Source organism: Anoplopoma fimbria, chromosome 6, assembly GCF_027596085.1.
Source record: "Anoplopoma fimbria isolate UVic2021 breed Golden Eagle Sablefish chromosome 6, Afim_UVic_2022, whole genome shotgun sequence".
Classification (NCBI taxonomy): Eukaryota; Metazoa; Chordata; class Actinopteri; order Perciformes; family Anoplopomatidae; genus Anoplopoma; species Anoplopoma fimbria.
In genome coordinates, this window is record NC_072454.1 from 24,530,714 (window position 1) to 24,602,802 (window position 72,089).

Here is a 72,089-nt window from a genome sequence, read left to right on the forward strand (position 1 = left end):
GGCAGGAGAAAATGACTATGGTGGTTTCTGGAATTCTAGGCATCATGCACTGAAAAAGATCTTAAATCATATATCTGTATGAGTACACCTGACCAAATCATTTTTTGAGGGTTAGGGAACACAGCATATATATGTTTTTCTTTTAAACTCAGCAGTGAGCGTGCAGCAAATCCAGCATTTATCAGCAAAAGCGCTGTTCTGACAGTTGTGAAATTCTAAACAAGAAATAAAAGCACCAACTCAAACCATTAAGTAGGCCAAGTGACAGAGGAAAATTATCTTGCAGTAAATAATTATATATTTCACATTTAAAGCAATCCCAAAGGGTGAATATTCTCTCTATGTGTATATTTAGACAGGATTCATGATGAATTGCTTAACAACTTTGCTTGAGGGCCACCGAGGAGCCATCTATGCTGCTTTGAAATTCTGGCAGGTAATACATGTTTCTGTCAATTAAACCTGGACTGAGGAACCCCGAGTCCATCACAGGGAGAGCCTCTGTAGTTTGCCTTGCCTCACTACTTCCTCCCCTGTCACATCAGTAACAGTATTTGGTTTGACCAAGGAAATTACATTTGCACATTGAGTGTCCTGATTTCTAATGATGCACTTTGAAGTTAAGAAGCATAAAGAGGTGCTTTGTGTGTGAGAGAGAGAAAGACAGAGAGAGGGAGATGTAAAAAGGTCTATATGATTGTATTTTAGAGACTACAGTGAGTTGTTTGAACTCAAGTTAGCAGTCAATCAACACAAACTGCGTCAACCCTTTTTGTCCCGTTCGTTTGCCGTAGTTCCATCCCGGTGTTGCCTAGCAACGCTCCCTAACTACAAACCTACAAAACACGGATGGTGGCAAGCTAGCGTTAGCTAACAGACACAAGAAACAGCTCATTATTAGCATAAACATAACCTTCTCCCGACATGGATCTTGATATCCGTCAGTATCTCAACAAGGCAAAGGAACAACGAGGTTTGTATCGTATTGAAGTATTTATTGTCTGTGTAGTTGTATACTGTGTATTTGTATAGTATGTGTATTTATTGTCTGTGTAGTTGTATAGTATGTGTATTTATTGTCTGTGTAGTTGTATAGTATGTGTATTTATTGTCTGTGTAGTTGTATAGTATGTATTTATTGTTTATTGTCTGTGTAGTTGTATAGTATGTGTATTTATTGTCTGTGTAGTTGTATAGTATGTGTATTTATTGTCTGTGTAGTTGTATAGTATGTGTATTTATTGTCTGTGTAGTTGTATAGTATGTGTATTTATTGTCTGTGTAGTTGTATAGTATGTGTATTTATTGTCTGTGTAGTTGTATAGTATGTGTATTTATTGTCTGTGTAGTTGTATAGTATGTGTATTTATTGTCTGTGTAGTTGTATAGTATGTGTATTTATTGTCTGTGTAGTTGTATAGTATGTGTATTTATTGTCTGTGTAGTTGTATAGTATGTGTATTTATTGTCTGTGTAGTTGCAACATGTGTATTTATTTCCCATGGGGATCAATAAAGGAATATAATAATAATAACGAGTAATTAAAGTGTGCCTGTACTGTGTTTAACGCCATGTGACGTTACTCTATGTAGACTCTGGGGCTCTGCAGTCAGCTTACCGGTTAATCGAGGTCACGACAGTAGCTGGAAGCGGCGGACGAACTCCACGTGTGGCCCCAGAGTTGTACGTTGTTTGTTCAGAAGCAGCTTTTCAGGTGAGACTGGGGCAGGGATGAAGACTGTGTCACATTACATTACATTACATTACAGTCATTTAGCAGACGCTTTTATCCAAAGCGACTTACAATCAGTAGTATATTACATATCATTCACCCATTCACACACTGATGACAGGCTACCATCAAGGTGCCACCATCAGACTCTAACTAACATTCATGCAACATCCAGACCACACCGATGGCAAGCCTTCGGGAGCAACTTGGGGTTAAGTGTCTTGCCCAAGGACACATTGTACATTGTTTGTTCAGAACCAGCCCTCTGATTGGAGAACTACCTTGCAGGGATGAAGACTGTGTCACCTGACAGAGACATACACTTAACGCTAGTGTGTGTGTGTTTTCTTAGACCATTTGAGTTGGGATGGAATAGGCTGGTTTTGTATGCACTGTTTAAAATGGCTGACTACAAGATATAATTATTGTAATTATAATTTTAAACACGTTTAATCAAGTTTAAGATCAAACTCTTCCAATGGCACCCGAGGTTTATTTCTCTTTGGCAAATTCTACTGATTGAATGAATCCATAAATATCACACAATATAACTGATCCTTATTAACCCTACCCAATTCTGTCACCAGGATCATATAGAATTATGTGCAGGTGTTAGGCCTAATGCTGCCAAGCCACCTTATAGTGACATCCTTGTGTTTGAACGATTAATCGGAGAGAACACATGCTCTGAATGTGCCTGCAACCTCGCCTTCCAATTGTTGTGAGGAGCGTTGTCATGTTGTGAGGAGTTCAGAGACTACTGAGATGTCGCAGAAGACAAGATGCTTCAAGCAGCCTCCAAGAATGAAAGATTTGCATCTGACTGTGAAAAGGGGGAGCTCATTTATATTAGTAAATGCCTGCTACAGTGATGACATGTAAGCGTCACCATCTGAGGAAGTTCCTGAATGATTACTGACATTATTGGCATGTAGAGAGGATGCATTTGGTTTGAGTAAATGAAGCAGAAACTTGATCCTTTTGGGGTTCTTGTTTGATTAACACAAATGCATTTTTGATGGCAGCATCTAAAGGTAACGATATAGAAAATCATTTGAATTTAAAACCTCTGCAGGAACCCCCCCTCTGCTAGAGGACACATATCGCAAATTCCATTAAGTCACTGTTTCCGTACAGTAACTTTAGTTAGCTAAATCTAACTATTCTCCCAGTAGGACAGGATAATAATGAATATTCACTAATGTAGACTAAAGTGTCCTAGGGCAGGGGAAACATATTTGAATAATGGAACACAGTGATATTCCATAATGTGATTTGTTCTCTCTTCTTTATATCATAGCGCAAGTATTCTCAGTGGAAATGCAGCTCCCCTTGAAGTCCCAGGCCTATTTGAATACTGAACTAGTCCGCATCCTCAGCAGGACTACATCACAATAGTCCTCAGTTGTTGGAGAGCTATGAATATTCCTGTTGCATTAAGACATTTCTCTAACATTTTCTAACATACCGACGCACTGTGCGTCACTTTTAAGTTTAACTTGTTTTATCATCTTTCAGCATGAGAAATACTTAATGATAAGACAATTAAACCTTCCAGTATAAAACTTGTCTGTTGTGAATAATCTCCCCTGACTTAAAGTTGTAGAAAAATGCTGGTGCCCCCAATATTACAGCGGATGATGTCTTAGTGTTTATTTTGTTTGGCCTGTGTGTTTTTTCTGCATTTTCAGCTGGGTTGTTTGGAGATAAGCAAAGCGTGCCTAAAGATGTACTTTGAAGGGAATCCGCCGGCTAATCAATTTTTGAGTCGAGCCTACCTCTGCCGGGGCCAGCTGAAGTCTCCGCCGGCAACTGGGAGTGTGGTAAGGACAGTAAATTGGACACATCTCCTCAAGGGGGGATGTGTGTATATGTGTGTCTTTGCCAATGGGATACACACACACACACACACACACACACACACACACACACACACACACACACACACACAGTTATTTTAGATATATACTGTACTCTTTTGAACTAAAATAAGGAGCAGATGTCCTCGCTTCCTAAACAACCTTTTTTTTTTCTCACAATGTGTTTCTTGAAGGCACATTGCCCTTTGTCTTTTCACAGTTAAGTGCAGTTTCAAGTTTGTCTTGGTATTTTATCAAACTGCGGCCTCTATTGAATAGTTTCCCTTTCTGATCTTTGTATGTTTGTATGATCTGACAAGGTCTTTTGCATTATTTTCTATTTTAGGGAGACTTTGAAGAAGCTGTGCAGTGTTTTCTTAAAGCAATTGAAATTTCAAAGCGTGACCCGAGGTACGTAATCTCTCAGAAGTGTGTTTGGCTTTGTTCTAACAGTGTAAAGAAAGTGATATTGCTTGATAGTTGCCATCATAGTGCAGAGGTGCACCTGTAAAGACACGCAATGAACGTGAAATATTCACAACAGGGAATGTTTTTTTTTAGCTATGAGGGTTCAGTCTGCTGCATGAGAAAAAGGCTGCGACATCAAGGTTTGATTTGCAAAGAAGACAATTGAAATATGACATAATTCTTCATGCTTCACCCCACAGGTGGATGATATTCAGCATGTTTTCTTCTTAATTCTAAAAGCTGACTGGAAATATCTTTGAGCAGGGATGATAAATATAGATGTAATGATGATGATAATGACATTTTAAGAAGGATGCATCTAGAGATAGTGGCTCAGCCTTTGGTAGCAAGCAGCACTGAATCTCTTTGCTAATGAACTCATAACCTGTCAATAAAAGGGCTGAATGAGCACTCCCAATTAGCACCAAAGGGAATGCATATCTAATACATCCAGACCAGACTAATGCACAACGCACTCTCTGGTGTATAAATTAGCAGCACTCAAACGGTCTGTTCACACAATTTGCTCTAAAACATCGCCTTGGATTCATAAATTTCCCCCATTTTACATAGAAAGGCTCATACAGGATGCTCTCCACAAACATTTGCAATTCACAGAACCTCTCCGCACAGAGTTGACACTTGGCCTGAATTGAGTTGTGCTAGGAGATGAAATGGCTTGCCTGTGGATCACGTAATTAATAATTCAGTTTTCTCTGTTAAATTATTTTGCTTCTGGTTTGTTTCTCACAGATACTACTTCATAGCGTTCAATGCCTCAGTGCTGTACTTCCAGACAGTGCGTCCTCTCCTGCAGCCAGGGCGGTGCCGCCACCTCGTCCCCTCCCTCAGACAGGTGGTCCAAAGTCTGGAGGAGGTGGCAGACCAGGACCACAGCTGGAGGGCTGAGCTCATGATGCAAGTGGCCCCTCGATGCTCTCTTAGTTCTTTTTCATGAATAAGTTCAGTCCTGATTCTGTCCGGAATCATGCCGTGACTCACAGAGCTAATTAACCAGCAGTTCATTTATGACCGCATCTCTCTGGTTTCCCTAGTTATTTTCTTTTTTACATCATTATCCTCAATGAGTGGAGAATCCGCTCTCATGCAAGCTGTTTTATCATGTCTCCTATGAAACCTCAGGCTCATATGTTACCATGCCATCATTGACCAACACAGTATTTGTAAAATGCAATGCAATTCTACAGCACCCCTGTGTGAAGGCGTCAACATCACAAGCTTCATAAAGGAAGGGTTAATGTATTGGGTTGCATGGCATGTACAGTAATAAACTGGGAACTTGGTATATGGTGCTCTGGAGAATGCTGTAGTAAAACTGAAATCATACCCAATGTCCATATGTTGTGTAAATATCCCAGTAACCACTGCAGAACACTGTTCATTCACACTGAAATAGTATCAGTCTCATTTTCTCTCTGTTTCTATTCAGGCATCTTATCAAATGTCTTGTGGACTCTGGTGAAATGGAAGATGCTGCAAGTTTTGCCAAAGTTACAGAAGAATTCATGAAGTCACATACCCCACATATTTATCCAAGACTCTTTACATTACTGGTAAACAGCATTTATTTTCATTTTGTAGTGGCATTTATTTTGGATATATAATACATAATGGAGTTATTGGAAACGTTGGGGATCACACAATCAGAAACAAGACTCCTTCTGATGCAGTTAGCTGTTTTTAATCTGAAATACAGTAGACCTTTTAGTGAAGCATTTTGGGATGATGAATAAAAAGTAACTTCTACCTTTACTCTTCTCTCCGTAGGTACAACACAAGCTGACAGAGAGTGATGTCCTCATTGAAATGAGCAGGCAGTGTACTACTTTAGCAGTCATTTACAGAATACAGGAATTTAAAAAGTAAGGGAAGTTTCTTTGGCTTATTTAAATAAAAGTTGTTTGTATTTTTGCCAGAGGATTTATTTTGCAGAAAGCGTTGTTTTTTTGCTGGTATGATGAAAGCATATCCCATCTTATCTGCTGTTAAAATGAAGACATTTTGCTTTAGCAAGAAACTGCCTTTGATCTGCTTGAATTGTGAAGGCAAAGCTCAGTTTGAAAGAATACGCTTTATTGATTTATTTGGTTTTGTTTTTAGAATGCTCCCTGCTAATACTACAGGCAAGTTCTGCCATTACCTTTATTTAGTATGACCTTATTAATGGTCATAACAACTTTGGTTGTTTAATGTTTCACGATTCTGTATTTATAACCTACAAAGTGCATTATTTTGGGGGGGTTGCATCTGTCCTATTCTTCTCAGGGATGCCTTGAGCGAATCTTTTCAAATTTGGCTCAAGATTTTGGTGGTCAAAGGCCACTTTTACCTAACAAAATATTATTTGGGCCATATCTCAAGAAATCGTACGCAATCGATGACAATTTCACACAAATGTCTAAGAGGATAATATGATTAAGTGATTACATTTTGGACAGACATGGATGTAAACTGCAACATGACTTTGTTTGGCAGTGGCATATAACCGGGAGGGGGTGATTCTAGTTTATATTTGCCATGTTTTTTTAAGCTGTAGGACGTTTTGGATCCTGAATTTTTGCTACTTTCAGCTAACTTGGAAGCCACTCAAACATTAAACTTGATCCACAGGCCCTCAGTTAAGCCTGCGGCGCCCCATGGTGGGCAGGTTTATCTGCCTTCCTGCACGCGATAATGGTGTAGTACCATAGCTTCTGGTGTGGCATCGTACAAACCCAGCCCCAGCCCCCACCCCCATTTTTCTGCAGGCATGTACTCAACATGTCAGAGCTCCTTATGGCTCTTCAGCTCATCTGTAAACATCGGCAGCATGAGTCAGTCCGACCCAGCCATCGTCAGCATCATATAGGTTATTTTGCATGAGGTTTATGCACTGTTTACTGTGAGTATATTGGGGGGGGATACAGATGCATGCATGTATTATTAATTAACACATGTTTTTTTTTTTTTTCCATGTTGTACAAACAGCAAGTTGGAAGAAATTAATGAGGATGAAACAACAAAAGAGGAGCTTGAGCAGATTTTTCGTCTCCTGATGGATTCTACCAAAGCATCTGCTACACCTGTGAACTCCAGTCCTCTTCAGCGCCCGACACCCATCCAACCAGCTGACAGGTCTGTGACCCAATGTGACCCGAACAAATCTCCATTTCCCAACAAGCTTACCTTTGTTGCTCACTGACCTCTTACTAAACCTCCCCACTACCATAAAACCACATCTGGATAACCCAAGGGCAGTGCACGACCCAGATTACTGTACTGAAGTGGTGGGAACTGTATAAATTATGTTTTATCTGGGATTTGCAGAGTTGCCTTCCTCCTGGAGTTGGCTCTGCTGGCCCTGCGAGTGAAGCGTCATGAAGTAGCTGTCGACTGTTTGAAAGAGCTGAAGTCGGCAGGAGAGGCTGTGAGTGTCCGGTGTTCTCTTAAAACCTCTACAGTTACAGCGTGGCCTCAAACTGTAACTATACATACTTGCAATTGCATGCACGGAATTTGACATCCACTCTTAAGAAGGCACTTGACTATAGATGAGATAAATTAGCTGAGCTCACGCCCAAGAGCTAATGAGGTGGCTGCGTTTTTAATTACTTTCAGCCATGTGAGATTATTTTTATAGATAGGTGTGTAGTGTTTTAAAAAAATTGCCATTTTCATTGTATTGTAAATTAAGTGAAATTAAACACAGTTGACAACGTTGCACTACAAGACCTTTTGGAATAAAATACAACTATGCTTGTAGATGTGTCACCCTCTCTTCCGATAAAATCACATGTTTGTGTGTTTGTCTTTTCAGAGTACTGGCCAACGCACAATAATGGAATGTGTCAACTGTGAAATCAACCTCCAGAAGAGAGAGGGGAAGATGAACGACTACTCCAAAGCCAGTGTGGAGGTGCTCGATCATATGTCTGAATTATCAGCCGTGTGTTCCCGCCGCCTATGATGCAGGCAGTGAACCCATTGGCGGAGTCGTGATTAACCGTTCAGCAATATCTTCTGTAATCTCATGCTTTGTCTAAAGGCAGTACATCCAGAAACCCCTGTTCATTTCAATATGTACCCCTGCCTTAAGAGCTGCTAACCCATCTAGCAGCGCTAAGAGTTTCAGCTGAGAAGTTTAATTATCAGTTTTTCCTCTCTGACTAGAAAAAAAAAAAAACATCTCGAGGGAAGTAGGTCTCTGTAATCTCATTTTGTACCATTTAATATTTTGGCGTGAAAACTATCAAATTTAAGAATTGGCACCACGTATTAGTTTCATTCCAAGTACACTTGCCAAATGATAGAAGTGTTGTGCTCTCGTTGCTACAGGAGAGACACTCTCAATCTGTAGTTTTTATCCCACAGGCCCGGCTGAAGGAGATAGGCAAGCTGGATCAGTGGCTGCAGACTGCAGTGAGGGAGGGGGGCCCTCAGGCCGCGGAGGCAGTGTGTGCTACGCTGTGGAGCTTCTGTCTGCCCCTCTTGCAGCACAACCTCAGGAAACGCATCTGGACACCTCTGCTCAGGGTTGCCCAAGTACTGGAAGACATTCAAAGGTGGCCAGTTTTCTCAAAATATTCAAGATACATGTTTATGTGTGTATGTATACATGTGTTTGGCTGTGTCCTGTAGCTTAGTTAACCAAAAAATGGACAAACAGGTTGTGGCCTAATTCAACATGCTGTCTAAGGGAGCACTATTTTACCTACAGTATACTGCATGTTGTGGTGGCTCTGTTATATTATAGCTCAACCTGTGTTTTGATACAATAGTGTATAGTTTTGATAATATTTTTCTGTTGTTTAGCAAATGCAGAGTTAGATTTAAAAAAAAAAAAAAAAAATGCAGTATATGTATGTGTTTGACATTTGGATCATGAACATTTTTATTTTGATGATTTATGGAAATAATTATTTTGTCACTGTAGTATTTTGTAACTTTTACAGGGATCCAACATGTAGGCATTTTCAAGATGAAGATGAAGTACTGTATATGTAATCAGTGGCAAATCTCCCAATTTTGAATTGTGCTATCAGACCTACATATTTGTAGTCATTAATAATATACTAGTTTATGCGTGAAGTGTTTGTTTGCTGTTTTCACAGTATGTTGCTGGAGACGCGCTGTCAAGTCCACTCGGAGCTGGCAGTGATTGAAGAGGAGGACGGGCGCCTTGAGGCCTCTTTGAATCACCTTCAGAAAGCCATGCTGCTGGATAACGGGACAAGACGAGAACGCCTGTCATCAGCTCTCCGCCTCCTGCAACTCAGAGGCACCCTCTACCAAACGCCCCCCCGGGCCGAGGATAAAGCCGACATGCTTATGCAGCAGGTTTGCAGCCCATCTGCGTCAGACAGCCTTAACGTTGCAAAGTGAAACAGTTCTTTGAAACTTAACAAGGGGAGACTTGTGCATAAACATACTTGGTTTATAAACAGAAATCATACATAGATACAGTGAAGCAGAACGAAGGCATTGGTTTTCGGTTGTTAAATCAATGTTATAATGAATTCATATGAGATGAGTGTAATTTGTATGCCATAAGATACAAATTCAGTGTTTTTATGTATGGTGAGAGAAGGACTGTGCCTTCCTAGAGGACTGTAAGTAATGACTACAAGTTAATTCTGACATTCAAATCTTCCTTCTCTTTCTCAGGCCAGGGACATGCAGCCCCAGGACAAGACAGACAGTCGTCCCATCCTTGTCGCTGTTGGTCTGCTTTTGGCCCCTGACGATTTCCAGATGGTGCTGAATGCTGACAACACCTCCAAAAGTACACATTTCTCTTCTTGCTTTCAGTTTTCACAATGACCCAATAACATGTCCTGTTTGTCAAAAGATCTTCATTTGTTGGGAGAGCTTGAAACACACATTCATATTGCCAAAGCCTTTTGCCCATTGTTTCTGCTCCAGGAATGACACACGTCATTCAACTTTGAAAGAATATTCCCCCAGATACCTCTTATCTGGGGTAAAGTGCAGTTTTCTCCTCTATGCTTATACATTTAAGGGGGGGGATGAGAAGTATCCGACTATTTTGTGGCATCAAACAATGTTGGTACAAGCATCGGTGGTTTTGTGCTGTAAAATTACTTTGATCCTTTTGATAAGATATTTATGGTGAACATTTTCTCCACCTGCTCTTCTCTGAGAATTCCACTGAACCAACTGCTTGGTCCCGATAAGCTCTCTGTCTGTCTCTCTCTCTGCTCTCCTTGTTCTCACTGTACTGTATTTTTATTTTTTTTCTTTGAGGAAAGCCCTGTTTTATTAATGAAATGATAGGCGTACAGATCAGGCCATATTATGAACTATTGAGTCATAAAACATTGATGTTGGAGGTTGAACCGTGGTATTAGTACATGTTTTGGAATATTCAATTCAGCTCATTGATGAGTTAGTTTACATGATTTATTTTTTGAGCTTGGCGATCTCGGATAAATCCCACTGTTCTGCACAGACTGAGCTTGAGAATGCAGCCTGGAAGCAGTCCTCTGCGCTGATTGTGTAATGGGGTTGCTGTCTCAGTAAAGCAAGCACTGATTACAGGCGGATTGGGAATTGAATGTGAAAGTCACAGAGCAAAATTGATGTGCGCTGTCTCTTGTGTAACTTTGAGACTTGGAGTCTGTACCTAAGGTCGTTCGGTGGCAGCGTTGAAATCAGTATGTGTTCCGGCGTAGCTCATTGCAAAGTCCCATCGGCTGTGTGCGCTGGATCATGCAGCAGAGGGGCCTGACCTCAGGGAGCGCCTTTGATCTCAAAATTATTCCAGGCGCCTTGGCCCACAGCATCAAATGAACATTCAGCAGTCTAATGACCCAGGCAAGAACTTGCCTCAGCCTCTTGACAGCTAGTCAAAGGGCCCCTTTGGTCCCTAGCGGCACCGCTTGGTTTTGTCTACCTCAAGCATCCCCTAGATGAGGACACTTAACCCTTGTGATCGTTGCTTCAAAGCCAGCACACCAAGTATCCCTCGAGACTAGGGGGTTTAATTAATTGTAGCTTGTCTTGTTGCCACGATGTTCTGAGGTACCTCAGATGGTCATCAACGAGAGCTGTGTGCATGAGAGCGTGTGTGTACTGTATTTGATTCCTTTGGTGAGAGTGTACTCACTGGAGCGTTCTGCTTCTTCTCCAGTCAAAGTCCCAGACCTCTTTTTGTAGTTCAGTCCATAAAACAAATGCTTGAATAACCCTGTTGCTGCAGGCGAATCTGACAAAAAATCTGGAACGTGCTCCGTTGTTTGTTTTTTATTTTGTGTTGTTGGTCTTACTTGTCTACATGATTACGTCGCTGTCTGTGATGTCGCTTTTTGAAAGGGCTGGCAATGTTGGAAATGGGCCATTTACTCTTGTGGTGCCTTAGTTGGCACTCCTTTCTTACGTGGAATAATAAGGGTAATTTTGTAACTTCCTCGAAAGGATAACATTCCCACTACGTACATTAGTGCACATTTATTCCATGTTTCATTTATTCCCCTTTAGGCCTAAGGAGTTGTGTAACCGACTGACTAGAGTTTTTATTATGCATACTTGCTGGAAAATTGTACTGAATCATTATTTAGGGAAAATGCAGGAGCTCTTCCATTAGAATTAATATAGATCAACTTATGTATTCAGTCCTCCAATAATTGTCTAGTTCCCGTAGGCAGTCCTGGATCTGGACCAGTGGCTCAGCTCTCTGCTAAGGCGCGGCATCACTCTACATCTGTGCGGAAGCTGGATGGACACCTGGCCAGACAAGGAGATGACACAGACAACACAGAGAGGTGCGTGTTTGTACATTTACAAGTCTTCATCCGATTATACATGTATATGATTTAATACAAGTGAAAGCCTGTCTTCCTCTTGCCAGTGTAAGGTTTTCTTAGCAATCATTTTTAGCTGTCAGGCTTCCCAGGATCCCAGTTGGAAACCTGCTTACATAAGCAGGCTTTTATGCCTTGTTGGATTTAATACTCCTTGCTGTTACTGAACATTATATACTTATGAATGTTTGATCTTTTGATCCTCTCTACAGTTAAAGTTGTTGTGTGACTGTTGGAGTCTACAACCTTCTATTACATTCATAGCACATAGTTGAGTTCCGCCTGTCTACCAATATCATTACAGTAAAAAAGTGGGCACATAAGACATTGCAGGCTTAATGGTCAGGAGAGGGCAAGAGGCTTGACCTGAAGATTCCCCAAAGGAAAACTTTATTATTAATGACCCTGTGTGCTGCTGTGCCCTAGCCCTGAACTCCACCTTTTAAAATGATATACATGTCTTAAGTGTTCTCTATTTCTTTGCTGCTCCAGGGCGAATCTATGGGCAACGCTGGTGAAGACGGCCAGAAAACAGGAAGTTTGGGATGTGTGCCGAGCTGCTTGTCGATTCTGTTTGCTTTACGATGATGGGAGATGGAAGATCTCCGAGACTGACAGTAAGATGATGAATGATCCTCAAACTGACGGTTAACTGACAGAAATATTCCTCTAATATCAGAGTGATGGAGAGGAAGCAGTAGGGGTAGTCGTATTGGTTATGCATACAAGAGGGAGAGGTTTGCTTTCATTGAGAGAACTCATGTTATCTATTTTGTCTATTTTATCCAGAATGTAGGACCTCGGAGGAAGAAAGCAGTGCAGAATGTCTTCCCGATTGCAATCAAAGCCAAACCTGCGTGAGGGACTTGCTGCGCCTTTTAGCCGAAATCCGCTTCATCAGTGCTGAGGTGTGTGTTTACTAATACAAAAAACTATTTTCATATGTTCTTGCAGAAGTAATACATAATAACAATAAATTCACGTTGCTGCTGGTGTACAGACATGGTTGCATTACTATGTGTACACAGAAAGCTGGGTAAACGCTCTTTGACCAGCTATTTTGTCAGAAAACAAACCCGTGTTTCTATTGATAATGCAAACAAACAAGTTCATATTGTTGAATTCTAGGTGACAGCAGCCTGTCAGCTGTAGATTAATCCAACAGCTGACTGTGACTGCTCCTTTCTGTTCCATTACCTCCCTCAATGACTGTTGTCTGTTTTATAAACAATTCTTTCTCTGAATGATCATGGTCAGCCCTAAGAGTATTGCTTTACCTGTACTTCTTCACAGTAAAAGCCACCCTGTGGAAACACATAACGTGGAACACTTTGAAAGATCTAGTGTGTAGGATCTAGCCGTAAGGTTGCCGATTGCAACCAACTGAAAATGCAACCAAGCGGGTAGGAGAAATACAATGGCCGATGCGGAATAAACGCAAATGGCCATCTAGAGCCAGTGTTTTGTTGTCTGTTCTTGGCTACTATAGAAACATGGCCGGCTCTGTAGAGAGAACTCGCTCCATATGTCTATATGAACGGCTCATTCTAAGGTAAAGAAGACACAAAAATTATTATTTTCAGGTGAGGTTGACACTTAAAATACTTATTAATATTATATAACAGATATCACAGATACATTTCTTACAATAGATCCCCCCCTAAATGATATTTATAGCACAGAATTACCCTGGACTACATGCATGTAGCCTGTGAAGGCTATTTGAAACCAGCTATGGAAGGGCGGGCCCTGCCACTAACAAAAAAATAAAAACTCTATAGAAAGGTAACTACATAAACACTGACTGGCCATTGATGGAAATATGCCGATCAGAAATAGTATGAAAAAGGCACTCATGAAAATTTTAAGTATAATAACCAAAGGGGCCTGAAGACGACCCATAAAATGACACGTTTCTGGTTTTGATAATGATATACACAAAGCTTTTGATTTTCTTTTTTTTCTACGGATTAGACACACAAAATTCCAGCTGTCTGACTTGCTTGTGTCCCTTTTCAGTTATTAGTGTAAATGTACATCATTTACAATGAGCAGTGGAGAGACTCCGTTCACATTTCCTGGTTCTACTACCTTTTTATTTCAAGCTTCTTTGGATGCAGTTGTTTTTGTATTGAGGTGTTCATGTTCATTAAAGCTATTCTACCTTTCTTGGATCTTAGGAATATTGTATTTGGGTTTTTTTTAGCTCCTTTTGTAATATTAGACTGCTTGCAATAGTAAACATGCATTATGGGATTTTTAACAAGCCCGTGAGGTAGCTGTTGATTGGTTGGAGTCAGAGATTGTTGTCCTTGTCTTATGAGCTTGTCTCATTGTGTAATCCTGCTTCCCATCAAGCCTGCAGCTCCAAGTCTTTATTAAGTCCATAGAGATGTTAACTTGACAGCACTTTGAAGAAAATGGAGACAACTATCCACAGCAACTACATGACCTTGTCAGAACTGACTCACACTGTAGCGTCTATGCTTGCTCCTCTCATGTAGCTCTCTCTTTGTTCTATGGTACACGGGTATTCTTTTTTGAAAATTGGGGTGATAATTCATTAATTTAATTGATACCTACATCTCAGTCTGATGATGAAAACGGGTTCCTCTTGTCCTACCCGAGTTGTCCACCGCTGGACGGAAACACATCCAGTCGTTTCTTTTTTCTTTGATCTGCTGCAGCTGAGCTTTAGCTGCTCTGGAGAAACTGTCATTCACATAGCGGGAGGTCTTCTCTTCTCATTTTATAATGAATTTATCAAAACAGGAAGTCATCTTCAATATTGGCTCTTGTGGTTGAGAAATGAAATAATTCTGTTTTGGTCAGGCCACCGTCCAAAAGCTGCTAACAGAGGGGGTTCAGCTTAACGGCCCTGTTGTCCCTGCAGTGGAGAATGAGTTGAGTGCGTCTGAAGAGGATCCACACTGGGTTGTTTACAGGTGAAAACACAATGTGTGCACACACACACACACACACACACACACACACACACACACACACACACACACACACACACACACATGCTAGCATCACAAAACTAGAATATTTTGTCTGTATTGTCTTTTGTCTATGCAGTCCGTCTATGTTTCTCCTTAATTATTTGCCTATCACAGATTGAATTATGCCTTTATCCATTTTATGTTATATTGTACATCACCATATAAAACAATTTTCTGTTATATTAGGGATTATTGATGGCTATAACAGCAATATAAGCAGCGACCACATTTCCTCCAGTTTTTGTTTGTTATACTATGTTATTAATAGATAAAAAGTAGTTTTGACTTCATTTTATTAAAATAAATGAATACTGAGTTCTCAAAAATAATGAAACTTGATGTATATGTATAATTAATATATGATTATATCAAATGCCCCTAATGCCTCTATGTGCATTGTCAACTGCATTGTCTGTTTGTGTGGTCTTAAAATGTAACTGTTAAATAGGGACAATAACTTTTACTTTAATCTATAACAGGGAACACATTGCAAAACTCATCAGAGATTGATAGGTAGTGGTTGGAATGACAGTCTCCTAAACTGCAAACCCATTAACTAAAATAGGTTTTAGTTTGTCTTGAACCAAACTAAAAAACTATGTTAAACAAGGCTGCACATATTATCAATGATGTGAATACTTTTACCTAAGAGCAAGATGTTGTAGATAAATACCACAAAGCGCCAGGATCGTAACAGCCTGTTTTCTTTATTGAATTGACACGACCTGACATATCACATTCACTAGCAGAAATGCTGCTCTGCCACGCTTCACCTCCAGCACATTGTAACATAATGGAGGCTGAGAGCTTTATCCAGGTGCTCAGACAAATTGGTTTTGAATGCCTCATTAGATGTTATGTATTCGACATTGTCAAGGTGGGGTTTCTCGCTCCCCTGTGCATCATGCAGAAAAACCTGTCAGCAAATGGAACTATTCATGTAAAAATTCTATCCTGGGTTGTAATTTTAAACAAGTTTTAATTCAAACAAAATTCCTTCAGGTTAATTTTTCACTAGAGACAACACAATGTGGACAATTGCCACTAAACTGCCTTTCTCTCACACACACAAACACAGCTTTCTATCTCACTTTCCTTCTCTCTATTCTCTGCCTCACTCACCCAGAGTCTGGATCCAGGCTCTGTCTGCCTACGCCACCTCCAACTTCTTGCGTGCAGCAGAGCTCGGAGCAGAGATCGAGGAGCCGTGGGTGGTAGCAAATGCAGCAATTTACCTGTGGAACTACAGCAGCCACTTGTTGTCAGTTGGCGAGTATCAAAGCCTGCTTCCCTCCTTCCAAAGTCTTGTGACGATGCTCCAAAAGACAGAGTTCACTGGGTAGGCTGGGTCTCTAAATTAGTAACAGCTTTTATCACAGGGTGTATACCTGTCAAGGCCTTTACACATCGGCGGTGTTTGTTTTGGTGCAATTCATTTATACCACAATATCTTTTTCAAACTATTGTTTTGTTTTTGTTTTGGGTAATTTCACATAGAAGGTCTGTAACAAGGTCAATTCATCTGAGCTTTCATACCCCAAATAAGGGCATCATCCATTGATGGAATTGACAGTGTAAATAGATTTGATGCAGAATATTTGCAGGGAAATATTTTGCTTTTGATTATTCGTGGGGGGGGGGTGTAAAGGCCTTTAGACAGAATAGTTTTGGTGTTTGGCCTGGAGTTTTTTGCAAAGTTTCTTGAGGTTCAGTGCCAAACTGAACAGTTACCTGAATGAAAAATGAATTTTGTGCAGTTGTCACTATGTTTTTGTAAACAGGTCTGAACCAGAGTATTACAGTTGTTTGATAAACACCCTTCACAATATGGCAACATTTCAAGAAACATGAAAACATGGCTGTTTTTAGACTGATGACTGTACTATATATATATATATATATATATATTAGCTTGTCATTTATTTCTGTGAAGAAAACTAAATTGAATTGTTATTATTATGTTTGGATTATAATTTAGTTATCCACTTTAAAAAAAAAAAGAGAGCCTGCTGAAAACCTGAACCCAAGCTACATGCATTTGAAAAGTATGCAGATTAAACAACCAAAGAGCTAATAGAACAATGGCAAAGGGTTAGTGAGAAAAAAAAACTGACAAAAAAGAAGCTTTATTATGTATGATTCTTTAAAGAAAAAAGGTAAATAAAGGAAATTGTATGAAAATAACAAAACCAAAAATCTCATCTCTGATGCAATTTATACAGGAAAATCTCAAAATTCATCCAAATGTCTTGTTTTACACAAACTTCCTACAGTTATTCTGTTCACTAGTTGGGTTAATTGTACAGTTGATCAGTTGTTCTGTTATTGAGTAAAATATGAAATATATCACTTAGTCAGTGGGAATCAGGTAACTCAATCATAGAAAAGGGGTGTATTAAGTAAAAAGTTGTGAACCACTGATTTTCTCAACCATTCAGTTGAGTAATATGCAAACATAGTCTTTAATTTCAAAACTTTAAAACTATTACATTTTCAGCTACTAACTGCAATATGTAAAATCATTTTAGGCATGCTCAGAGTTGACTTGTAAAAAAATATGTTAATTTATTCTCTAGCACTTTAGCTCACTCTCAGAAAAACAGGCGGTTTAGGCTCGATTCTTGTTTCTGGCTGGATAAAAATGCAGTGAATGTTCATCAAAACAGACCAAGCTGTCCTTGGGCATAGAAATAATAACGTGAATGTTGGGATTCAGTGATATCCTCATGTAATGATGTATCTAAGGCAAATTCATTTTGCTGTCCAAATCTGTGGTAAGGTTTTTTTACTTTCAGGAGGAACTGCGATATAAAAACAAGGATGTTTGGCCTTCAAACCCAAACTCCAGTCCCTGTTTTTCCAGATGATGTCAGTTTGGAGCATTCTTGGTATTGTATTTCTCAGGAACCGCGCTCTGTTCGTGTTGCTTTGTGATGCTGTGGCCCGGGGACTGATTCAGCCTCTGTGCGGACCAGACAGCGTCGAGCCAGCACTGCCAGGAGAAAAGGGCAGAAACAGAAATGAGAAGGGGATGGAGAAGGCTGCCAGCGTCCATGGGGTTTTCTTAGACCCTGTTGCCCTTCAGGATGTCCGCAGGGCATCAGAGGTATGTCCGTGTGTGGGAGTGTGATTCAGCTAATGGGTACCTGTGTGTGGCTGTGCGTGGCTGTGCCTGGCTAAATGTTTTTATAGATTTAATAATCAGTACCATAGAAGTGTTTGTAACAAACACATTCGGTTTTGTTAATTTTCAGGTACATTATTGAAGCATTAGTCTTTGATCTCATAAAATTCCCTTTTAAACAAACCAATAAATGTGCCTTTGTTGCCAATATGTGCAAGATTCCATATGTTATTATAAAATCATAACCAAAGTTCAATACAAAGCTCCTGTGTCGCAACACATTTGCATAAAAGCTGCACACATCACTATAAATCTTGCCATACATTAATATAAATACTCTTTACATCCGCATTAATTAGCAAAACAGTTTACTAGATAACCTTATTAGCATACTCATTAAAAAGCCTTTAAACATAGAGAACTACTTACATGGCAAATATCTTGTTAGACTCCAGTGGTTATTGATCAGTCACTAAATCTGTCTAAAACCTCTGTAACAGATAAATAATTTATCAAATGCTATCGTCAATAACAACCAATGAGTTTTATAGGTTTTAGAAATGTCGAGGTGCATGTAACATGAAATCATGACAACTCGGGCCCCAGTTTTTCTGGGTCCTACATGTTCATCACAAAGTAAAGTAAAACAAAACATGCTTCATTTGAACTTGTTGATTTGTTGCATTTTGCACATAACATAATTGAATAATAACACATAATTGACCCTCCCAGTCTGATTGTGGTGGCTTGAGCTGCTTTTTTTTCAGTTTCTGATCATTCCACTGTGAAAACAAATGTCTGAAATTCCATCATGCAAAGCTTAAAAACAGATCAGAATCTCTGAAAATAGCAGAAAGGAGTGTGATGAGACTCTGAAAGGAGGGCGCGTATAATCTCTGAATGGAGTTTGCTGAATCTTTGAAAGACGTGTTCAGAAACTCAAGTTATAATATTTTGTACAGTTATGTATGAAACGGTTTTCAGACTGTCAACTCTTTTGAAAGTTTTAAACTAGAGGTGGGCTGATAGTGGATTTTTAATGGCCAATACAACAACGGTAGTTTGGATGATAGATAAAAATAAATTAAAACTTACAGATACAACATACATTCCACTTGCTGTAAAATCAGCTGTTCCCAGGACAGATTTTACCCCACAGTTCTAACCTTATTGCCAGAGTAATGTGTCGAATGTTTTTTCGTGAAGTGGAGAATTGCTTTCCGAATAACATGTAAATAATAGATATCTAAAACATAATTTAAAGTCTGTTGTTCAATTATTGCTGGAGCTCAATGAACGCCATCTTTATCCCCCCTTAAGGTCTCGAAGTACGGTATGGAGTCTTTAACAGTTATTCAGATTATTAGCAGAAGTTAATCACATGCACACATATATTTTCAGCAAAAGTGGACCTCATTACGTGTATGGGTCCTTTATGCAAAATGGTGATAAACCTCCTCGTGTGACTGGAAGCGGCTGCGTAGCCTTCGGCCACTACAGTCAATAGCAGATAGTTTGTAAAATGTCCTTCTACTCTTACTTGGTTTTCTAGTTTTACTTGGGATCGGCCTCCCAAGGCAATGGTAGGGGTAACACGGCAGCTTACTTACAACCTTCCAAATGTTCCCTCTTCATTTTATAAATTATGAAACAGATTGGTATCATACAGATACTGACTTGTTTTAAAGAAGGAATGGGAAGCTTTTTTTCATGCTATTTTCACACTTCAGGTCATCCTACTTAAAATGTGGCTGGCTAGTAAGCTTCTAGTAAACTAATCTCCTGGAATGTTCTGTATTTCAGCACTTAGGTCCAGGATTATTAGGCCAAAAAGGTAATTGGGTTCACCAAAACAGACAAGACTACAGGGCTGTAATTTGAGGGCATCCTGCTACCATGTGGACGGAACAACAACAAATGATCAAGGATGATAAAAAAGTTTTCCATGTAGAGTTTGTGAGAGTGCACCATCCAAGAATGCGTAAGCAAGAACTACGAGGCCTCTGCGGAAACATTGATTCCTCCTGCATGTGATATGACAAGAAGATTTTGGAGCATCACAGATGAAAGGTTGAGGCACTCTTATGCTATATTCACACTACTGGCAATAAAGAAACGATCTACAACTTGTTTTCAATTGAAGCCGGTGACATGAAGCTACAAACTGATGCACTTGTCGCTACTTGACTGTCTACAAATTAAAGTATCACTGGCCTTGACCGCTCCAGTTTTTGGTCGGCTTTTATCTACCCACAATTCCTGTTCCGTTCCTTTGGAAAAAAATTGAAGAAAAAAAGTATTTATGCCGTTAGCCAGTTCTCAGTAGTATTTAACGCCATAACTACGTCAACAAGCACTTGAGATACACTTCAACGGCGACTCTGCAACATTGTAGCCGGCCACTTTTGTGTCTTTGTCCCTCGTAGTGTGAACATGGCATCAGGAAGATATACAATTTGTTAATCCCCTTCAACCCTTGACACATGTTACTTATCCGACCATGCACACATCAGCACACACTCACATATAGCTCCCATGACTGTATGTCTTTGTGCTGTCTGATGTCTCTGTCTTTTTTCTGCAGTTGCCAATTAAGCCCGGTTTCCTTTCTCCTTTTCTATTCAAAGGATCCGCCATGAATATCAGCTCTAACTCCAGATGAAAGGCACTTTATCAGTGAATTGTTAACAAAATTCCATCGTGTCTGTTTCTAGATAAGAAAGTGATCCTTTCCAATGCATTTTTTATAAATAGCTGAGAGTACAGCAGGGTCAGATACAATGTCTGTCTTGAACAAAGTCTTACTGAAATCTTTTGTGTATGTTGGCCGTGTCTACAGCTGACAGGCTGGTAGAAGGCCTTGGGCTAGAGAAAGGCCTGTGTCGACAGAGTCTTATATCATAATGTATGGTATTTGATAGACACTATGATCCACATTTCCATTTTATATGTCATTTAGGATTATGCAGCATCCTCACTATTAATGTCATGTTCTACTTATTGAGCTTCTCACACTGTTAATGCTGTACCAAGTCCCTCAAGCTGATGGAATGGGAGCTCATTGTCGTTTTCTAAACTTCCTTTTAGCTGTGTGACTACGCCCTTCGCATCTCCACCTGTAACACCCCAGGGGAGACCGTCCCCATCGCAGCAAGGAAACAGGTGGTGGCCACATGGGTGCAGGTCAAGAGGTTCCTGCAGCAGGAGATTGGCTCAAAGATGGACACTAAAGATGAGGTACCGTTCTCTGGGTCAGCTCAGAGCTTTCCCTGGTGCTTTGTTTTAGGTTGCTGATCTGCGTTTAGGGCCTAATCAATATTTAAAGCACTGTTCACAGGGTTTCCACGCATCCTAGAAATCCTGGAAAATAAATGTTCTAGTCATGGGAAACACATGGGAAAACGAGAGAAAAAGTAAAATGTCCTGGAAAATCTTGTGTTGTCCTGGACAATGTACCTTTCTCTTGTAACTTTCAGCTGAGAATGAACTATTAGGTTATTTATCAGAGCTCCCCAAAACGTATACCATTGCCATCTGGAAAAGCGAAGTTTTGTTCAGGATCATATTCACGTTTAAATGGTAGTTTATGGTAAATAGTATGCTGAATAGACTGCTATAATCTCTGCATAATTTAAGTTACATTATCCTTCAAATGTAAATATAAGTCACTGCTGGCTGGTAACTGTGGTAGATAGTATTATTATATTGTATAAACATGTAGGAGATGATTTAATAGATAAGCCAAAGCCATAGACTGCACGTCTTTTAAATCCACTTTCCACAGAGTGGAACAAATTAGTGTATGACGCAATCCCTGTCCATCAGACCAGCTAGGTCATCACTGAAAAAGTCCTGGAAAATGACCTCTGGAGAAGAGTGGGGACCCTGTGTTCATTACATTGTTGTCCAGGACTGGGTTGCACCAGTTACAGTATTCTTAAATCATTACAAAATTAGAACGTTAGCTTGCTAATCTAGTCCACTTGCCAGTCTAAAAAGCCCTATATACCCCAAGGTTTTATGTTAGAAATCTAGAGAATGGGTCCCAAGCATTTAGAAGCTACAGGATGCTAATTTTCATATGTTTGGCAATTTGCACAATTAGCATTATTCACATTCTTTAGTACAATCCTAAAGCTTTTCTGGGGATATTCAAGATGCTGAATCCACTCCCATTGGGCCAATTTTGATGAAGTTTCTGTCTATGTAGAAGTTCATAAGAATCCTGTATCAATTGGATTTAGCATATAGCTTTCATGTATTTGAAATGAATTGAATAATTTAAAATAGTTATACATTGTAAGTAAAAATATTCAAAATAATCAGCGCAGAAAACTTGTTACAATGCGTTGACACTGGAAAACTTTGATTAAGCAAGAGCACCTTTCACTTTAACTATTCTGAACCTTTATCAACCATATCCTCATCAACATCCTCTTCTCCAGACTCTATACATTGTTGTTATCTTCTTGCTGTGTGTGCATTAGCGGTTTGCAACATGCACTATCATAGTCTTAGAAGCAGTAGCTGGTACAGGCTGGGCCTGCAGCTGCACTTTGCTGTGGTAAATGGCTTTAACCCAGCTTTGCTGCTACAGCTGATAATGTCCAAAAAAACAACAAAAACCCTTGAGTATTACAATGTTTGTGATATGAAAAGGAATGTTAGTTTATATTTTCCTCTGCAGATATTTTCTATTTCTTGGAGGGGATGGTATCCCTATGTATACCATTTCTGAGATTTATAAAACTGTTTTGAAACCTTTTATAGTCCACCACAAAAAATGTGAAATGTAAAGAAGAGTGAATACTCGCTGAGTCAACTGTTAGATATAGCATAATCCTGTCAAATGCATAATGTATCCTGAATTACATTATGGTTCTTCTTTAATGTGCTTATAATATCCTAGCTGATGATGCCTGACATTTTTATAAATCTTTTTGATGCAGTAGGTGTTCCTTCCACCGTATCCATATTACAGCTTTGTATCTGCTGGACTGCGATCATTACCGTATGCCATATTTCCTGATTGTGCGGCTTTACCATTGGGACAGAAATGTGGGGAAAGCGCTGATACAATTTGTCAGTTGATTAGTCACCATAATCCTTGGACCATTAGAACAGCCAAGAATTTCCTGCACTACATTAGTCGCTTCAGCCTGATGTGCTTTGAGTCACAGCTGCACAAGGTTCGTTTTTCGCATTGCAAATTAGGAAATGCAGTGTTAATATAATTAACGTTAATCTCAATAAATCATTCATCAACTCATTTTCCACACAATAACAAGTCATACATTATCAACAAGGTCATCTGTGTTTTTTGACACATGCAATATGATAATCCCACCCCAGGTTCATGTATGATTTATTAGCAAACAATAATATATGTATACGTATTTTCTATAATTAAATTTAAGGGATTGGTGTATATCCAGCAGGGGACCGCATAGCTCAGCATGCATTGTTTTCTTCCCCATTTTTGCAGTGTGAGAACGAGGAGGTGTCAGCAATGACGCGTGTGCTGGTTGCAGTGGAGATGCTCCAGTGCAATAGGAACCCGAGGCATATGGAGTTCTCTGTTCCCAGTCTCTCCACAGTACGTAACTCTCCACTCACATTTTCCTACAGTAGCCGTTGCCCAGATGGTAACAACAGATGCCGGGATGGCCCATGGGCACACAGACCCTGTCTGCATCTCATCATGTGTCAATATCTTCAGAGATACTGTAGTTGCCTTCATAATAATGCTTTTGTTGGACCAAAACTAAGCCATCTGTGGAGAATCCCTCTCTTGATACTCAAGGCCCTTTGACCTTTTTCCACAAGTATGTCTCCCGTTCATCTGTCGCTCATCTGCCCACGTCCCCTCGGCTCTCCTCTTTCCTTTCCTCCCCATTTTCATTCACTCCTTCCTCTTCTACTCTCCACTTGTCCTCTCCTCATGAATTCTGTCAATTTTTTTTCAATCACCCCATTTTTCCTTGTCCTTATTTATTTTCCTTTTTCTTTCCACTTCTCTTCAATCCTTCTCCCTTCTAATTTTAGTTTCCTCTGTACCTCCTATCACTCCCTTTATTCCTCTTTCTACTTTCCTCTCCATTCTTGAGTGCCTCCAAAATTTTCTTCACACCTTTATTCCGTGTTTGTTCTTTTTTTTTCATTTTGTCTCTCCTTTTTTACTCAACTGCTCTGCTTACCGCCTCCTGTCTTTTTTCACTCGCCAATCCTTTCTTCTTTTCTGTTCTGCTTTTTGTCTTCCATTACCCTCTTTGCCTTTCCCCCTTTCACTCACTCCTCCTAATTTTCTCCTTTCCCTGATGCATTACTGTATCCCCCCTAATATTTTTCCCTCCCTTGTTTTTATTCTCTCATTCAATTGCCTCCCATCTTTTCTCACCCTCCCTCTTCTCATCTTTTCGCTCATTCAATCTCCCCCCTCTATACCCACATCCCCCTCCTCTCTTCCTCTCCTTATCCCTCACCATATCCCATTCCCCTCCTCTCCCCACCCCTCCGGTCTCCTCTCTCTTCACCCAAAAGCTGGTGAGCATGGCGTCAGAATGCAGCTGGACTGACGGTGTGGTGGAGATGCAGGTGTGGTGCCAGCTGGCTGCCTTCTGCCACCATGCTAAGGACCACAGTTTGGTGTTGTGCTGCACCGAGAACGCTCTGCAGCTGGAAGAAGCAGCAGCAAAAAGCCTCAACACCATGCCCTGTGTTTTGTAAGTGTAGTTGGCTGATTACAATTGCTTCAAACAATAAGAGAATTTTAGAAATGCCGGGTAGATCTGTCTTTTTTTTCCAACTCTTAGAAATGGGTAACAGAGGCAACATGTATGTGCTTTGTTATGGAAAGCACTAAGGAGGGTGTAAGGAATGGTTGAGATTTCTGCTTCCGAAGCTCTCTGAGGAGCAGGTGACATCTTGTGCATATTATAGAGTATTGCAGTTAATGAGCAAGCATTGCTTTCCCATTTTTTTAGTTTTTAATGAGGTTGCAAAGTTTCAGATTTTTCTAGGGCATGTCATATTTATTTTTTCATTTTGGTTGATTGTTTTGAGTTTGATTGACAGCTAATACATTTACTCATATCCCTAGGTACGGCCTGACTGCGGTGAACGAAATGCTGAGCAATGCCAGTTGTTTGCGAGGTTTGAGTTTAGTCCACGAGTCCAGTGGAGATCTACAAACTTACAGGGAGGCTATGAAAGTGCTTCTGTCCAGTGTCAGGTGCAGTTTACAGTCCGATAATGTATCGACTAATGCCTTGGGCAGCTACAAACTAGTTTATAAAAAGTTTCTCTTAGTTTGATCATTTTTTATTTCCAAACCCTATATGTGCTTGCTATCTTTTCGTGTCCATAGCTATGCAGAGATGGCTGAGAATCCAGCATTGTGTGTGGCAGCTGCCAGGCATTACTGGAACACATGTCTACCACTGACTGAGACTCCTGAGGAAAGATGGCAGCTCCAAGAGCCCCTGGAGAAGATTCTGGCAGCTCTGGTTAACACCAACATAAAGCATGCAAACGTATGGACCCTTCTTTATTAATATTCACACATTCATTCTAACCCTTATAAATTACTTTTACATGTTGGTGTCATGTGCAAGCAGGAGCCAAGGTTTGTAAGTTTTAATGTGAACAAAACTAAATCCTATATCCTTTGAGGTCTTCATCAGGGAAATGGTAAACATGAACTGTATATATATAGGCACAAAACTGATGACATGTTGTAGACAAAAAAATATACAGTTCAACACAAAGTGACCCTCCAGTTAAACATCAAAGTTTGAAATTCTGTCACAAAGGTTATAGAATTTGCAAAATGACTATTCAATATTTGGATGTATATATAAATATTGAAGAGATTTGAATAGAGGAGTTACAACATTTTCCATTACAATTACTGCAAGCAGTAATCCAGTGTGCAGATACTCTCAATCTTTCCTCCAAATAATCAGTTATTCAGCACCTGGCTTAAACGTCGACTGGCTCACAGCTACCCTTTTTGCATTTCTAGTGTTTTATGTTTAACAACAAGCATTATCAGTGGTGCGACTTAACTGCTCAGCAGGAGCAATACTCATGCACAGCAACAAGGGAAACCAACAGCACAGAGTCTGCCCCTCTGCTGAATTGCTCCAGCCCCAGCATCACACAAGTCTTTCCCGACACTTTAACTTTTTGTCCTGCCAGCTGCTGACAGGACAAAAGCACCGTCAAAAAAATGCACCAACAACAAAACGAATAACAAGTGCGCAAAACAAAAATTGAATGACAGCCAAACTGACCTTTATATTTCTTTCAACAACTTTAGTTTGGTTGCTCTAAAGCAAAGTAAAAGAGGCGTTAAAGTTCTTAAACTTGCTCAGTCATCTTTAATTGATGAAACACATTTTCTTCAGGGCAGAAGTTTGAGAAAGCATCTCCCCAGTGCTGCCTGTGGACAGCAATCCAGCCAGGGGGATAAACACTCTTTTGAATGCAAAATACCTTCAAATCCATAATTAAAGGGAGTTTATTTGAGGATTCAGAATGATGTTCATCTGTGGTGTTCTTTCCAACATGCCTTAATGACTTAATGTGATCTTTTTTTTTGATGCCCATGTGTGAACATCAAAAATAACTTCCTAACCAGGATAAGTGAACCCAGTAATGTTACATGCCCTGGGTGTGAAAGGGGATTGACAGATAAGGGGGCAACGTGATTAGACAGGGCAAGGTCAGATAGCAATTTATGTTATAAGTCAGTGAGCTTTAAGATTGACCAAACGCATATCACTACCAACGATACTCGCCTGCAGCATCCCCCTTTGTAGCGAGTTAAGTATTAATCCTTTCCCTTTTTTTTTTTTTCAGAAACAGGGCAAAGTGAAAGGCTTGCTGACCTTGACAGCACTTCCTCTTGGGAGTTCTAAACATGAAGCAGAAGGTGAGTGGTAAAAGAACCCTGACATGATTCAGTTGTGAAATTTCTGTTTGACCATTTTTTAGATGGCCTCATGTTTTGTTTTGCTTCCTGCTAGGAATCTGATTGGCCAACTATGTACTATAAATAATAGATGAAACAAGAATTTGTTATTCATTCCACAATAAACATTAAGCTTTTCACGCCTGTGACATTTGCATTTGGATTGGCTATTTAGGAGAGATGAATTTCTCAGATCTACATTAGATAAATGCATTATGAACACTCACTTACATGACAACACAGATCAATGATCTACATAGAATTTCTGTGTATCTATGTATGTGAGTAGATGAAGAGGACCTCACCCTGAGAGCAGCCATCTACAGTTTGTTGCTCAACATCCACATTGATAAAACGGACTGGAAAAGTGCCTTGCAGCTGCTGGACCAAGCTATCAGAGACATGCCTCGCACCAGACACCGGCTGTGAGTGAAAAATAAATAAATAGCACACAGGAGAGAGAGAAGATATGAGAGGAACAAGGAGGGTAGTACACAGAAATAAATCGTATTGTTTCTTCTTTTTTTTTTTTACCAGACCTCAGCTGAAACACCGAATACTGGTGAAAGCACAGCTCGGGAAATGTGTACTGATGGACATGCAGAAGTTACAAGACGAAGGAGAGCAGTGCTGTTCATTAATGTGGCACCAGGTGGCATTGTGTGCTGGCAACATAACCCAGCAGCTCACCTACTACCAGAAGTCCATCACCTCTCTGTTGGTAATGTTCTGGCACCATGTTTATATGATTACCCAAACTTGATAAATCAGCAGATGAATGCAGATAGATCAAGTTGGAAGCTGCCATATTAGAATTTTTCTAGTCATACAGTTCATTGTTTTATTTACCGGGTAGTCTTTTTGCCCTGAGCAATGGTAATATTTCTAGAAAAGTCTCTACCACCATCATGTGGAGCCACCATGTCAATGCAACTGTGTTTCCAAGTGCCCCTTGCAATGGTTTGTAATACAGGACGAGAGCTTCACAATTGGGATAAGTTAATGTTAGAATAAGAATTAGGCCAAGGATGAAAATATCCTTTTGACCATCCAAAGGTGTCACTTCATCCCAAGCTCTAGGCCACATAAAGGGCTATTTCCTGTCAACTATTAAGAAAATGAAAAATCGAAACTTTTGATTTGATTGATTTTTTTTGTTTGTGAACAGAGTGAAAAGACTCAGTCTGAGAAGGTCAGCCTTCTGCTAGAGTTTGGGGAGTGGCTGTACTGTCACAACTTCCCTAAAGCCCATGCCCAACATCAGGTCCAGTGGGCCATAGACATCCTTCTACATTTGGAAAGTGAACAGGCAGAAAGAGCAGGTAGAACTCACAGACTCATCTTATTCGTTGTATCATGACACAACTGTGTGAATGGCCAGTTAGTTGTGTTAATTATGCTACCGTGTACTCTAAGATCCAGAGGAAAAGCTAACAGATTTTTAGAATTCCCCTTGAGGGACCCATGCGGGCATGAAACGGATATCTCAGGGGTTTTACACAGTGTTAGTCTAAGCAGTAACATCTGATCCGTCTGATCCAGAAAAGAGCCGTGCCACAGCTTTTTGATAATTGCATCAGCAAAGGATTTCAGTGTTTGCACCTTCATTTTGATTGTGTAAACATTAAACCAAGCAAATATGACCAGACAAAGCAGCAGATTTCTCTACATCCCATGTGGGTACCCCACTGAGAACAGCATAGCACTATTTAAAAGACTGTGAGAAGTCTTCATTCTCCTGCTATGAGCCCAGTTTACTATTCCCTTAGAGACCAACTGAACACTCAAATAAAAGAAAAAGTGGAAACTAATTACAGAGATATGTGCCTCTGTATTTGTTAGCTTTATTTGTGATGCTTAGTGTAATGGCCGGTAATAATGCTGCAATTACTTTTACAGATTATTGTACATATGTGCCTTGTTTGCTGTTAAACTCTTTGTCACAGTTAATGTTATATATTATTTTTCCTCTAGAAGACGAGTCCAAAAAAAGGTGTTTGAGCTCAGTGGAATGCGAGTCCCTGGTGGGAGTCCAAGGCTTGTTATTGACAGAAAGTTTGTCAAATCTGAAGGAGGTGAGGCGTCTTGACAGCTTGGTAAGAGCACACACTCTGCTCGCTGTCATGGCAGACAAGACTTCACCGGAGCACCAGCTTAACCTGCTCAGAGCCTACGTCTTTGTGCTTCGGATATGGCAGGTACTGCATCTTTAACTTCTGAGGATGTGGAAGATAAGGCTGTTATTCAAATTCATGATTTATATTGAAGTTGAGTATGGAACATGCGCACATATGCACTGTCTGGCTCTCCAGGTGTCCATGGCAGTGGGTTGGGAGATGTCCAATGAGATGGCAAAGAACCAGCCACCCCAGCCTCCTCTCTCCGCTGGATCCAAAAAAGGCAAAGACAAAGGCAAAGGCAAAAAAGGGAAAGATGTAAGTCCTATTGCTCAAATTTCATTTAGAATTTCGTTGATTTACAGTCCTTCTCGAAGCGTGTGTAAAGTCCTAGGTATTACCTCCGAATGATAAATCGGTCACTTTACTTGTTTGTCAATAACAGACAGCTATCGTTTACCCCTCAGTCTGTATTATAAAAACAAACAAAGCTTTGAAATGCCATCTTGGGATTTTTATGATGTTCATAATGAGTTCAACATTTTATTTAAGCCTGATATTATTACACACAATACTGAAAATGTGTTGTATTTACTTGATTTGTTTGTGTCAGTAAATATATTCTTGAGAGGTATTCACGTCATTTTAGATGCTGACTGCACTCTCATAATAATAACAAAATATCAATTCTGTGTCTAATCGGTTTGAGCAGCCTACCCCTTCAGAAGAGAGACCTAAACCCGTTGTCTTGGATCAGGCTCTTCCTTCCACTCCACAGGACTGGGCTCGCTACGTCTGTCCTGAACAGGCCAGGCAAATCTTCAGAGCCAACAGTAACCCCAACTGTATCAATACAAACAGCATTACAAAGCAGGCAGGTTTCTTGGTGTCATAACTATACTGGTAGGCTATTGTCTCTGATTTCAGTCTTGTATTCAGCATAGCAGAGATTTGCTGAATACAAATCTGCTGGTTATATAAAAGTAATGGCTCAGCGGCCAAAAACATCCACTTGGTGTCAATGTCGCTCTTATAAGCTGTCATTTGTTGGTAAAGAAGAAGTTCATTATTGATCTGTGTGGGCCACATTTAGATGTTCTAAGAAGTTGAAACTTCAGTATTCTGAATGCAATATGTGTGGTTATCAATTATGGATTCACCACCATAATGGGATGTAAGTATGTGAGGATATTGGGTTTAACAAATTAGCAAAGTGTTCTGATAAAGTACCGGATAGTAATAATATGTAAAAAAAATTGTGTTTTCCTGTAAGAATATGATTTTTATTTTATTTTATTTTTTTTTTTTGGCTGTAGACTCAAAGCCTGTTTTATCTCGACATGCTGGAAAAGGAGCTCCACTCACTCTCACTAGACCACCTGACCCTGCCCATAATGCATCTTGCTGAGACCATTGCTCATGACCTTTTGGATAGGAGGAGCCTCTCCGACCTCTACCGACTTAGGTAAGAACGCTGGTAAATTAAACGGGGAAACTTCAAAGATATTACACGTTGGAGTGTTTTGGGAGTAGTACTGCACATGAGAGAAATATACAACCAATCTAGACTCCAGGTTTTTGACAGAAGAGGAAGGCATGGAGTTAAAAACTATCTCTGGTTCTGCTGCATCAGTTTTGATCTTTTTTCTAAACTGTACATTGCAAGTCTGAAAATGTAATCAAAATGCAATGCTAAACTGGTAAAAAAGTATTTTAATATTTCAGGCCATTTTTAACACATTTTACTTTAATTGAATTATGTGCCACTGCAATATATTGATTTAACTAAAGTCAAAATATTTCTCTATTTACAGTAAACAGTCCAAACCAAGAACTGATGAGAATCAACTTATTAAGGAATTAGTTACTTTTAGTTACTTTCATAAATCATGAAGTTACTTTCTTTGTCTCTTGTTGCTCTTTTTTTCCCCCAATTAGAATTGTGAGGTGCTGTAGCCGACTGGGTTTGGAGACACATTCACCGTATCATGAAAAGCTCCTGAAACTGAGTAAAATACAAGAACAAGAACAGATGGGGTATGACAACACGGCCGTAAAGATTTAATGGGGGTCCATTTTGCTTTAATGACCTGTGATATTATGTTCATGGTTCCAGGTGCCATAAAGTCATCGCTTTTTCACAGGAGAGAAAAGGCCTTCACAAAGCTTCCAATCAGGTCAGCCTGCTTCTCACAATTTATATATATAATTATTATTTTAAAGAAATAACTATTAAAGTAAATAACTTTTGACTTACTCTAGTTTTATTACTTCTCAGAGGAATATTGGCAATCGCTCACAGTTGACTTGTATTGATGAAGGAAATTTACTAGGGTGTAACAAGTTATTTTATAATGTGACACTGAGTGATGGAAAATAAATACATGAGGTTTACAACAGTCAAATTACTACAGTGTCATGAACCTGGATCAATTGTCTGCTCTCACATCAGTTATGCAAGATGATGAGATGATAATTGATAATGATAATTAAAAAATGTTGTAACTTGTCTCCATGTACAGTACTCCAGCCAGTTTATGGTGTGAACACATCAACACTATAAGAAACCTAGCAGGGCACATAAAGAAGTTTGTTTTTTTTGTTGCATCAATTTTTCTCATGGTGGTGTGAGTGTTTGTGTGTGTGTTTTCTACACTTGTATACAATATGTCTTACATATGTCCAACATGTTACCAGGTTGGCAGTTCAATTTTTTTTATCTGTTAATCATTTAAATCAATTTATATAAAAAGTGAATTGTCTATTATGGTGATTTCTCAGAAAGTTGAGGTGGATGAAATGGCTGTGTCTGGGCGACAGAGGAGTGATGTGTGTGCTCAGGATATCTGGCTGGACAAAGCTGAGGTTTGCCTCAGCATTGGGCTCCGTCAACCAGCCAGGCAGCTCCTGGCAGAGGCTCACTCTGTGGCTATGGTGAGTTAAAACAGAAGATCACAGTCTCCGAATCTTTTTTTTTCTTCTTTTTTTTTGTTAGCGGTTGTTAACTAACGCCACCCAACTAAATTTCTGTTTCCAAGATAATTTAAATTTCCGCTTGCTTTTCAGATCATAAACTTTTTCTTTACCTGGTGCCCTTTCCTCTCGAGTGCCTGATCGATACTCTGCATATGTAGCTCTCAGCAGAGATGAGAAGGAAGCCAGTTGGATAGCTTCTTAACCGCTCTGGAAAAAATCTAGTAACTGAGTTTTCTGTTTTCTATTCCATTATAACTCAATTTCCCTCTGTCCAGGAGCTCAGAGACCAGAAGGCAATGGCTAGAAGTTTGCTCAGTCTGGCCATTCTGGCGTGTGAAGAGCAGAACTTTGCTCAGGCTTTGATCCTGCTGGACAAAGCCCACCGTCTGGGTGGGGATGAAGAGTTCTGGTACAAGTTTACCCTCACCAAGGTAGCGGCTGTAGTGGGCCAGAGAGACCAAGACGCACACACCAAGGTATAGAAACACAGCCCTCTTAAAACCATCTATGGAACAATTACCTTATTTTTGAAGTGAATCCTTTACCATCATGCCTTTTCTTCTTTCGCAGGCTGAACAGATTATAAAACAAGGCTGTGTGGCTCTGAAGCTGGTTCTGGAGCAGCGGGTAAACCGAGCCCCAGAAATCACATTTTTCATCACCTCATTAGAGATGAGGTAACTCAAAACCTCTGTGGTCAAAGGACCCATAGCTCTGTCTTGTACTTTATCATTTGGATATTATTATTTTTAAGATAAACAATCCAGTTTGAATAGAAGTATGCTGTATTTAGAGGCCTTCCTGTTCAAAGGCACAAGATATGGGAGAAAATAATGTAAATCCTGATCCAATGAGATGCGTTGTGTTGTGCTCCAGGGGTGCCATTGAAGGTATACGTGCCCTTGGTGGCGGTGAACCTGGAGAGACGATCACCAACGAGTTTGTCCAGAGGCTGATGGCCGCCTGTGATACACTCAGAGAGTGTGCCAGTGGTTTCACTAAACTCGGCTATAAAGAACAGGCAGCGGAGGCACTTGTAGAGTATGCACATGGTCTGAGGTGAGTCAGACTGGAGTTTACTCCAGACTTGAATGTCAATGCAATTGCAAAAGGATTTTTTCTCTAAACCAAATTATATGCCGTAAATACAATGTTTAATCTACTTGGGTGCAGTTGGAAAGCTTTGACAGTTAAATCTTGAAAGTCAGCACATAACAGTTATTTCATTCTATTTTAACACCCACACCAGACTCAAACAAAATGGACCTCATGCAAGAACATGAGAGGCTAAAGTGTACCACCACCAATTGTTCTAACTAGGACTAAAAGCATTCATGTTTTCCCTAATGGCAGATTAACACTAATTCAATTACATTTAAATTACAATTACACACAACAGTAATGTTGCATAACTTGGTAAAACACAATATATGTACTTTTTGTTTAGAGTGCATAGACACATTAAAACTCACCTGGAAAAAAACATGAATGCTTTTAAATCCTTCATTTAGAAAATGGTGATGATGCACTTCACCCTCTTGTGGCAGAAATAAGTGGTACAAGAAGAAACATTTAGAAAAATCCCTTACCAAAACATTGTTTTTTTCTACCTTTTCTAAAGTCATAAACACAGTGGAATAACAATTTAGACCAGACAAAATGTCTCTCAGTGCTTCTGTAGCTTATGTTGCTGTGCTGAAATATGCAAATATACAAAATCTAACAAACCTATTAGTAAATTGTCAAGCTATCATGATGATAAAATGTTCAACTGAATATTATTTATACATAACTTTGTCCAATTATATGTTTTATTTTTGTTGATTTTGATACCATTTTTAGTCAGGGGAATATGATTTTAGGTCCTGACTACTCGTGAATTTCATTTTTACCTAAGTGAATAATCTAAGTACCAGGAAATTAATACTAAGTCTTCAAATCACTTGTACTTACCACATAAGAACAGATCTGTTCGTATAAGTTGTTCTTGCATGTGGCCCAGTCTCGTATACCCTATTTTACTCTGGCATAATTATCTCACTCACACAACCATACTCTGTTTTCTCCGTCTTTGCTCACCCTTCACAAACTTGCTCTGCAGAATCCTAGCCAACCGTACGACTCACACAGAGGACAAACAGCGCCTACTGCTCGATGGTCTATCCCAAATGCAGCTCGCTGTTACAGAGCAGGAACGTGTGGCGCTGAATGCTCAGAGAGTGCTCCCCCCACAGGAGGAGGTAAAAGTGCATGCATGTTCCTTGAAAATCCGACTTTCATTCTTGTAATTCCCCTTTCAAAAACCTTGGGAGGCATTTCATCCCTCAGACATTCAGAAAAACACTGCGTCTTCTGTCATCAACACTCTTAACCAGCCACTCTTCTTAACTTTCTTTGATGACACTGATCAGCAGTGAATGTGGCTGAAGATCAACAGCAGAAACAGAAGACAGAGAATGAGTAACTGATTATTAAAAAATTTGCTAGGCTGTTACATTCCAACTCAGAAGCTGAGTTCTGGCTAAGATTGCTGGCCCATTTAGGACGTGTGCAGATGGCAAAATGTTTGATCCTATTTAGAGAAGTATCTGAGCGTGTTTTTCAGTGTTGAGAGAAGAAAGGATTTTCCTGTAAATAGCCCTTTTTGTGGCTAAATGACAGGGAGAGAGGCTTTGTTTGTGCTCTCCGCAACTCAATTCCAAAAGAGTCTAATTACCCGAATCACAGTGAAGCTGCTGTATGAGGTTATTAAGGCCCTGTTGTATAAACTGCTGTTTATGTCTCAGAGATTATCTGACTCAAGCAGGTAAAGCCTCCAACACTGTTTCTTGTCAACAACAGATGGGTCGTACGAATAATATTTTATCCAGACACTAACACAAGCTGTCACACAGATGAGGTTATCTGAGAGCTTCGGTGCCAGAGATGGCTTGGCATAACACCGGCTGCTGCGGCCTTGATTTACATGCTGATGGAATCATGAATGAAGGGCTGATTGAACAGCTCTCAGACCTACTGCGAAATCTTGCTAAATTGAGTTTCTGATTAAATCGTCTGTTCATGTTTTTTTTTGTTTTATTCGTGGGAACAGCACGAACAATAGCAACAATACAATACATAAACCCCTGCATGTTTTCTTTTCTAATTTCACAAGAGATATGGCATCCTTTATCCAATGTAAATGAGAGGGGTGATAGCTAGCAGAGTGAGACAGACTTCCAAAATAGAGATAAGGCCAAAACATATGTTTGAGATTAGCATAGGTGACATTTACCATTATTCAGTGCCTCAGTGGACTCTGTGAAGTACGTTGCATTGTAAGACCCAGTGAGGGTCCCAAATAGAAGACATGGGGACACGTTTTAAAACTGACTGCCAATCCTCAGTCTTTATCTCTACATTGAAGTCCTCGGTCCGGATAGTGCTTTAATGATCAGAGGTCAAAAGTTGGCATGAGAAGAGTTCTGTGAAGCTTTGAAATGGATTCATAGTAAAAATGGTTTCAACCCAGGGAGAAGGAGGCATGGCAGGGAAACTAGGGAAGTGATTATGAATACAGTCTAAGAAGTGGATCCTCTGTTACTTCAATACACAAGTTAACAAATCAAGCCATTGGAGACTGAAATGAATCAGTGAGTGTCCTATCAGCAGATGGCACTGCTGCTTGAGTAAGTTTTGATATCCAACCTACATTGGAAACAAGAGACAACAGCTGTGATCACTGGAATCATGCTAATTTATTCATTTTCAGGAGCGTTAAATGCCATCTTTTGTTCCATATTTAATTTGGTTTTCCATCCCATACAAACCATAGCCCAAGTTTCTCATTCACCGTGTCTCACAATATTTGATCACATGCCTAAGTTGCTATTTGTCTGTGAACTCATCTCCACAGCCCACTCCTGCACCCAATTATTCACCACTTGAGAGTAATTGTTTCCAATTACCATTTTAATAGCAGTCAGATATTTTATATCATAAAGTGAAGGTGCTTCTGATTTCAGGTTGGCAGCCCATTTAAATAGGGAAGCAAATGGACTTCTGTGTAGTCTTCTTTATCATTTAAACTGGAGTTACTTGAGTTTGTCCCACAGTGTACTTTATCATCTAATGCTGCTTGTGCACACTTACAATGTAGAATGCATTATCTCTCTTTTTTTTTTTTTTTTTTTTTTATTATAATTTTTTCGTTGCTTCGTCCTTGCCAGAGTCATGGAGTGTCACTGGCAGCCATGCGGAGGCTCCTGCGCTTGCGACTGGCCCTGGCAGAGTTTTGTCTGGTCGTGATGGAGGAGCACTGTGCTGAGGAGAAACGCCAAGCTCTGGCCCGCGAGTGGAAAACCTCTGCTGAGATAGCACTGGAGGAGTTTACACGCTGCACACCTGAACCCAACTCTGTAGAACAGGTTAGTCGGTACACATACAACTCAGGCTCAGTTATGATGTATTGTATTTATGTGCTATAACATCAATTAATGTAGCAAAATAAAAGATTATGCCAAAGCTCTTTTAAGGCAACAAACTGTTGCAATAACTCCATTTTTTTTATTATAAGGGTGTAGCATCTTATTTTAAAAGGTAAGTCATTATTTAATTTTTTTATTATCACTGAGTAAAAAGACCAACACCAACAATTACTTCATCCTAGTAAGAAATACAGCTTACAACTATGTCCCGTAGAACTCGTTGTTGTTTTAGAGCTTTAGTTCTTGATAAAAAACAAAAAATAAACACTTTTCTAAGAACAAAGCAGGGGTCGTAAAAAAATAGAAATGTTCCATCTTATGTAACTCAGATTTGCCTTGTGCCTAAATTATTTTAAGTTTGAAGTTGAGTTTTGTTGACAAAAATGTCCTTAGGGCACAGGAAGTGACACATTTACACTTGAAAGAGTCCAAATTATTACTCTAAACATCAAGACGTTTATGATCCATGTCGATGAGGTCGACTCACTATGGAGGTCAAAAGGTAAGTTGCGTATCATTGCCACTTGGTGATGCTAACATGCAATGTAACACCAGGCTATTTTGTTCTACATAGCCCTCATCTGTGACCACTCTTGTGAACAAATCTCTTGTGGCCAACCAACAAATAACAGTGATTGCTTAGCCTTTCCATCCTTAGCTTCTCTCACACACCCCACTCTATGTGCTTTTAAATAACCGCATAAAGCGCTTCATTGGCATTTGTTTTGCTGTATATCAACATATATTTCTCCTTATGTTGTAATTTTTGAAACAAAAATATAGATGTGATTTCCAGAATCACAATATCAACCAATTAAAAAAAAAACTATCACAAGATGGATGCAATATGTAAGAATTTCCTCCATTCTGAGTGCCAGTCAACAAATGTATAGGAAGCCAAACAAGATGTTAGCCTTTGCATTAGCCAGAAATTGAAATTGGAAATTGCTCATTTAATATTAATAGTTTAGATAAGGAGGCTAACACAACTATAACTTTTATAGAGTATTTGAAAAAGAGGGTATAATATATTAATCCCTAAAAGGGAAATCAGTATTTTCCCTCTGTTGTTATTTATACACACTCAGACCAAAACAGGATCCATACACATACATTAATGTATGGAGACATGCTAGTCAGAGCAATGGGGCAGTCTCACTAGATGGCAGCCAAAGCAGTTTGGGGTGCCTTGCTCAAGGACTCATCAGTAGTGAACTGGCACCTTTCCAGCTACCAGTCTACACTGCAGACTTGGTTTGAGCTGGACATTTGTCCCTCCGGTTCCCTAGTCAAGTCCACACGGACTGAGCTACTTTGTGATGAACTTAAACTAGACTACTAACTGTACTTCATATTTTTGCCACAGGCACCGCGCCTCCTTACACTCTCTCAATGCTGCTTCTGAACAGCTTTCATAGCAGCTTTTCCTGGTGAAAAAGAACATCAAACATGTGTTAGTGTTTGCTTCCAATATGGGGTTTCTGTTCAGCCAAATCCTGAACGTCAATAAATGCGTCCAGTAAAATGTAGTGAGGTTTGTGTGTCCAAAAGACTTGTTTGTCGGATGATAGCACAAGTAAGAACATTGCCTGTCCTCCATCCATCTCCTAATATGACCTTAACTTCCTTTGTTCTTGTCCAGGAATGGGTGAGTGTGGGCAGTACCTTGGGGCAGGTGGCCCTGGGCCAACTGGCTGCGGTCAGATCTCACTACCTGGACAACATGGAGGCCAGAGCTTGCTGCCTGAGTCTGATGGGAAAGTACCTCAGACTGCTGGCTGTGCAGGAAGACCCAATGTATCTGTGTGCTCTCTGGGACAGACATAAACAGGTACTGTAGACAACACAAATGTTTTAAATATACTCAAACAGTAATGCTCATGTATACATACAGTATGTCTGGTGCATAGAGGTAATGTGTTCCAGATGGGAAACTGTGGGATTTGATTTATGAGGTAGAGAATCACAGGGAATATCAGGAAATGTATTGAATAGATTTGAAATTGAAATACAGAACAATGTCTTAAAATTTCCCAATTTCTTACCATTGGATTACAAAATATGTTGGATCAGATGTCTTGGTACCAAATAACTTTGTGATCCTATTCTTTATATTTGAGAAGTTTGATTTAATAATAACTTTATGGCACGAAATGGATTCCTAAAAAAGATTTAAGGAAGAGATATATAATGTACTCTGTGGCTCTGGAGGGTAGTTTATGGGAGTTTATGAAATATGCTATTGAGCTGTATCAATGGAAATTATCCAGTGTTTAAATCTGTATATCTCAAGCTCTGCTTCTTCAATTTCGTCCATTATTTTTTTAAATCTGTTTGTTTGAGTCCCCCCTCTTTAAGAAAATACAATACTAAATGATTGGCGTATAAACCTTCCCTGAACAGAGGTCTAAAAGCTTCTAAGGAACTAAAATAGTTTACAGCATTTATCTCAGCACTGTAGTTATGTGTCACCATCAGCCTAGTTGGTGTTAACAGCTGGCGTACCTGGAATTTGTTTACTGTTATTTCTCTGACATCTGGTGATGAGTAGAACACAAAATCTTGAAACTGCAGCTCTGCGGCTGTCCTTTTATTAAGTAACTCTTCTCCAGACTGTTTATGCCTTCAGAATTTTGTGACCACAAAAACAAAATACCAGAAAGAAATAAGACACTACTATCACAGCGGGTAAAATAAGTATTGAACACGTCACCATTTTCCTCACTAAATATATTTCTAAAGGTGCTATTGACATGAAATTTTCACCAGATGTCGGTAACAACCCAAGTAATCCATACATACAGAAATAAGAAAACCAAACAAATAAGTTCAGAAATGAAGTTATGTGTAATAAAATGGAATGACACAGGGAAAAAGTATTGAACACATGAAGAAAGGGAGGTGCAAAAAGGCATGGAAAGCCAAGACACCAGCGGAAATCTATCAGTAATTAGAAAGCAATCCTGCCCCTTGTCAGTGCAAATTAATATCAGCTGCTTCAGTCCTAACTGATGGCCTATAAAAAGGTGTCTCATTATCAAGGTTTCACACAAGAAACATCTCATGATGGGGAAAAGCAAAGAGCTCTCTCAAGACCTTTGCAACCTTATCGTTGCAAAACATACTGATGGCATTGGTTACAGAAGAATTTCTAAACTTCTGAATGTTCCAGTGAGGGGCCATAATCCGGTAGTGGAAAGAACATCATTTCACCATAAACCGGCCACGACCAGGTGTTCCTCTGACAGAGGAGTGAAAAGAATTATCAGAAGATTTGTCCAAGAGCCAAGGACCACTTGTGGAGAGCTTCAGAAAGACCTGGAATTAGCAGGTACAATTGTTTCAAAGAAAACAATAAGTAATGCACCCAACCGCCGTGGCCTGTATGCACGCTCACCACGCAAGACTCCATTGCTGAAGAAAAAGCATGTTGAAGCTCATTTAGACAAGCCTGTGAAGTACTGGGAGAATATAGTCTGGTCAGATGAGACCCAAATTGAACTCTTTGGATGCTATTATACACACCATGTTTGGAGGTCAAATGGCACTGCACATCACCCCAAAAACACCATACCAACAGTGAAGTTTGGAGGTGGGAGCATCATGGTGTGGAGCTGTTTTTCAGCTCCACACCATGTACTGGCAAACTTCATACAATTGAAGGAAGGATGAATGGAAAAATGTACAGAGACATTCTTGATAAAAATCTTCCAGGATGATGAAGATGAAACGGGGGTGGACATTTCAGCAAGACAATGATCCCAAACACACAGCCAAGGAAACTCAATTGGTTTCAGAGAAAGAAAATAAAGCTTCTAGAATGGCCCAGCCAATCACCTGACTTGAATCCAATAGAAAATCTATGTTAAGAACTAAAGATCAGAGTTCATAGAAGAGGCCCACGGAACCTTCAAGATTTGAAGACTGTTTGTGTGGAAGAATGGGCCAAAATCACACCTGAGCAATGCATGCCACTAGTTTCTCCATACAGGAGGCGTCTTGAAGCTGTCATTGCCAAAAAAGGTTTTTGTACGAAGTATTAAATAAATTTCAGTAAGCGTGTTCAATACTTTTTCCATGTGTCATTCCATTTTATTACAGATAACTTAATTTCTGAATTTATTTGTTTTGTATTCTTTGTATGTATGGATTACTTGGGTTGTTACCGACATCTGGTGAACATTTCATGTCAATAGCACCTTTAGAAATATATTGACTGAGAAAAATGGTGACGTGTTCAATACTTATTTTACCCGCTGTATATCATTTTTGGAAGTCATATAAATCTCTGGGGGATTTTACTTTGCGTGCCTTTTTTTGGAATCCTGATGCGCACACATACACACCAATGGAGAAATAACCTGGAAAAAGTTGCTACAGGGGCTGAAAAGCTTATAGTGATTAGAAAGATTGATGTCAGCTTACATCATTTGAGACAGAAAAGCTCAGGTCTTCATGGTTTGTGATCATGAGGGGATTTCATACTAATCACGCTCATTGCTCTGTGATCTTGAAATAACTTTGTGCAGGAGGAGGCCTGTTCTGACCCCAAAGCTGTTTCCGTGGAGGAGGAGATTTCAGAGAAAGACGGAGAATCAAGCAGAAGAGAGCCGACTGTGACCTCGGCCAAAAGTGCTGAGCTGCAGGTACATACCTCCTGACAAGTGACCCCATCACTTCTGACTCATCTCTAATCTAAGGTCTTTATACTAAGGTTCCCCTCAAATCTCAAATCCCCTGAGGTAAATCTCTGGGCGCTTTGCATAGTTCTCATATTGAAAGTCAGGACAGAGAGATCTACTGTCCAAATCAAACTTGAGCAGAATAAAATAAGGGCAATGTATTATTTATGTGGCAACATTTTGGAATATTAAGTAAGATTTAATGGGTAATGTTGAAAGGTTGAGTCTTGACTTGGGTGTCTGCATTGAGATCAACTACAATGATGCAACATTTATATATATTATTTAAATCATATCAAAGTGAGATGAATACCTTCACAGACAGCTTTAATCAGATGATTTATTCTGCTTTTGTCCCTGGGGGATTTACAAATATTGTTGCCAGAAAATGACCTGCTGTTAACGAACATACTGTAGATCCTCCTAGCCTTATGTGAACATAAAATATGAACATGTGAAATATTATGTGGTTTTGAAATATCTTGACTACAAATGTTAAAACAGGACATTTAGGCGTTGCTGGAATGAACGTCTGAATTAAATGCACATTGATGCAAGAGAGGTCATTTTTGGCTTTAATTCTGGAAATATTTTTACGCATTATAAAACCCTCCTCCCGGCTCCTGATTAATTATTTATTTTAGTTAGTTTTATAGTTACGCCCCAGCTGAAAATGTTTTTGAAATATGGTAGAAAAATGAAAACGCATTTTATGCGTTGTATGCAAAGTTGCGTATGGAAAGTTCAGACATGATGTAGATATATCACTGTGAAAGCATAAGAGTTCTATGAGATGTAATGCAAAATAAAGTAATGTGAAGATAGCTAAATTTAAAGATTACAGGACAAATAGTTTTTCTGGAGTTGGACCAAAAGGATAGCTTCACACTTTTTTCAATTCTTGCTATAATTGTTCCTCTATTCCATACTGGATATGAAGAGCTCACTCCCTTACGTAATTCCAGTTCGGGAGATGGGCAAAAAAAATGTTTTCTGTCTTTCTAAAGTTTGATGGAAGCTCATATGAGGCTTTAGTAGTCTGAGTAAGACAAATTAAGTTACGGTCTTTTTAAAGTTTCCTTCTTTGTGTCAATATCCCTCGCCCTCAGCTCTAGAAAGAATTGCTGTCCAGGGAAACAGAAAAGTACTCTAAAGCCAGTAGTAAGCATCATATGAGCTTCAGCTGAACAATGGAATGTATTGACTTGTTTTCTCCCATCATTAACATTGGAGAAAATTTTGGAACAAATCTCTAAACAGCCAGTATGACGAGTAGGGAGGATAACAGGTTGAGGGTTACATAACCCTTACGTGCGTACATTTGATTGATTGATTGATTGATTGATTGATTGATTGATTGATTGATTGATTGATTGATTGATTGATTGATTGATTTCTTCTCAGCAGCGGAGGAGGCGTCGAGCCCAGCAGCTGTTGGCACAGGCCAATAAGGCACTGGCAGAAGCCGTCAGCCTGAGTCTCCAAAACAAGCTGTCCTCCTCCATCCTGGCTGATGCCTCTCTCAACATGTTGGAGTGCCATGGCCAGTCTGACCCTGCAGTGGCAGGTCAATATCTTGCCCTGTTTCAGGTATTGTGCATCGGACCATATTTGTACGTACTCCACAGCCTGAGTCTCATTTCTGTAGAAAGTTCCACGTAGAGTACGTTGTATGAAACAGTGGTGCATATGCTGCCACCGACTGACTGCATGTAGGACACCATGCAGGTGTCTCTGTGCATATCACAGTCCCTTGCATATGTATGCCAGAATGGTATTCATTGCGATATTATCACCCACTATAATTCCTGCTATTACCAACAGCGCCCTCATCCATCTTCTGTATTATTCACAGAGCTGCTGCACTGTCGCTACGATGGCCGAGGTCCTAAGCTCTGCCTGTGCTGGCACCAGTGAGTCCCAGCTCTCAGCTCTGCTCAGCCTGCACAGGAAACTGCTCCTCTCTCAAGAGGAGAGGACCAGCAGCATGCTGAAGGGATTGGAGGACTCCCTCAATAGCCTCTCCAAGGTACCGGGGTCACCAAACCCCACCACTCATGATTTATGGATGCTGTCATACTCAGCTCAGTAAATTCCCTGGGTGGGGGACACACTATCGGTGCTGTTACGGCCTTTGCTCTGAATGCACTTCCGAAACCACACGAGAAGTGGAGCTTCAAAAAACACTTAAAAGTTACACCAACATTCACAGTAGCTGGTCTGTGGGACAACTTGAGGACACTTGCAGCCTTATTAACATAATAGAGCAGGAATCTGACTCCTAAAATTCAGACGAATCTTTTGAAATGTTAACACAGAAAAATGTAAATGTGTTGATATTACCAGTATATTTAAAATAAATAGTAGCCTTATAATTGACCTTTTGTAGCGCAACTAGTTAGGTGATATATAACTGTATACAATGGTGATTATACACAAAGTAAGTAAAGTGAGTCTTGTTTGATTACGTTATTAATTGGAACAATAATGTCTTCAGAAGCAATTCAAATTGGAAAAAATGCACTTTATCATCGACATCACAAAGTAAAAACTGATTGTGATATTATCATCATCATTTTAACATGGACATGACTGAAATGTCATCATTTCATCTGTGACCTTTTCGGACAAATTACATTTGGTAGTATTGTGGATCTAAAATGAGGTGTTCGACTTCTTCAGTTTCCAGATCAGTTCTAATAATTAAGGTAATGAATAAATAATTTACTCTTGTTGTTGACAACTGCTTTAATATATTCGAACCTGAGATTCTGCAACTCCTTTTAGTTTGTTGTTGTTACCTTTTTAAAATGGTGCCTCATGACAGAACCAAAGCAATGCTCAAACATTCAAAGGACCTGTTTCTCCATGTGCCTAAAATCTAACCATAATATGAATTAATCTACAGCAAATACATCTTTAATTCTGTAATGTTTGAAATGTTTAAAGTATAATACTTAAACCAATCATTCATTATGATCAGACGCATGTGCTGCAGCTAGCCCACATTGTGTAGTACATTGGAATGCCACATCATCTGGTCAGATGTACCCTCATGTCTTGCTCTTTCTTGCTTCATCATTGTGGATAGATTTTTGCAGAAAACATCCAAACCTACCAAGACTCTGGAGTTTAAATGACAAATTCTATAATTTGGTGGAGACATGTCAATGTAAAATCTCTGGAAATCCTTTTAAATTTAAAGGCAAAAATCTAAATTTTAAAAACAACATCCAACCTTTTATCGTTTCTAAAATCCTTTTATTCAGATAATGAAAAAAAAAACAAGGGCAAAAGTTTGTATAATATACTGTTAAATGTATTATCTTGAAATGACTTTATGGTTTGCAGGCCTTCAGCCAACTGACCATCCATCCCAGCCACTTAAATATCCTTGAAGAGCTTCCGTCCAACCTGAAAATCCTGCTGCTTCAGCACTCTGAAGATGGGTAATTTCTCTTATGTCCTCGTCTGTATTCTCTCACTAAATTCCCCTTTCTTTGCTATGCTTTAAATTCTGTCCTTATCTGCAGCTGACTGTTTCATGGTATATGAGTAACTAACTGCAAATCACGAAAGATGCAAAAGGTTTAATGCTGAAGGAATACTGTATCTGGAGAAGAAGGGGCCTGCTGTGTGGTACACCTGCCACTAGAGGGCTGATTGTAGAAATGATGTATGTGTTATGTACTTGTGGAAAGAGATGCATCTATGTTATTTTAAATTGAAGCTATTTAAAATAAACATGGGAAGTAGTGCATGCAGTATACAGGTAAGGAATAAAAAAGTGTTTTTGGTGAGTGTTTGCTTGTTTTTGTTTTCAGGTCAGAACTTTATGGGGCCTTCTATGAGATGACCAAAGCTCCAAATCAAAAGGGAAAGACTACACAAGTTACAGGTCAGAGGCTTGAGCATTTTTATCCCTCCGGGCCGGCGACAGCATTATGCTTCTGGGTTGTCTGTCCGTCCATCTGGTCCATTCAAGCTTCAAGCTATTCAGTACAGCACTACTGCATTTATGTATTTTTGTACCGCATCTTGTTTCTTCCATTGCCCCGGGGAATATAGTGTTCATGACGTATACATTTCTATTTGTAGCCTTGTTGACCGAATTCAAACGGAGCCAAAATGATTAAGTATTTCCATGTAACATTTATCTGCAAGGCAGATGAGAAGTTCAGACTTAACGAAGACAGGAAGGGTGTACAATAGTGTAGAACATTTCCCTTTCACGTCTTTGCTTACTGGCCTGGCATGGAACACCGGCTTGCATAAGTCATTGCACGGTATTACCTGCTCGCATGACCTTTTGTGGATCCAGTCTGACATAAGAAGTTGTAGGAATTGTGGGAGAAAAATAGGAATAGGCTTGCATCTAGACTCATTGCCTGTGAATGAGGACAAGAAATAGGAAAAACAGTGAGGAAAAAAACAAGATAAGACAGAAGAAGAGAGAGGGGAATCTTACAAAAGAACCAGGAGGAGGGGGGGTGTGGGGCTGCTCATGGGGACCAATTACAAGGCCTGTACGTGTTTGTGAGGATACGCGTCTGATTGTGTGTCAACATTGTGTTGTTGCAGGTACCCTGACGTGCTCTAGGGTGGCCAAGGTTTCAGTCTGCCCACGGGCTCTGCTGGCACTGAGGGAGCAGACTCGAGTCTTTGGCCTGGAGACTAGATATGCCCTCATCAAGCAAGCCTGTTGGCACAGTGCAGAGGGCAGGCTGGAGGCCTCCATGGAACATCTTGTACGTCTTGTTGAGACCTCTGCTCTTCTTTCACTCTATTAACGTTATCCACTGCAAGCCTCATGAATAAGCTCACTCCGCTGCAATTATCATCATCTCACGTCTCTTCTCGCTTGCTGGGGAGACTTGGGACAGCTGACTTTTCCCTCCAAGCATATAGATGTGTCCATGAAACAATCAGAGGCCTGAAACAAAAAAAAGTTAACTACAGCTACTGAAACTTCTCGTCTTCTCTTCTCCTATTCAGAAAACTGCTGCAGAAGAAATGTTAGGACCTCACTTCAGAGAAATTGTACAAGATATGGAAAACTATTTGAATCCACTTCTCACACAGTTTGACTTCTCATGCTTAAGGTGACTTTTTTTATTTTTTGAGATTTCCCAATTTGTCCACTACAAAGGCTTGGCATATTTCATTTTGTTTTCTTACCCTGAGGAAGGAATGTTTACTACTTCGAGGTGAAGCAGGTATAAATGTCCACAGTGGGATATGTCTTCTCAAGAGTGTGTTCAAAAACAAAGTGAGACTGGTTTGTCTGTTAATCTTGGTTGGTCAGTTTATTTTACACAAAGCGAGTGCTGGATGTCTCTTTCTTACACGTTATCACATCTTACGCTATCTGGTTCAATGTTATGTTCTTGTCAGACATGAGTTAGCGCAGCCCTTCTGATCCTCACCTGTCCTAACCTCCCTCAGGCCCCAGGCTGTATCACCACCAGTCCCTGAAATGACCAAAACCAAAGATAAAGACGAGAAAGGGAGCTCAGGTAAAGGAAGATCATGTTGGGTGTGAGCTTTCTTCTGTCTGTGACACCCTAAGGGCCTTGTGGCTATCTTAACAGTGTATCATTTGAACATCCAACATGTGCTGATTCTTATCTGCTTATTGGCAACCCATCAACAGATTTCTGTTCAAGAAGGCTGTGTTGTGGCTGTACATGTGATAAATGTTATATCACATTCGATGATTTACACACACAACAAAAATAATGAACTCTTTACAGTGTTGGAACAGTCACACTACAGTTTGAAATTATGGACTTCCGAAGTGGAGCAATAAAGGTTAAAGGTTGTTGTGCAGCAACATTTTAAAGATGAAAATAAAGAATGAGTTCTGAGAAAATGTTTGTACTTGTGTGTATACAGCTAAATTACCAGCAGAGCCAGGGGAGTATGTGGTGTTGCTGGCAGACAGGAAGTTGCTGGAGTTGCCGCTGGAAGCCTTCTCCATCCTGCAGGACCAAGGCCTGAGTTCTGTGTCTCGAGACTTCTCCCTCCAGCTTCTCCACAGTCGCCTGAACAGAGAAGAACCAGACAAAGGTACCGGAGACACACGAGAAATGATATTTAAGAAATGTTTGCAAACACTTTCTTACCTATCCTTCTAAGTCGGTCTGGACCGGCTGGCAGCCACGTCATTTCAGACATTCATTCATTAAACAGGCATTCTGTTTTAATTGTTACTAATACTTTTTTAATTCTCCAAAGAATGGTTAATCCAGACCTATGATCACTCATTCCCCCTAATTTCCTCTGTTCATTTCTAAGACACCGGCCTTTGTTGCAGACTAAAATTTATATTTCTACACAATACAGTGTAAGGACTTGTATTTCTGTCAAATATCTTTCCGACAATGGTGGTTCAGATAATGTAAGATATATGCTTTATTAATGTTCTATCACAAACTTGCTAATCTTTTTTTGTTGGTTGCATTAAGTTATATTAAGTAGCAATAAATATAATTCTCACAAGTTCTTCAGCAGTAGATTTCTGCTATATATTGCAGGCGAGATATTGTGGCATAGATGTAGACGTGAAAGGTAAAGTTAAGTAGTAGGAAACAACAAAGTGGACCAAAGTGTTGAACTGGTGGACCACAACAAAGAACAGGAATAAAACAACAAGATATGACTTATTATGAATGTTTCAAATGTAGTAAAGACCCTGTAAGAACAGGTTTCTTAATGGGAGGAATAAGACCATGCAGCCTGAACTGTCTTATCTATTAAATAATAAAAGTGGGATTTTTGTACAGTATAAGTAGATGTTTGCCTCACATATTTCCCGTCATGTTTTATTAAATAATTGCTTACATTTGTGAAAGCTTCTTGATGCCTGCATTGAGACCGCAGGCAGCCATCCATTGAATGGTATATGTTCAGGAGAGAAAGGTCACTTCACATCCTGCTGGCATGCAGAAGTTCATGCGGACATCCGTGAACACCAAGGCCAGCTTTGCCAAAGTGGTTGTCCATTAAATGGGGCCATTTTGATGTGGCTGCCAGAGCAATTTCAATTAAATTTATTTTTAATAGCCCAAAATCACAAATTTGCTTGAGAGGACTTTACAATCTGTACACATATAATGTACAGTCAGGATTTTAGGTTTACATGTCCAGGGATAATATATGTGGGACACATAAGCAGTGGATATGGTATCAATTTTGACAACGGTGTGAGATAAAACAGTCTCTGGAAGTGTAATATCCTATAATAAGTCTGTTTTTTCATATTGGCTCTATGGGCTAGGGTTATTGTTGCTGCTTTATAAAACACTGCTGTGTTTGCTGCAGTCAAAGTCGACGTTGTTGGGAGACTGTGAAATCCCCCCTAGCATCTAGTGTTCAGAAAATAATTACATTTCTTGTTTTCATAAAAAAACAAAATACAGTGGCATTATGTAAACAAACTGGCATTCCAAGGGCTTCAATTCTGATAATGAATGCATATTTGGTGGTGATGATCAGGACAGAATTGGTTGAAATATTTAAATTCATGAAAGTGGAATTTTATCTAATTTAATCAATTCAATTATAGGCAGTGTTTTGACGCAGACATATCTTTACTCCAAGGACATTAGACCTTTTTTTAAGGTAGGGCACAGGGGTTAAGTTTGATAAAAAACAAACGTAAAGTAAAGTCAATGGCCAAGGCTTTTAATGTTTTGCTTCTTAATCCTATAACAAAGCTAGCGTTCCATAAAAAGTACACAGAAAAGAGGTAACGAAAGAGCCTTAAATGAACCAAAATCAACCTGCTCCTTATGTAGGTAAGGAGCAGGTCCTCTTCACGAGACCGGCATGTTTCTACAGTAGCCCAAAACAAACCAACCGAACACTGGTTCTAACAAAAGCATAAATGTTTTACTGTCAAAACATTTTTTGGAACACAAGGCAAGTGAGCAACAATTACAGTTGTATTATTAGAGAGGACTGTTCTGAGCATCAATATGCAGCAGTCTGTACTACAGCCCTTTGATCACACATAAACAAAGCTGTAGTTCACTACTCAAGCCAGTATTACCGTTCATAAGCTTATAGCATTTTCTTCCCATTTTCCTCTTCATGCTGTTACTGTATATTGTAATAATTGTTAACTGTAAACTGTGACATTTTTTTGGTTAAAGCAGTAAACAAACAACAAATAACGTTTTGGTATGGAAGGATAAACTGCTTAAAAAAACTAAAAGGATTTGCCACATTTTAATTAGTATTATATACACATTGTGTCCTTCTCCAGTCTCTCAGGATTTTATTTTGGAGGTCTCCTATGAGCGTATAATCCCAAGAAAAAATCCAGTTGTTTTTTGGCAATGATGCTACCAACCTCTGGGGAATTATGCACATTAATATTTGGAGAAGAAAAGAAAAGGGAATAGAAAGATCACTGAATCTGATGCTGCAGACTTCTTTACCTTTTTAAAGGTTGAATCATTTGCATAACTTGAGTGAATGTTCAAAGGTTACTGTTAAACCAATTTTTAAGTGTGTATGTTTGTGTGTGTCATTTGACAATTGCATCTGCCACTGGCAGGAAACTACAAGTACATGTGTTTCCTAATCTTTCAATGCATGGATCAAATACATGGGAGATGATCAGACCAAAATTAAAGGGGTCTTTTTCTGTACCATCATTACCATAATTTTGACATCCATAGTTTACCATTGTGTCAAAAAGATAAAGTGCCTTAAACCTCTTTTGAAAGGGCTATTTATTATTCCGTGCAGTGCTTTCATGATGCATGCAAATGACAAATTAGCACAAACAATAAAAAGACGGCCTTCAGGTGGGAAAATGTTTGCCTTTGTAGGAGTGTATATCCTCACTACTTCAACAACATAAATTGTGATTAAAACTGCACAGATTTGATTGTTGGTCCTTTTCAAACCTTTAACATATTAGCAGTGATTAAGTAAATATTAAAAATTGGTTGCTTTAGTTTTAACATGAAAAGTGGGAGCCACTACAAATAGTGGTGGCTTGTCTAGTTGTAGTCTGCTGTAGAAACTCAAGAAGTACTTAGCACACTGATGCCATGTGATTAGTGAGGCTATCTGATCCAGCCTGACAATAGATAGGAAAGATGTGTAGGCAACACAGGAGTTGCACAAACACATCAGTTATTTCATATCAAAAACAAAGTAAATGTGTATTCAATAATATCAGAATTATTTCAAAGAAGTAAGTGAAAAAAACACTATCTGTAGGATTTTAAAACTCCTAATCTTAATGAGGCACCCAAGTACAAATTGGGCTGTGACCTTTGTGAAATGTATTCCAAGCATACTGCAGCTCAGTGGTTCAAAAAGGTTTGAACCACTGCGCAGGATGTAAAGTTTGCCCTGTGCTGGCGTTAAAGGTTGACACTTGTGAATATTTCCCTTTTAACTCCCTCACTGAAAGGCTTCCCAAGGCTCTCTTTCCTTTTAGAAAGGTCACGAAAGAATTTAGATCATTTCTACCCACTATTAAATTGCTGTAAATTGGATTTAGCTAGATTGTCTTCCTTCCCTCTCTCTCTATTGGGATGCACCAATAAAATAAAAATGGTGGTGCTAAACTAGTTTCTGTATCCCTTTCAACATGTTCAAAAAATCCTAAGTAAATCTTTTTCTGCACTTGATCAACTGACCTGAACTCATTCCTATGTAGTAATAATTGAGCACTGGGGACATACACTAGACCTTGTACACACCTCCTATACATGTGCAAGGTACTGTCTACTGCAGTGCAAGATTTTACACAGAGTCCATTTCACCTGCACAAGACTAGCCAAGATATACCCTGAGTGCAACAGAAAAACATCACCCACTAACTACATGTATATGCATATGTTGGTCATAACCACAATTACATGGCCTGCAATATTTGATACACTTAGTGGGGTCTTGGGTAAAAGCAGCTCAACAAGTAGTTGCATTCACCACTCCCCTACTCCCACCACTCATTAAAAGGACACCTCCATCTCCACCCACTCATAATAGAAGGATCCGTGACATACTGCAGTGCATTAGGCCTGAGAGGATTAGGTTCTACTGAGGGGTTCCCTAAAGATCTTCAATTAAACCTGGCCAGCCTTTTAAAAACATATTGATACCCTAGCTATCAATGAATGAATCATTTGAGCCAGCTGGTGTGGGTGGTATTGGGCTGGAGTGGGGTTGGCAATAGATAAACACAGAACACTGTTAACAGCACTGGCATTGTATATGTTATTAATTTCTGTGCAAAAACCAACAAAGAGATTTGGCAAAAATGGCAAGTCGACTGAGTCATTCCAACAGATCAGTTTTTGCTTTCCTAATTTTTACCTCCGCCAAGGAGGTAATGTCTCCTGTTTGGTTTGTGATCAGCAATCATTTTTATTCATCCTCAGCGCACTTTAAAGTCTACCTAATTTCAAACCATGTAATAGTTATATTGTATTATTTTCTTTAGGCAGACACTTTTGTAAAACAGTGTTGGAGGGGTTCAGTGCAAGGGTTTATGTGTTATATTTTTAAATAATACACAAGTAGGCGCTGGCAGGCGTTTGAAAATGTGGTGGGTTTATATCCGGAAGATGGGCATTGGCTAGCGGCACTGAGATTTCACGTTGGACCAAAGTGTTGGACTGATGGACCAACAGATGGACTTCTCTCTTACAGCCCCGTTGCTGGAGTAAAAAATTTAAAATGTAACTTCAGTGTGTTTGTGACTAAACCCATTTATTAATTTGTTTGTTTCTTTGATGACAAAGGGGGTTTAGTCAAATAAATGTGGAAAATAAATTGATAATCAATGCTTAATCAACAGTCAGTGTTTTCATTTGCTGAGGGTAATAGATATTTCTGCAATGAGGAAACTTTTAGAACTGTTCTTCAGTCACCAATAAATGTCACTGACTTTGCAGATACTGATATATATATATTTATTTTTTTTCCCAGTCTAAATGCTGTGTAATCTACCCCGCAGACAAGTGTATGTATTAATTCTGCTTCCTGTCTGTGGCAGTTGAAAGTGACAACAAAAAGGAGACCAAAGGTGGCAAGGGAACTAAGGGGAAGGGAGATCAAAGCCATGCCATCAAAGTGGTGAGTTCAGTAAATTAATCTGGGCCTGCCAGATACAGACGGCAGTATTACTTTTACCTGCAGTCAGCACTGGCAATTATTTATTTCCTCTCCCCTCCCTTTTAAGTTTGGTTTTTCAATCAATTACATAATGTGTTTTCATAAAGATCCTATTTCTAGCTTCTGAGCATTTATCCTCTGTCATGCACCACTTCTGTTTTTTTCCACCAACCCCTTCCTCTTTACTTCCATTTCTTTTGCTCTGTCTTCTCCGTCTTAAACCCCACTCTCATAACAGTTTTTTGCAGATGTTCATGTGACAATGTCAATGTAACAATTTACATTTTTTCTCCCAGATACCTGTGAATCGTGTGTTACCTTCTAACACCTTCCCGGTGGCCACACGTCACATGAAATGTATCTTTTTTTTTTTGTTAAGTATTACACCTATTTCTGTTTTTTTAAACTGACTTCTTAATTTGTGTTCTTGACTGTAGTTATAGAGATGTTGTTCATAGATTATTATTCTTAACATACCCCACAGATATTGTTGACCCTTACAATGAAGGCGACTTTGGTAAGTAAATGTAGAGAATATGATCAATTTATTTGCAGAGATCACATTACATACCTCACCTTACATATTTACAGGATTCATAAACTAGAATATTGACATACAGTGGGTACGGAAAGTATTCAGACCCCTTTAAATTTTTCACTGTTTGTTTCATTGCAGCCATTTGCTAAAATCGAAAAAGTTCATTTTTTTCGCATTAATGTACACTCAGCAACCCATCTTGACAGAAAAAAACAGAAATGTAGAAATTTTTGCAAATTTATTAAAAAAGAAAAACTGAAATATCACATGGTCATAAGTATTCAGACCCTTTGCTGTGACACTCATATTTAACTCACATGCTGTCCATTTCTTCTGATCCTCCTTGAGATGGTTCTACTCCTTCATTGGAGTCCAGCTGTGTTTAATTAAACTGATTGGACTTGATTAGGAAAGGCACACAACTGTCTATATAAGACCTTACAGCTCACAGTGCATGTCAGAACAAATGAGAATCAGGAGGTCGAAGGAACTGCCCAAGGAGCTCAGAGACAGAATTGTGGCAAGGCACAGATCTGGCCAAGGTTACAAAAGAATTTCTGCAGCACTCAAGGTTCCTAAGAGCACAGTGGCCTCCATAATCCTTAAATGGAAGAAGTATGGGATGACCAGAACTCTTCCTAGACCTGGCCGTCCAGCCAAACTGAGCAATCGTGGGAGAAGAGCCTTGGTGAGAGAGGTAAAGAAGAACCCAAAGATCACTGTGGCTGAGCTCCAGAGATGCAGTAGGGAGATGGGAGAAAGTTCCACAAAGTCAACTATCACTGCAGCCCTCCACCAGTCGGGGCTTTATGGCAGAGTGGCCCGACGGAAGCCTCTCCTCAGTGCAAGACATATGAAAGCCCGCATAGAGTTTGCCAAAAAACACATGGAGGACTCCCAAACTATGAGAAATAAGATTCTCTGGTCTGATGAGACCAAGATTGAACTTTTTGGCGTTAATTCTAAGCGGTATGTGTGGAGAAAACCAGGCACTGCTCATCACCTGCCCAATACAATCCCAACAGTGAAACATGGTGGTGGCAGCATCATGCTATGGGGGTGTTTTTCAGCTGCAGGGACAGGACGACTGGTTGCAATTGAAGGAAAGATGAATGCGGCCAAGTACAGAGATATCCTGGAAGAAAACCTCCTCCAGAGTGCTCAGGACCTCAGACTGGGCCGAAGGTTCACCTTCCAACAAGACAATGACCCGAAGCACACAGCTAAAATAACAAAGGAGTGGCTTCGGAACAAGTCTGTGACCATTCTTGACTGGCCCAGCCAGAGCCCTGACCTAAACCCAATTGAGCATCTCTGGAGAGACCTGAAAATGGCTGTCCACCAACGTTCACCATCCAACCTGACAGAACTGGAGAGGATCTGCAAGGAAGAATGGCAGAGGATCCCCAAATCCAGGTGTGAGAAACTTGTTGCATCATTCCCAAGAAGACTCATGGCTGTACTAGCTCAAAAGGGTGCTTCTACTCAATACTGAGCAAAGGGTCTGAATACTTATGACCATGTGATATTTCAGTTTTTCTTTTTTAATAAATTTGCAAACAATTCTACATTTCTGTTTTTTTCTGTCAAGATGGGTTGCTGAGTGTACATTAATGCGAAAAAAAAATGAACTTTTTCGATTTTAGCAAATGGCTGCAATGAAACAAAGGGTGAAAAATTTAAAGGGGTCTGAATACTTTCCGTACCCACTGTATATTGGTAAATCCAAGAGTGTAAATGTACTGTACTATGGCAGAAAAAGCTTGTTGTTACTGATCAGTTACAGTACTGTTCAGCTCTAGCTGCTTTTCTTTTATGGATGGTGTGTTTTGGATTCTACAGTGATTAATGTTCCCTTCATACTGTATTGCAGCTGGGCATTGACCCAGCCGGCTCTGCATGTCCTCTTCTCAGCTCGTAGCCTCTCAAAGCGTCCTTCTCCCTTTTAAATATAGCATTTTACTTTACTTTATTCTACTTCTGTGGCCTTGTATGAGTCATATTAAGCCACTTAAGCCAGTGGAAGGAACCATCATATTTGTATGTTGTTGTCAATCTGGCACAGGAGGGACAAGTCTGAGCATGAGGATGAAGGAGATTTTGGAAACCCACAGCCAGCATTGTACCCATCTGTGGGAGGGCTTCATGGGGAACCGAGAAACGCCCAGGTCAGAATGCAATGCAGCACGTCTTTGTGTGGTCTTTGCACTGAGCATGCTGAGAACCAACTGTGTTTGTGACATTGCAACGCACCTGATCAACCGCTAACCCTTCTCTAATATGTATCAAGTCTGTCCGAGATGGAGCAGCTGCTGTGCAGATGCAGTGCCTTCATTTACCTGGGGATGGAGCGCTTCATGGCAAATATTCCACCTGCCAAACTGGCAGCCTTCAATCTGTCTGGTACTGTACACCAATACACATTTTAAATAAATGAATGGCTGTTGCTTTTAAAATGTAAGACAATTAGCAGTATGCTAAACATATCCAAATGTACGACTGTATATGAGGGCCATTGCAGGTGTGAAAATGAACAAATTTCAGGGAGGGGTAATATTATGAGAAAAAGCTCAAAATTTCAGAGATTGAAGTGCTAAATTTACAACAAAACACCCACAATTTTACAATAAAAAAAACTAGAATATTATCTGAGATTATGGCATTGTAAATTTACAAGAAAAGACTCAGACATTCCCTGAGGTTAATTCATTGACTATTTCATTTCCCGTAATTTTACGCCTTTAATCTCAGTATTGAGTTTTGTTTTAAATTGCACATATTTAGCAGGTGACATTTGTGGATGAAATTTAACTTATACTTGAACCTGATAGTATGTGTACGTATACACACGTATCAAGGAATGTCTGAGCTGTAGAAGGCAGATTCTCTGATGAGAAAATGCGCTGTGCACAGGACAATGTGTGTGTTTTCCTTGACTGGGATTCTTCTTTTCGTCAACATTGACTTGGACCAAGTGATCCCTTAAGTTTTTTCCCTCTTTTCTTTACAACTAAGAGTGGACCTTTAAAAGTAGGAGAAAGTTTAGGGTCAGACTTTGTGCTAATGTTTTTTAAATTGATATTGCAGTAAAGTGGACTAAATGTTGAGTAATACAGAGAATCATCCAACATTTGCATTCACAGAGAGTTTGTTTTATTGCACTCTTTGGTAGTAAATCAGAGTGCGTCTTTTTGAGAGCCAATTTATATGCTTGATCAATCCACGGTAAAGGGTACCATCTCTGTGCAAAGCTATTTTTCATGTCCACAGCCTTCACCATAAAGTCGGATCCCTCTCAATGGAAATAATTGACTGGCGTACTGTTCCTCTCCTTTACACCTATCTCATGAAATAAACGTGCAAACTGTTCTTCTGGGCTGAATAAAAAAAAAAAGATTTCCCCTGATGTTGCTGAGATAGTTACCACTTTCACTGCAACCCTCTCAAGCTAATATAAAAAAGATCAATATACACGTTATTGTGTCATATAAGGATGAGAATGACAACGAGTCTATGTCAGCAAATGTCTCGAGCGTCTAAAGCCTTTTAAAAAAGTGTATTGGAAGGAAAAATAGGTGTCAAACTACTGTAATGTCTGTATGACTGACATTTGGAGCGGAGCTGTTTGCCGATTGCGTAAGCAGCGAATGGAGCAGTGGGCTTAATCTCTTCAAACCCATCAATCTTTCATTCCCTGTGTGGTTATATATAGACATAACCTTGTTCTGCAGCGAGAAATCAATGAGGTTTTACTATCAGATTCATGCTACAGCTTAACATTCCCACAACTGAACTCATCTTAAAATCTTTGGATTCATTTCCTTTCCTTTATGTAGTACTTTAAGACAGATATTTGCCCAATCATTTTGACCTAAAGTCACCGATGACTCAGTGAGTGAATTAATAGCTGGAGAAAAATACAACTTAAACATTTTGATTTTCTTTTGTCTCAAAGTAGTCTTCAAAGAACCCCTGATTTATTTGCAGTTGGGGGAACAAGAAGACTCCAAGCCCGTCTCCCTCTTCTCAAATATTAGAGGCGGCCTTTTCCTTCCCTCAGCACTCATTAAATAAAGAATAACCTGATCCGAGTGACCTTCCAGTTCTTCACACCTTCAAAGATATTTCACAAAAACAATATGGCTTCATCTTAATGGCCTTCCTTCACCAGCATACAAAGAATTGGTGGACTGTGGTTGGACTTAGTGTGATTGACAGAGTGTCAGGTTGGCCCTATACATGGCCCCAGGCCAGACATATGCGCCCCCCGCTAGCCCGGCGCTAGTGCTGCTAACTATAGTGCGATTGACACCATGGACTGAATTCCAGCTGTTACCTCACAACAAACTGGGCCGCTCCTACTTAATTAGCCATCAGGATAAGATAAGCCGATGGCAGATTTCTAGTTTCTCAGAGAAAATAAAAAAAGGTGTCATGCAGAGCCATCTGCACTATAACATGTAGGAATTGTGTATCACTCTCTTTATCTTGTTTAAGTTATACTTTTATACTTCTTAACGTGACTCTTTGGGTGACAAAGCTTACTGTCTGTAACTCTGCTGTGACTATAACTGGATGGCTGAGGCTCACCTCAGAGTGGACTGCTGTTTTGGCCCCAGGCTGCAGAATAGCAATGGGGACAGACACGGCCATCATTGTAAAGGAAGTCAGACAGAATAGCTGCTGGGCACTGCCTGTCATGGCTGCAGTAGATGGTGCGACGACCTCACTGACACACACCTGGTGTCTGACACAAGCTCCAGTTTTCTCTGTCCTATAGGTCTAGTCCAAGTGCTTGTACAGTAAAAGCCTTCTTTGTGTTCTAATTAATAGATGGACTGTGTTTAAGTAACTGTTCCTGCTATACTGTATATATTGTCCTGCAGAGATATTGTAGTGTTTTGCCTCTAAATTATTCCAGGAAAGTATGGAAACCAGAAGTAGCAGAAGAAACCGAATGCTCCCACTGTTAATCATCATAAGTTAAATCATTTAACCTCGTACCTTCATTGATATTGTACACAAATAAACTTTACATTTTGATCCCAATTGATCTATACTTATTTTCAACAGAGAGAGGAAAGACAACAAAAGACAGCAATAAATGACACACTGAAACTATATAATTAACCTGTAATATGTGCAGTATATTCTCTACTTGTGCCCCTGTGTGTTCGCTTGATGTGCATTGACAGTTGGGAAATGTCTAGTGTGTGCAGCATACTGTGTTAACTACTAATTACTAATAGGTCATTTTTTTTCCACCTTGTTTTATAGGTTTTTAGACAAAGTAGTGTTTCACCTTTAGTCTCACGTCTCTGCTCTATGATTTGTTTTTGAACAGAGGGCTTCGTTCATTATTCTTCTTGAGTGGCTGAAGCATCATTGGGTGTTGTTAACATATTTTGAGCTAAATGTGTATCTAATACTGTTTATACATAAATAATCCCCTTCTCATTTTAACAATTGTTTTAGAATGTAATCATTCTCTCTCCATTCAACTCTTATGGCTCTTAGAAATTCTCCTCCTTGGAAATAAACAAAAACACATTGTGGAACAGAAATTAGCCTGGAAGTAGTGCTGGACTTTGTCAATGCAAAAACAGAATCATCATTTTTATAATTATTAAAAGCACCTTGGATATTTTTTTAATCACAACATTTCAACAACATTCCAGTCTAGCAGCTAGTACTCTTCTGTGTGTTGTGCATTTTGTTTTATTGAAGAAGTTCTTTATAGTGCATACTTTTTATACAGCTGTTTTCCGGTGAGAGTTTCATTCATTGTGTTGCCAGATAATAATAATGACCTTTTCTCCCCTAGAGTGTCGCATGGCTCTGCTCTTCGACCTGACTCAGAACAGTGCCAGTGTTCTCCGCCAATCAAACCTTGACATGTACAAGAGGTAACAAAATAGCTCTATTGAATAAAGCTCCAACTCATTTCGTCAAAAATAATTTGTACTAACCTTTCTTGCCACTTGAATCTGCAGTCCTCTTTACATTCCTAATTTGTTATACTGGATGGCAATTGTTGGTTTTGTCTTTGATATATTTCAGCTTTTTGTTTGGTGGAAGCTTCTAGAAACAGGGCTTCCTCTCTCATAATCTCACTAGAGTGGAAACATCTTACATTGATCACGTTTGTCCGAGTGAAATTGTTCACTATAAGCTGGTGATTATAATAACAGATATTTTCTTTTCCTTTTCATATATTTCTCATGCAGACTACCATCTTATTGACATTTTTACATTTTTCAGATGAATAATAAGTAATGAAATTGAGTTCCTGTTTTTATCGAAAAACATTACAGCTGTGCCAAACGTGCCTTGTTTCCAGGGCGGCTTCAACCACAAGTGCTTTCCCCTTGCACATTTGTTCTCTGTCTCCATCACTAGCAGCCATGACTGTTTGTCGTTGTTTAAGGAAAGACGACACAAGGTAGCAGGAGGAACACAAAGTTCTGCTGCTGCATCTCGTTGGTTCATTTTTGGCAGTTTCAAGGAGGCTACATAGTAAATTGAGAGAAAATGACTTTCTTTTTCCCATCGTTACGAGAATCAGGTAGCCAGGCAGAGGAAGAAGGGTTTACCAGGCAAAATTTCATTGGAATAAAGTTCAAAAATAGAATTAATGCAGTTTTTAATATGTTTTTCCATTTATTGTTTATATGATGTATATAAAATACCCAAGATGAACACTGTAAGCGGCTGCTTGCTTACTATGAGGGAATTAGTTAAACAGCATTTGATCACTATAAGCTGTTAACACTTTATTTTTCTCCTCTCCAGTGAGGGACAGCTGGACCTGGAGAAACCCCTGCAGACTGCTCTGCTCTTGAGTTTGAGTGGTGTCGGCTGTATTGTCCTCAACCAGTGGCACAGCAGCCTTCAACAGAACACACACAATATGGTCAATGTGCTAGACAGTAGGTTTGGGACATATTTGTCCCTTTTTCTTCCTTTTTTTTTTTTTTACACCTCATACATTATAATTGAACCTCTTTAAATATTTATGTTAACTTATTAGCAGTTACAGTTGTGTGTGTCACCATGTGCTCTTCAGATCTACTGAGGGTCAGGCAGACCTCTGGCCAGACCGTCCATGCCCTGAGGAGAGGAGACAGTAAGGTCACAGGATCATATGGTAATGTTTATCCTACATGAATCCTCATTTAGCCTCACATTTCCATTTCTATTTACTATGAATAAGTCCAAATGTCATTCTTTTTAATGGGTGCATCACTGACACCCACAAATCTGTCTTTCTCCGTATATGTATCTTTGGATTGTTTGTGAATTCAAACAACCTTCAGATATAGTTATGGCTTCCTCTGGCCTGTTCTCTGCAGATCAAGTGCTCCACAATGGCTCGAAGGAAGATGATGCTCATCACAGAACGACTCTCACACCAGCAGCCTTCAACTGCATTGTCTATGGCCTCCCTAACCTAATTGTGACATAATATTCTGTATATCCTCACTTCTATTTCATAGTTTAAGATGATTACAGGTGTACATGTCAGACGGCTTTGCAAATATTACAAAATAATTCAAAAAGCTTAAGCTACTGTAACATGAGGGGGATAGATATTTTAATAAAGATGATCCATGATTTGTCACATCTACGTTTTCCAGAATCTTTTTATGAGAATACTTATATTTCAACTTGAAGTTTTTAATATTGTTGTTGCCATACACAGCAGACCTAAGGTACAATATGGAACATCCCCGACTCCATGAAATAAGGCCAGAGCTCTAAATGTACTGGTAGAAGGTAGCTTACAGAGATTCAGCCTAACGCTATTCAGGGATTGTATCAATCAAATTTCCAATATTACTGCTGACATTGCCCTGGAAAGTACCTTGTACCTTTGGGATCAGTCAATACATTGAATGTTTACAGGGTGCTGTCCACCTCAGTCACCATAAACAAATGGACGAAAAGTCTTCAATAAAAGGACTGAGCTAGTAAACAAAGGCTCAAAGCCAGGTATGCTTTGAGTGCAGTGATGAAGCTTCATCTCGCAGCTGTAACGCAAGTTCCATTATTGATTGAAATGTATTTTTAATGAGCCTTGTTTATTGAAACATTCATTATTAGTGCTGGTTTAGTGTCTCTTTGACAGTATTTACAGTTCTGTTATCTTGACTCGTCACATAAAACTAAATTATACGATTTCAAATGTTGACCGCACAACAGAGGGTTCACTAGCTGTGTCACACTGCGTCAACATGAAAACCACTACAACGTTCTTTGGTTAACTTCAGTTGAGGGAAGCTTGATTCATCCTGAAAATGAGGCTAAAACTAAATGTAATTGTGTTTGTGTTTGTGCAGTGCATGCTAAATCCTTATACGTATTGTTGTATTTCACTGACTGGTAATTTAGTACATTTCTAAATGTTAAATAAATACATCCCATGAGAAAAAAAGGTGTTCTTACTGCTGATATCCAGATCACTATGTCATAAAAAAGGCTTAGAATAGCATGTTCAAAAAAGTCATAAAAAGTCATAGTATAGCATGTCGAGAACAAGTCATAGTGTTGCATGTTGAAAAACAATTATTAAAAAAGTCAATTTTTTTATTGACTTTTTTATACTATGACTATTTCGAGAAAGTCATAGTATATCATGTCAAAAAGTCATAAAAAAGTCATAGTATAGTATGTCAAAATTATAGTATAGGATTCCCAAACAATCATAGTATATTATGTTGGAAAAAGTAACAAAAAATTCATAATATAGTATGTCAAAAAGAAGTCATGAAAAAGTCTAGAATGTCGAAAAAGTCATAAAAAGCTGATAGTATAGTAGTAATAGTAGTATAGCATGTTTAAAGGGACACAAACATGAGCTTGCTTCTTAGAAATTAAATTTATTTACCACAAACATAAGTAAAACAATGCAACGTTTAAGTATCTAAAAAAGTGTAAAATTCATTTACAGTACAACAACTTCAGCAAATATGGTCAACCTTCAATTGTCAAGTGTCTACATTTAAAACCAGAAAATCAAATATTTTTTTTATTATATGTTATTTTCAGGATTTGACAGTTTAAAATCAAAATATCAAATAACAGAAACACTGTTTGAAGGAGGTTCTGTCTGTCTAGTACAGATTTAAAAGACTGAAAACAAAACTGAAGGAAGTATGAATTGGGCTACATTTAAAACCAGAAAATCATATGTTACAAACAAAGGCTCATGCAGATTGTTTATTTTTGTATGTTATGTTATGTAAAGGACAACAAACCACCAACAGTAGAAAAAGACATGGATAAAGTGAGTGAAGGAAGTTGGTCGTCCTCAGGATAAAATCATCTGAAACCACTAAAGAATTTGAAACACACGTCAGTGCCGACTACTACCACGACTTCGACAACATCAAAATCTGTAACTACAGGCATTCGCAAAGGTGTGATGACTGACTGCAAATTCAGTGAGCCAGAAAATGATTGAGGGTAGCAGAGGAAAAGTGTACTATACTATGAGCAATTTGTAATGAAAAAAACTACACTGTGACTTTTTGACATGCAATATTCACACTTTTTCAACAGACTATAAAACGGCTTTTTGACATACTAAACTTTGGCTTTTTGACATAATCTACTATGATTTATTTTTTAAGTTTTTGACTAAAATTGAATTACTTATTTCAACATACTATGCTATGCTTCACTTTGTCTTTTTATGACTGTTTTAAATACAAAATATACTGATTACATTCAGAGCAGTTTGCTGCATAACTTGTTCTCGTTTTTCTGGTAAATAACCGCCGCTAACTGTATGTCTCAGCAGCTTATTTGTCTTCTCAACCGGGGACAACTTGGCTTTTCACCCCTCTGGGCAGCCAACAGATGTCTCTCAGTGGCTCCCAACGTTCAACTTGTTCAACTGTGTCCCTGGTTTCATGAATTTGTCTCAGAGATTGACATATTGTGAATGAATAATATATTAAAGAATGATTAAAACTTTTGCATTTAGAGCAAACTATGACTACTACGACTATTTAATACCACTTTTTCAACCCATTCTTACCGACTTTGTTGTGCCCTAAAAGTTTGGTGTTTACATTATCACCCTGTTCTCACCCAAAGAGAAGGAGAACTAAAGCCAGAGGATGTTATTCCTCAGCCTGTTGTTTGACCTTTGTGTGCACTGTATGTAGTATGTATGTAGGTCAGAGAAAGATCTTTACCGTGCAGCAGACTTATCTCGCACTGGAGGCAGCAAAGACAGGAGGAAAGGAGGCAGAGACCAGGAGATTATTCTCAGAAAGAGATGCTGCTACATGGCAATTAGTATATGTTGTGGACAGTAGCTGGTATAGCTAAGAGCCTTGGTGTTTATTAATTCCCCTAGATATAACAACAAATCTTTTCACCAGAACTACCTGTGCCATGACAGTTGCCTGTTCTCATTTTCCATTATTATACGCATACTGTTTATCTATTACAACTGCAGTACAGGCAACAGCAATACTGAGACACACCAATCCCCCGCCAAATGGAAGGTTATGTTGGGACTGACCGCTTCCTCGGGTAATCTTAATCAGTAATGTATATTTCTTAGGTGCACCTCATTTCTCTTTCATCATCTCCCTTATCCTCTGTCCTGGTATGATCCGTAAATCAATCAGGTTTGCCATCCCTGAGTACTTCTGAGTTCTCTTGACGCTGCACAGAGGAGAGGAGAGAAAGGAAGTGAGGGTACACAAGATGCAACCTATGTGGAAGCTGATTATCAAACAAACATTTCTGTTCATTTGAAATCTATTGGTGACTGAATACTGCTGGCGATATAGTGGGATGCATTGGCACTGCATCACCACAGACACTTAAGGCTTGAAGCCTCGAGTTTGGCATTTTGGCCATCGCCATCTTGGATTTTGCAGCCAGAAGTGACACGAGAGGATGGAGATAAGTACAATAGAACCCTAAATATAAAAAATGTAACTGACCAAAAAGGTAAAAAAAAAATGTATTTCATGAACTGAACAGACAAAGGGTTAAAGTTGTAAGACAAAAACATGGAAAGGTCCCAGACCCGACAACACCGCGGGAGCAACCTGTGAGTCACAAGGTAGCCACGCCCTAAAGCATCCCCTGCTTTATGGTCTATTTTACTCTAAATAGGACCATCATTTAATAAATGAACATCATGCTGTATTGAAGAAGACTTGAAACTAGAGATTGAGACCATAAACTCATGTTTACAATGTTTACTGAGGTAATAAATCATGTAAGAAGTAGTGTAATTTTCTCATAGACTTCTATACAATCTGACTTTTTTTTTCCAACCAGAGGATTCACCCCCTGATGGCCATTAGAAAGAATGAAAGATTAAGTCCCTCCCGCAATGGTTTCACTTCTCGGACCCGGAGATGCCCCCTGACTAAACGAAAATGTACATTTTGACATGCGGATGGCACTTTAAAACAGTTAATACCACCAATGTCTGTAGGGTACATCCTCTGCGAAAGACAATGGCTGTCACCCCAATCCACCCGGTATGATGACCAGCTTTTTGCCCCACTATCTACGTAAGGGACGCAAGGTGAAAAATGGAAATGAGATGCACCTCTTGTTTATGTAACCACAAGCTGCATAATGTGAGGGGTGGTGCATGTCTGGAGGTGAGTGCAATGGCAGAGATAAAGGCAAAGTAAAGACAGTATATTATCTGATAAGCTGTAACTAATACTAATACTAATATTCATGTCCCCTTGCTATCTCTAACAGCCAATGCCTGCAACCCGTTCGTTCATTTGGCGTTATCAGCGGTTATCAGCCTCATACATACGGGTTAGAAGGGGCCTACTTCACCTGCTAGTTTGAATCAGAAGGTTGTTATCTTCTATTCAAACGGTAGAAGACGACGGCGACCTCTAGCAGCCATAGTAATTATGATGGGAGCAAAGGAAGAAGTCAGGCGACAAAGTCCCTGCAAGCAGTTGATTAGGTTGGATGGATGAGTCAAACACAGGACATACAATGGGGAGACTGCTGTTTATGTCCCATGTAAAACTAAATGTCAATGTTGACTTATTTTACTTTACTTTTGTAACCTATATTATGTACTTAGCTAAAGCCAAGCTACGTAAGTTACATAACAAGCTTACTATTTTGAAACCCAGCCGATCTTTTCCTAAATGTAAGCAAGTCATTTGGTTGCCTAACCTAAAGTTGTTTTCCTTGAATTAACATAATTAATTTCACTTTCACATCGTGGTAGGTGATGTTTGGCTGGTCTGAAACATTAGAATGTTACTGAGTCATAACCACTGATTAAGGCCGTTCAGTCAGCTGATAACATTGGAAATGGTTGGTTTATTGCAGGGTTAATGTTCCATAGTTTATTCTGGTGTTATTGTAACTTCACCCAACATCACTCAATTTCTCAACCATGCCACTCATGTAAGGTATGTCGGCGAAAGAGGCTGAATTTAGAATTTAATCTGTGGCAAGCAATGCTGAGCTGCATGAATGTTACACACAGCCATTCTGACAAGCAAGGTTGATTGATAACCCTGTGAAGTATTCATGAAACCTCTGCTTCTTTATTCAAGGCCTGAGCAGGCTGCTTGTTAACCATGGATGTCCAGACAAAGCTCTGATTAATGGCAATGCTTTATTTGACAGCCACCTTCCCTTGGCAAAGTTTGGGGAATCGTCGTTTTGCATGCTAGAAACATCCTAAATGTTGTTCTGTTTGGCTTTGCAGACAGATGCTTTCAATGCCCACAAAATAGTAATCATTATATGTAATTGTCATTTAGAAATATTAATATTTCTTGCTTTAAATAAATGTAATTGAAATCCATAAATATGTGTAATTGAAAGGACTTTGGATGATGTTTCATTTATATGCAAAGTGTTAAACCTGCATTTACAAACTGCTTGTATCATGTGAACGTCACTGGATTTGTGTTTGTGGGATTTTTGAAACTCCCTTGTTTTCGCTTGATTAATAAATGCGTTTTTTGTAGTCGACAAGATTTCTCTATTTTCATAGCGTGCCCCCCACGATGCGTGCCCTCTTATCACATGAGCGTGCCCCCACGAGCGTATACTCTTCCAGTTTTATCCACTGATCCACTGAGACTGATTGTCTTTAGTCATATTTCATAACCTGTTTTATGTTGGGGCAAATTGGGTCCATCAAATTGAATGTTAGATTGCCATTGACATCTGTTTTTAATTTTACCTGAAAAAAACAGCATTTATGTCTAACTAGTGGGATTCATAGCAACCAATACCGGTTAGGAAAAAAAATTATTAATATATTATTGCATTATTTTTTTCACTACTTTTAGTTGGAAAGCACCTGGTGTAAGTGGAATGTAACTCAGTTTCAAAGCTTTCAATTACACACACATAAGTGTGTAACACTTCATGAAAGTAAACTGGTCTCAACTACTGCTGATATCACTTTCCTCTCCTAAAGATGGTGCAGGTAGAAAATGGAATTGCCTATAATGACACTCAGACACACATACCAGAGTAGCATTTTGAAAAAACAACAACTAATTATTGGTGATTATTATTTGCATTCTCACTTTGAACCAGGAGAGGAAAAAAAGCAACTAATCAGGCATCTTTTTTTCTTGTACAAACAATTTCCCCACAGTTTTAAAGCATGACAAGATTTGGGCTATTCACATTTGGTGTCAGTAGTCATAATCATATTATACATGCTGAAAATGCAATTAAGTGTTACAATCAGAACAGAACAGCAAGGATAGCATTTCCCCGTCTGAGCATGCACGCTTTTATTGATTTTATAACTGAGCTGGTTGAGATATGCTGCACACAGTAAATCCATGTTGTGACTTACTGTCTAAGATCACTTGATGAGCCATTACGATACCATGGTCATAAGAGACTTACATGTGAGGAGGAAGATTAGAGGAGTAGATGCACTGCAGCACAATAATAGCATTGAAGTTTGCAGATGGAAAAAGGCCCACTAATGAGAAAATGAATCTATCATTGTATTCACATAAGCCTTAAATCAGTAGAATTGCTGAGGAGGACTTTCAAATTGACGTATAAGGAGAGAAATGTATTACTCAATGCAACATTAGAGATTTTCACATATATGCTGTAAAGCAACACAACCAGATTTTTTGATTTTTTGCATTTACATGCAATGAATGCAACCTCTATCCGGGCAATAATAAGTAGAAATCATTTCTTCTTTTCCTTTCACATTTTGCAGTAAAGGATCAAGATATGAACACGGCATTTTGTAATAATACAGATATTAACATCTAACAACTGCCCTACATCTGCTCCATGCACAGTGTTAGCTTTAACTCATAAACTCTGAAATGAGCTGGATTCAAAAGAGACTATTATTACATGAAATTCAACACAAATGTATAAGCTTTAATGTTGTATTTATAGTATTAGATTTGTTGAAAGCAAAGGAAAACATGTACCTTGAAATACTTTTTCATATCAAATGCAATTCAAAGTTACTTAATAAAACAAAATGAGTGACACTTAAGAGAGCAAGGCACTTAAACCCCTTCTGGAAGCTCATTGTTTCAACAACAGTTGTTGTACTGGGAATCTCCCATTTGTGAATGTGTGAAAGAACTATGAATGTAAGGGACGGCATTGCTGAAAATGTGCATTCGTACATAAATGTTTGCGCAGCAGTTAAGCAACACAATCCAAATTTAAAAGATAGAACATTTAAAAACACATAGTCTATAAAACTGAATGTTGATGAAACAATAATGTAGTAAACCCTGCACAATAAACATAAAGAAATGTATCAAGTAAACTAGTATTGACAAGACTGTTTTTCTTTACTATATAAAGTTAAAGGGCAGAGAACGTAGATGTAGTGCGCCACTCAAACCGTTTATATTCTCTCAACTTTCCCCCTTTTTTCTTCTTCTATATATCTATCTTCCAGCACTATTTGTTTGGCTCTCATAGCTTCTTTCAGTGTTTTACTGTTCTCTTGTATAATTATCTCTTTTAGCCCTCTGCTCTCTACACCTTTGCTTCTTTTTCAGCTTTCTCTAAAAACGTGATGGTGTTCGGCGGGGTCTGGTATTCAACACTATACTGTAGCAATAACAAATATTTTGCATCTCATTTACATTCCCCATAGCAACATATCACACTCCTGTGTTATGAATATACTCAGCCCATCCTCATTCCCGTGTGATGACGTAGTTTGATGACTGAAGAAATACACATTGGGCAGGTGGGTCAAACTAACACAGGACTTTCAACTAGGAGACCGGTGTCTGAGTCCTGTGTTTATGTTCCACAGTTTTGTTGAGTTATTTTGAAGTTAAGTTGGTGATGTTTTTGACATATCATCCGTACTAATGTTACCTTACACTGTTTGTATTTTACTTAGCCCAAACATGATGTTTTTCCTAAACCTAAGTGTTTTTGTTTTTAATTCACAATTTAACCACGTGTTTTTTGCCACTGTCATGGAACGTCGCACTGGGCTACCCCTGTTCTATATGATGGTGATGTATTTTGGTCATGTCAGTATGCTAACATGTTTTCAATGACAATGCTAACATTTTTATGTATAACGTGCTAAACAGGCCTTGTCTTAACATGTTAGCATGCTGACGTTTGCTCATTAGCACTAAACGTGAAGTACGGCTACAGCTGATGGGAATGTCATAGTGTTGAAGGTATTTGGTCCAACAGTATTGTACTGGACAAATGAAAGCTTGACCTGATGATGGCGCAAGACGAAATTTAAGGGGATCACCAAAGACACAAGAACACGTCATCTGGGAACCATGAATGTCTGAACAAAAATGATGCGACAATCTATCGAGAAAATGGGAAAGCAATTTCACTGAATATATGAAAAAACTCTAAACTCAGACAAACAAAGTCATTAGAACCTAACCTCTTGTGGCCTTTTAACTGTAGCCAATTTCACTGAGATATAGCAGAGGGAACTGTAACTGAGTACTACCCTGAGCCTTCCTCGTAGCACTTATTGCATTCGTATTAGTTGTTGCACTTACTGTATTCGTATCAGTTCGCTGCACTTATTGAATTCGTATTTGTTTACTGCACTTATCCTATTCGTAGTAGTTTGTAGCACTTATTATATTCGTATTAGTCTGTTGCAATTATTGTTTTCGTAGTAATTTGCCTCTGCACTATACTTTTGCTCTGGTTTATGCTTTAAGATGCTTGTTTAAGAAAGGAGATGCACTTATGACTTCTGGTGACTAGTAGTTCTCTTGAATACCTATGTTGAATACACTTCCTGTAAGTCGCTTTGGATAAAAGCGTCTGCTAAATGACTGTAATGTAATGTAGTGTAACATTTACAGGGCGTTTGCCGTGTAGATGCTGTTTGGCTTCTCAATGGCCACGCTTGCCTTGAATGTTCAATGTTGGTAGCAACCAAATTTGAGACAGAACAGCGCAATAAAGTAAAATGCACTCATATATATTACAGAAGTTGCTTCGCTGCAAATTGCCTCTATGCAACTAGAAGTAGTAGGGAAAAAAGGAGTTTACTCTCATTGTTTAAGATTATTATATCATGCTTCTGGGTTATTACATTTTGTAAAGGGGCAAGAAATAATCAGCATCATATCAAATGCATTCTATTGTATAGAGTGGCTGTTAGCCAGGCCTATTGCAAACCATCATCACCAAAAAAGAACAAGTCATTGGTCACTTTTTCAAATCCAAGAAAAACCTTCAGAAAGCTGAGAAATTGAAGGAAATGCGTTAACAAATGGGTGGTGAAAAATAACAAATGTAGTCACTTCCATACAGGACATGAGGGGTCACTGAACAGTTGATCTACAGGAGAATAAATATTTGAAAGCAATAATACAGGACAGATGAGAGTCGTACTGCATCATATCCGTTAAATTGGGAATCTTCCCCTGATGCCTGAATTTGTGTTTACCTTCACATAAATAAAGACATTTCTATCACAAATTGATTCAGAAAAGGCACAAACTGCTGCATAAAAAAATCACCAGAATGCAGGAAATTAAATGTTTGATGCTCAAAATGTCTGCTGACTGCAGTGGTAAAAACCATCCTACATGTTCCCCCGTTACTAGAAATCAATTTCACCTTTCAGTCGCACTTTGGATGCTACTCCGGTCCCATGACGGTTTATCAGAGACAGGGAACACTCATTGGTCCTCGAAGCAAGACATTAGTGTCAGGAGCGCTCACATAAACACAGCGACTCTGACAGGCTTCCTGCCCTCTGCTCATATAGGAGCCCTGATAGTACACAAACAGAGGATAATAGACAGTAAATAATCGTAGCAGCGAGATATAGGAGCTTTAGCGAATTTGAGAAAGCAAATATTGCTTCTGCCAATTCAATCTCACAATGAGCCAACCGCACATTATAGCATTGACAATGTGACTTGATGGATTTGTTAATATTCCGCAACAGTATAGTCAGGGATTTTATCGTGATATTGCCTGTAATATATCTTTCTAATTCACAGTAGGGAGGCTTCCCTTAGACATGTACATTAAGAACTGTTTCAATGGCTCAGATGCTCTAATATGTTAGCCTCAAGGCAATTGTACTAGACAAAATGGTCGTTCTTCTGATTGCTACCATTGGCGACCTTCAGATTGCTCACCTTGTTTTTCTACCGCTGTCTTATCACTGTGGGTGTGTTTAGATAATTAGGATTCTGATTGAGAGGGCTGAGCTAAATAAAATCACCTGGCTTCTCATGATCGGAGTGAAAGAGCTACTTCATCAAATAGAAGACTTTAATTTAACGGCAGCCAACTGTGTTTCTGGGCCCAGAGTGGTGATTGCTTTCTCACTTTGGTTAACTGTTCCCCATTGGCTGTGGGGCTCCGCTGTGTTTCAACCCCACTTTCATTCATTTGAGCTCTTGATTGCTGGCGGAAGCCTGTGAATCCCAATGGTTGAAGGTATATTATTGCTAATGCTAGATATGACGTGTTCCTCTTTGCCTCATGCTGTATCATTAATACTTTACCATCCATTCAAATATACCAGAGAGGTAGCAGGGAATTTTTGTTGTTGTTCTGTAATGCCCCAATTCTTAATATACAATGTTGTTAAGAATAGTTAAATGAGGAGACATGATTATTAGAAGACTTCAAACTGACCCTGTGATTGCTTCCAGCAATCGGTTATCGTCCGAAAATAATCCTGATCGGGCATCCTTACCATACAAGCCGGGATTTTGCTGCACCACAAAGCATAGCACATCACCTCATGAAGCCGCATAGAAAAAACTCTGAAAGTTGTCGGACACAATAAGAGGCGACAGACCTGTAACCCACACAGAGTTGAAATCTTGGCAAATACTCCCACTTCAGAGGAAAGGCCACGTCCCCCACTGGGGCAGTCTGGGGGACCTTGTGAGTGTCTGACATTTAGGTTTTTGGATTGTAAAATTGCAGTGCAGTGACCAGTGAAAGGTTTAAGTGCCATTTAGAGATATACTGTTAAGGATTCAGTAGAAAAGGACCCACTAGCAGACACACAGCTCTTGGTTCAGAGTAGATTTAATTTAGTTCTCAAGCAACAATCCAAAGGGCAAAAACAGTCTCGTAGTCAATAGGCAGGCAGAACAGAGTCCAAGGCAAAGGTATCCAAAACACAGAATCCAAACAGGGCAGGTCAAAATCAGACAAAGGTCAAAGATCACAGGCAGACAGACAGAATATAACAAGATTTACAGAACGCTGGAAAGGCTCAGGTATTAACTGGCACGATCTGGCAGAGACTCCAAGGCACACCGGACTTAAATACCCACAAACCAATCACCACAAACAGAAATCAGGTGTGCACACAAAATGGCGACTTCATGTTGTCAGCTGGAAACAAAGACAGGGTGGAGTCATTGTCACAGACCAGGGCCACATAAACTTTTCAAAACAAAAACAGAAAACACATGACAACACCACATGATCAAAGTGTAAACAAAAAGCACATGTTGCTGGAAAAACAAAAACTCAAACAGCACAGTTACTAACATATACTTCAACAACAAACAGTGCAACAAGCACCGGGTCATTCATCAGTCAGTCAGTTAGACTTCATGTTGTCAGCTGTGTTTTAGTGCATTTTATTTCGTTCATTTTGTCAGTAACTAACTAAAATAAATTACAGAAGAAATAGGTTTTTGTTTTGACCTCTAATTCGTGGATC

The 72,089-nt window shown here is 39.3% G+C and overlaps 1 protein-coding gene across 1 annotated transcript; it reads left to right on the forward strand.

Moving 5' to 3' along the window:
* Positions 1-883: 883 nt before the first annotated feature.
* Positions 884-60,368, forward strand: LOC129092541 (cilia- and flagella-associated protein 46). Its single transcript, XM_054600523.1, is given in 59 exon segments — positions 884-973; positions 1,593-1,714; positions 3,424-3,555; positions 3,938-4,002; positions 4,813-4,977; positions 5,510-5,633; positions 5,848-6,032; positions 7,048-7,194; positions 7,387-7,486; positions 7,877-7,975; positions 8,431-8,621; positions 9,171-9,396; positions 9,724-9,841; positions 11,711-11,840; positions 12,372-12,496; positions 12,663-12,787; positions 14,712-14,824; positions 16,011-16,223; positions 17,789-17,990; positions 21,096-21,245; positions 23,494-23,604; positions 24,549-24,730; positions 25,108-25,239; positions 25,375-25,540; positions 26,871-26,943; positions 27,272-27,407; positions 27,520-27,703; positions 28,151-28,304; positions 28,957-29,180; positions 29,295-29,417; positions 29,812-29,973; positions 30,416-30,564; positions 31,038-31,136; positions 31,216-31,276; positions 31,881-32,033; positions 32,351-32,551; positions 32,646-32,752; positions 32,952-33,134; positions 34,177-34,315; positions 36,284-36,481; positions 38,184-38,372; positions 41,071-41,187; positions 42,628-42,813; positions 43,079-43,252; positions 44,575-44,672; positions 45,048-45,121; positions 45,805-45,980; positions 46,219-46,325; positions 46,669-46,739; positions 47,119-47,292; positions 52,247-52,323; positions 52,662-52,722; positions 52,850-52,882; positions 54,969-55,071; positions 55,194-55,306; positions 58,728-58,809; positions 59,696-59,832; positions 59,970-60,050; positions 60,256-60,368. Coding segments are annotated over 59 exon segments (7,884 nt in total). The 5' UTR covers positions 884-924.
* The last annotated feature ends 11,721 nt before the right edge of the window (positions 60,369-72,089 follow it).